This window comes from Sinohyriopsis cumingii, chromosome 6, assembly GCF_028554795.1.
Source record: "Sinohyriopsis cumingii isolate HCF-2022 chromosome 6, ASM2855479v2, whole genome shotgun sequence".
NCBI lineage: Eukaryota > Metazoa > Mollusca > Bivalvia > Unionida > Unionidae > Sinohyriopsis > Sinohyriopsis cumingii.
Genome location: NC_142966.1, coordinates 161585923 through 161638916, shown reverse-complemented (window position 1 = coordinate 161638916; position 52994 = coordinate 161585923). Strand labels below are relative to the sequence as shown.

The 52994-nt window shown below is 36.4% G+C and overlaps 1 protein-coding gene and 1 long non-coding RNA gene across 2 annotated transcripts; both read right to left on the bottom strand.

Annotated features, from left to right (window-relative positions):
* Positions 1-214: 214 nt before the first annotated feature.
* On the bottom strand, positions 215-23468 carry LOC149798409 (uncharacterized). Its single transcript, XM_089960870.1, has 5 exons — positions 22685-23468; positions 14660-14899; positions 3677-3871; positions 2491-2637; positions 215-489 (listed from the first exon to the last, which is right to left on the bottom strand). Exons 2-5 carry the CDS (start codon positions 14892-14894, stop codon positions 215-217), a joined length of 852 nt encoding a protein of 283 aa, XP_089816996.1. The 5' UTR covers positions 14895-14899; positions 22685-23468.
* Positions 23469-37646: 14178 nt separating this feature from the next.
* On the bottom strand, positions 37647-52281 carry LOC149798408 (uncharacterized). The gene is made up of 3 exons (XR_016421627.1): positions 52051-52281; positions 38817-39011; positions 37647-37783 (listed from the first exon to the last, which is right to left on the bottom strand). It is a non-coding gene; the product is annotated as an uncharacterized LOC149798408 (long non-coding RNA).
* Positions 52282-52994: the final 713 nt, after the last annotated feature.

Genomic DNA, 52994 nt, shown 5'->3' with positions numbered 1-52994 from the left:
TTGATAATTGGAAGTTTACAATCCAGACTCCAAAATTTGACAATGACTGGCCTTGGTTGTCCCTGTCGACCTGGAATCCTATGCACAGCCACTATGTCCCTGTTGTCCAAATTAATCTTTGTGACTTCCTTCACCAATTTCGGAATTCTCTCTCTCAGGCTTTCATTTTCCTCCTCCTCCAGCCCTAAAAATTTATGTTCAGCTTCCTTGAATATTATTCGATTTGGTTTGAAGCCGCACTTGCTTGCTTCGATCTCCTCTCAGAATCTTTCATGTCACTCCTCATTTTATCATTTTCCTTCTTTGCCTCTTGTAATTTTTCTCTCAATTGGTAGTTTTCGAATTCCAGTGAATCCACCCTATCCATCAACTCTCCTGTCCTCTCCTTTACTACCCTTTCACTTTCTACAACTATCTCCTTTCTCAGGTCTTCCTTCACATTCTCTAGCAATTTCCTCACAATAGTTGAGACAATTTCTGTTAGGTAATCTTTTTCACCAAGTCAGCAACGCAGATGTGAAATCTGCTTTTGAAATGCTCCCTCTGAGACTTTGCTTTATTTCATCCAAGTCCAGCTGAATTGTACTCAAGGTTGATTCACTCATACTTGTGTCAGATGTCTCCATTAAGGTGCCACTCTGTAATCTGGTTTTTATTTGTTGCTTGCCTTGATCTTTCTTTCCACTCATGCTTGTAGATAATCGTGTTTGGACTAATTTTTTCTCACTACTCAGTTGTGATACCGACATTTATCACTCGCCATGTGCCAAACAATTCTTATAATTGAAGGCAACTACACTGAAATAAGTAAATGTGTCAAACAAATCAGGTAGGGAATGTTTCAAAAATGCACCACTAAACTTACATCTCTGCTCCATCATATTTGAATTTTGAGTGGAAAAACACTTTTTTTTTTCAAAATTGATTAAGATATACCAGTAATGTTGTATGCCCTGCATTCCTTGAATATTCACACATCATCCTAACAAACATGAACCATTTCACTTTAAAAATAACCACTTATACATGCCACAATATACAGAACCCACTTTACTAGCTTCCACCTATAGCCGCCATTACTGTCACCTTTTTAAATATAGTCTTGATTCTGACATAGAGGGTTGCAAAAATGAACGTCTCCATTAGGATCGGTTTTTTTAGAAAATGGCATTGCGACCTAGGTCAAGTGGAGGGGTATATAACATTTAAAAAAAAACTTCCTCATCTCTGCTATAATCCAAAGTAGAATCAATCTTTACTGTTGTGCTCTGTTTTTAATATGTCTGAATTTTGTATTTCTATTATTTACTTGAAGTACAAGGTGCTCATTAATATTTTGACTAAATCATTAATTTGGAGTTATGGTTAATTCTCTGAAGGACGTTTTGAATTATATTATTGTGATCCATCAACAGAATGTTAACACTTACCACAAATGAAGCCATTGACACATTAGCACATTCGCGACTACATGCACATCAGCACATTCAATATTGAACGTTTTTGTAAAAAATATGGATTTCATTTGGGACATCATAAATTGGGGAAGAGTGATATAAACTTTAAGACTCTCTGGGTTTTAATTCACGGTACTGAACATTATTTTTATGAATTGTGACTTTGTATTCTAGGGAGATACATTATGTGCCGTATGTTATAAAACTTGTTGGTTTTCGATCATTTCTACTAGTTGTTTTAAGAACATAGATTCGTAACGCAACCTTGTTTTATTAATTGTGTATATTATTATAGTTTACTCTGCCAACTTCCTAAGCAAACTCATACCTATGATGTCGTTGATTTTTATTAATTATTAAAGGTTTTCATGAACTTTTTTCCTCGATTTGAATTGTGCATCTAAAATATAGCACTGTATCCTGTTCTGTTTCATATCGTCCATCTTAGTAGCAGTTTCACGCCTCTTAGTGATAAAGCAATAAGAAAACATAATGAATTGTGAGATAACATTAATTGTAACGTAAACAATTATTTTTAGCTGATACAAATATTTTGTTTTTAGTGATATTTATATTTAATAATTAAATCATCATATGTATATGATCATACGATAAACACTAACACTTTTAAAGCTCTTGATATAACCTCACAATGACATATTCCACCATCTGAAAGTGACATGAGTGATATGAAAACCTTCCTTCCAAACAGCTATAAGATGATTCAGGTATAAATATTTTGTTTTAATTCGGTTGTAGTCAATTTTACGCAACATGATTAAATTTAAGATAACAATGCATTTAAAATTTAATAGATTATTTATAGTGTTTTCATTTTAAAAAAATACAACAACAAGGAAATTAATCACATATTGAAATTTTGTATCTTTAAAACTAAAAATGGTTGACGAATTTTAGAAGTATGTTACAGAACATAATTTTAATGCATGTACATTGATGTTGCTTTTTATATCAGAAATAAGGTACACCTTTTAAGAATATCACTCTAATTTATTTAAACCATTTCACTTGCCTTGGTTGCAATGAGTTCCTTTCCATCCTGGTTCACACCCGTTAGGACATGTTCCATCCGTTTTGTTACATGGCTGGCCATGGATACATTTTCCACATGTATTGTTACAAAACTCAGTAAACCCGGAAAAGACACCATCGGTACACTCTGGAGGTTTGTGAAATAAACAATATTACATTTTGAAAAATAAAATTTAGCAAAAATTAAAATATGATAAAATTAAATAAATTCAGCATTTATCTTCACCAGATTTACGAATGCTAATATTGCTTTGTCAGAATAATGTGGATATGAAGTTATAACAAATCATGAGATAACTTAGATTTAAGAGGATAAGCAGGAAAGGTGCATCATTTATCATTAAGACAAAAACACATCTTGCAATGGTGGGCTTTACAAAGGATAAATAGTTCTTACTTTAACATGTATCTAAGAGGTAATGAGTATCATAATATTACTCACTCACCTGGTATAACAAGAGTGTCATACATGAAATTTAAATGGTTTGACCCAATAACCAAAACATGAACCAATCTTGAGATGTGGTTTTGCTTTTGTATGTATGTGATAAATATGTTTTACATATGAAATGCGATTCTTTAATATGCTACATTCTTAGTACTCAGCAAAACAAACAGCCAATTTCGCTTTTCTTCTCTTTTAATCAATTTACCCTTGCTTAGAATTTCTTTAGTCATTTGATATTTTCACTGTAATTAGATTTATAGATAATTTTTTTTATATATTATCAAAGCATATCGACGTTATTTCAAATGGTTATTTAGAGCTCCCAAGACAACTTCGAGGGCATATATTTGTATGTTTGTTCAACTTTCAACAAACTTAAATAAGCATTATTGCCCATGAAGTTATCAATCAAGCTTATGAATAGTGTGAGGGCCAGTTCATACGTGATATTAATCAAGTACTTCAACCAAAACGAGCGGAATTTTGGACAACAGTTCCGACGAATATCTCGTTGAGGAAGAGAACTAAATCAAATAGTAGATGCGCTGCTAAAAATATTGTTCCAAAACTCACCTGCCTATGAGTTAATTACTATTTCTTCTACCATTGATATTGTTTTTAATGTTTTAATGTTTATGGGAATCGCTGCATCATTAATGTATCTGATTTGTTATTCATTTGTGACCACGTATAGTGCAAAATATAATAAACAACTTACCACCATCAACAATAACTTCGCATATGACCAATATATCGCTCAACCTCACCAAAGAGATGAAACGGGCAACGGTATAATTAGGTCTAGAAACATATATGTTATTAGCTGATGAGATCACCACTAATTGATGGTTGTACGTCCACGAATTCGAACTATTACCAAGATACAGCTTAAAGCCAGAAAGTTGATCATCCCCTAAAAGAAAAGTAAGAAAAATGTAAGCATTTACTTTCATAAAGCATCACATCTTCACAAATAAATACAGTATAATAGATCCTGTATAAGTCAATACTATTGTACGGAATTTGTGTGAAAGCTTCTTCAACTTGAACACCGAAACATGATCTGCGTCTTTTTAGAGGATTGCGCATAGAAAATTATATATGCTTTTCCTGTACATGAATGTTATATTAGGTACAAGGTTTTAATCATATTAAATTTGGTGCTGATCTCTGTGTGACAAATGTTATATTGACGCAGAGTAATTTAGTCGATTAATCATTGATATTTTTAAAAAAATAAAGTTTTGTCTATCTTCAATGGACATGGTTGAACTTAATTGCAAAATTAAAGATCTTAGTCAAGGATCAGTTTAGGTGTGGATGGAGAAAACAATTTTTCCCCGTAATAGCGTTATTCTTTCTAATTCAGTTGTATTTTCTATCTCTTGACAGAAAGACATCTAGGTTTGGGGAGTTTAAAACAACAATTATTTTGTTTCTATTACTTAGGATACTCAATATAGCCATGTCTTTCATTTCTTATAGAAAAGATTTTATGAGCTATACTCAAACCATGATGTATGTCTCGTGTTTTAACATATTAATATTCATTGTATATTGCTGATTGGTGAATTCAGAGTTTATTTGTATTTTGAAAGCACTCCCGTACGAGCTTGTTCACGCTCATTATTCAATGTATGCAGTGAACATTGACTTTGAACTCTCTCTTTCCATGAGCCCAATTGAACAGTGTCAGACCTTAAAAGACATGCATTTTCAGGGCAGTTTCATAACCAAATATTGCCCTCTCTTATATCGGCTGACGATAAAGCCAGAGGAGTTTTTTTAGCCTCTAAAATGAACATTTCCAGAAACGACCATCGCACTGAAAGAAATATTCTGAAGAGTTCGTTCACTGTCAAATTTAGGAAACCCAACTTTAAAGACTATACTCTACTCCCCACTGTGTATACATGTTCCTAATATACCAACGTCCCATACTAGTAGTAAATCTAAGACAACAAGAGGGTCGACTTGATCATTACCCTGGAACGGATTGTGTGATTCATGTCTTGTTGTGTAATCATCGCTCCTTCTAAATTAATCAGACAACAATGTGGACATTTCTTAGATGGAGCCTTTGTAAAACAATAGTTTCATTTCAGGAATCAAAAAATGACTTCTCTACGAGGCACCATATATATGAACTTGGATCGATCTAGGGGCCGTTTCAAAATATTAGCGGACTTCGCCGATGAGTTCAATACTACAGTTACATTTGCGTCCTAGACGTGAATCAAGTCAAATGGCTTATTTGATGCCTGGGATGAGAAGATAAAAATCAACCTGTAGAGCAAATGAATTGACCTACTAGTATTGCTCATCACCAGCTGCCACCCGAAAGAGCAATAAATCATACTCCATACGGCCTGACTAATCTATCTAGGTCTGATAAGCATTGACAAGAGACTATGAGTACGTAGGTGCCTTAGAAGTAGAGGATTCAGTAGGGAAATATTGCTCATACAGTGAACAAAACCAGAATCACGATCACAATTCCCCTCTGAAAGCCAAAACATGCATCTCTTTTGCGGTTCCTTACCATCTCTATCCACCAGACTCACAACACATAATTCAAAACATTGGACAGAAGGGAAGGGACACCTTGGCCTTCTATTTTTCAAACTCACATTGGGCGAGGTGGATGGAAACAAAAAAGTGGGGTGGGTCGCGAAAACATTTGTATGCTGAAACGCAGCCAGAAGTTGCTGGGAGTTGGGGACTGACAAGTGTATGTCACCGTGTGTCCAAAAATGTGATGTTTAGTCAATACAAAACATCTCGCTTGCAGTGTTTTGAGCATTCATGATTCAGATGCAGTATTGATTATACCGCGCCCTTCTTGAACTGGCTGGGGATTACATTTATATTGTTGTAGTATCAGTTGTCGTTTATCAATTTACGTTCACAATTGCGTCGTTGAATGTTTATGTTGATAATACTGACGGTCTATTTATTATCTAAGGAGAATCACAGCAAGCCGCAAGACCCATCCCATCCATAATTGAATTTTGTAATTATATTTCAAAGTTCAATGTAGTAAACGTAGTATGTTTTAGATAGATTTGGTCATCCTTGGCTAATTTAAAAACAGCATTTAACCAAACTACTTTTCCCCTCCTATAATATTCAGAGGTCTATTCCAGTTTTGTTACCATCCTCTGGACTCAACGGTGGTTTATATGGTCCGAGGGTGCATTGGACACTAACGATGACTTTGATCTCACATCGCCAGTCGATATTATGTTCCGGTAAAGAGGTGAAATACTCCTCTAGTCTTAATCCCATCGACGTCCCTTGATCCAGATGCAACTACGTATAGAAGTGTTCGTTCAAAGTTTATCTTAGATTATGAATTATTTCAATGGTCGTTTATACACCGCCTTGTACGTTATTCAACCTTTATATAGATGTATCGAACCGTGTGTTCAGAACAGTTATTTCATGCGTCCTTGGATTCCTATTAAACCGAATACCACAGTTTCTCCGCGACGTACGGATTGACATCTTGCTTCTCGAGAGTTCCTTCGACCTCAAAAAAGGCTTTAGCGTGCAAGAAATACCTGTTTATATACCGAACATGTATTTATATTCGACTATAATTGTTTGGCACATGAACATAAATAGAAATAATGTCAATAATAGCGCTTAGACTCATCTTTATAAACTGGTTCGTCCATTTCAAATGATGCAACTGATACACGTCATTTTATGTTATTTGAGCAATTTAAATGTTGCGGAGATTTGTCATCTCAGTTCTCTCCGTGGTAGACCTCACCCTGCGACAAGATTCGCCGTTATGTTTCCCGACTGTTGACATTCAGGCAATAAATTGCCTTAGGCATTTTTGCTCACCAAATTAGTTAGTCGTGCTGCTGATGCGACAATGATGCTTTCACTGTCCTTGGCGAGCATTTTGTTTTGTTTTTTGGCAGTGGCAGACCGCTAGTGTTACGAAAATTAATGGTCCGCGTAGATTTGTTCAGCGCAGCGACTGGCAATCTATTCTTGTCTCCAACTCCAGAAACTAATCTAGATAACCTATCCTATATCGCAGAAATCCCACGCCAGGCGGCAAACAGCCCTGCGTCAATTACCTTAATCTTAACAACCCCAATGGCCTTATTACCGATTTTGTGGCCACTGAAAAAATTCTGGCAAATAACCCATGAGCAGCATCGCCAAACCAATATCTGTGAGAAACTCAATAGACAGGCAAGCGTAAATTTACAGATCGGACTCGGTTGACGGAGTAATTGTGAACGATTTTCATTATTTATTCAATTAACATCGGGGATAACTGTAGCTGACCATTACCCCGTCGTGCCAATGATATACAAACTAACGAGAAGTGTTTCTTTAAGAAATGAAGCAAACGCATATCTCAATATGTCAGTGTGATTCTAACACGGCAATAAATATTGTTATGACCATTATTAAGTCGCACAAATATATATTCAAGGAAAAACTAAACAAAATCTATTCCTTTCGCGATACACTCTGCCATCCAATGATGAAAAACTTTGATGGCATCCCACCTGAGATTTACCTTGTTAGTCTATATGATGGACACGATGTCGGGTGCAATGTGACGTCTATCGCTATCAGGAGAATTTTCCACAGTTATTTTCCCCCACAGTTTTTTCCCAGTCGCACTCAGGCACCGTTTTGATTGACGATGTACTAATGTCAATGCGGTACCTGGACGGTTTTATCTACATGTCCGAATCTAGTGTCGGCTCATGAACGAGAATATTATCCTGTTATTGTGCATATACGCAATTTAAATTCAGCATTGATTGTCTCGCAAACGCCGCCGAGAAATGCTATTTAGGATTCATTGATTTCCTTTGCGTTTTTCATTAAAACAATAGTGTATTATTGACTGGTATGTTGAGCAAGCTGTAATATACATGGAACTGATCCAATGATATCTCAAGTGTGCTACCGGGTGCGCCATACTCGGGCTGGGAAATACAACATCAGATTCTGCCAACATTTTCGACATTGGCACCATCGCGTTGGAACTCGTAGTGGTTTTAACAATTATTCTATCAAGTGGTAAAATTAATCTATTCCTATTCAACGTGCTTCCCATTATTGATATTAGCAAGTTACATGTGTAATTGTGATGACTAATAATTTAATTTCGGCGAGGACTTTAGTCACTGTTGTAAACGTTGTAGTCAATCACCCCGTTGATCAGCACGAGGATGATATGTGAGTCCATGATTCAACTCGCGTTCAATCGCTGACAGGTTGCTGATGCTTCTTTGATGGTATGGTGGGAATTATTTCCGGCCAGTAAACTCCGCACGAGGGTTTCTAATGGATGAACGTCGACGTTAACTTTATCGAGAAATTACGGTGTCGCGATTGCTTAACTCCGATGGGGTTTATATCCTTGTTTAAACGGGAGGGGTCTCACTATGAGTTTCAATCGGTTTTTATACTCAATGTTTTAATCGATTTGCAGCTGCATGTTAATTTCATGTTTTAACACCATTTATTCAAATAATGTAACCCCTTCCTCTTTTAAAACTTTGGCTCGTCTGGGCTCATCATCATTTACCCTAGTGAGACGTCAAATCTCTCGATAAACCCATCTTAAACAGTCCTTATTTGATTTATGATTTTTTAAGCTGCAATAAATGTTTATATCTGCTGTCATACACACTCGCGACTAACGTGGCGATTTTCTCAAAACTTTTCTGACGTTCTACCTCGTTATAAATTGTATTACCGTTTCCTGTTCTAATTAATAATCTGGTGATATTTCATGCACAGACATGCAAGCGAAGTCACCAACGTCTTCCCTTGCCTTTTTCGTGGAGATTTTTGTGCGTTCTGGTGCCGCAATGGCTTTTCTGATTTGCTCAGGAATGAATGAGGTAGCACCTCTGATCGCTTAAATATCCTCGGAAGAAGCTATCTCAGCATCAGAGCCACTGCGGATGCTTCTCTTGCCATGGCGATCTATATGTCTTCTATGGCATTTTCGTATTTCATATTGCTGAAGAATCAAACAATGTTGCTGACTTCCATTTTGTTGGTGGCCTCGTTGTAATCTTGTAGAACGATATAATACGTCTGGTCATCTGTGATTGCCGCAAATAGATATAACCTGTCCATCGTAGGATTCTCATAACGAGGTTAAGTAACAAATAGGTCTTACGGCAAACCAATGGTCATATGATTATCTCACTCACACTATTGGGTGATGCCAAATGGATTTTTACCGGTGGATTTTTATTTTGTTGATAAATTGTTAACTATGTGAAACTCATCGCGGGATGGTGAACGTTCTTCAGACAATTTATTTTAATTGGTCAATTAATTGTATGTGGTCAGTTTATTGACTGCCATAGTGATATGAAATGCCAACACGTTTATATTGTCTGCGATGCAAGTGTTACTTGGACGCAGTAGACTGACATATAATCACCGCGATAAATAAACGGAACCTAACCACAAGGATGTGTGCGCGATGTGGCATGAAAATATATAAATGTATGTTGACGGCAAACAAGCTGGTTGGCTGCAATGCATCATCGTTATGCTAGGCGACTATGGCCTCCATTAACGAAACACCCAGTAAGGAAACATTTATCGTGGTATAATTACTATCTGAATGGGACTCGACTGAATATTCTACAAGATCGACGTCCTCTCGATTGTGACAAAACAGCCATGGAGACTGATCGCGCATCTCACCGACACGATCTTACATTCAGTAACTGTGATTTAACTCTGCCAAACAAAGTTGATCGTGAAAACAAATGGAAGTTAAATAAAATTAGTTCACCATATGTGCGGCAACATCTTGCACGATGGTTAATAACAACCGCAATACCGGCACTATTAGCGGTTGGAGGCAATTGACTAGGGTCTTAAAAACATATTGGAGTGTTAACACTCCTATGATGGAATCGATTTATTACAGAGCCGTGGTTATTGGAAAGACACCGCAATATCAGCAAATAAGCAAATGCCACTCGCGTTTAAAATAAAATATATTTTCGCTATTTGGTTGGTGCGACAAGCATTTATGTCAGATTCACTTAGCGGCATCAAGAACTAAATCCATGGTAGTCGTTTGACGTCAAAACACCCAATGAAGTTCACCAGGCGGATATGTTGGTTCTGTCACAAGAAGGCTACACCGTTGACATAGAAAACGGCCACCGAGGTCGCCGGCACATCCAATCGCATATTCGTACGTGGACCATTAAGTTGACCAAGTCTGACGCAGTTTCATCAAGGCTGAGAATTTCTAGGATACGTAAACGCGTTTATGAAACATAACAGGATTAAATTATCGCAAGGGACATGATGGTGTTTAAAACGATCAAGTCATTTTCGAACAATTTAGCCGTATACTTGCGGTACGATTACATGATGGCAGAAAGACTTTCTGCGGGCGTAGCCGCATCAAACAAGTAAATTACGAACACGACAGCGATGAAACCCGCCGTGGCTAAATAATGACCACTGGAGTCGCCGAGACCTATGTTGAACTAATATTGGCAGGCGCCAGAATCGCTCTAGTTTGATATCGATAAGCATCTGGAGATATAGAAGGTGGAAAAATAATTTCTACTCATGTTATCTGGAGTTTAACGACAAAAAACAATTTAAACGTGACTCGTCACAGCAATGATTACCTTGATGTGTGAGAGAAAAGTTGGTAGTGATACCGGCGGATACACAGTATAATCACGGAGGGTGATGCATGAACAAAGCGGTATCTCCGCGTGGCAGCACACAAGGCTCATATCACCGTGTCGCCGGTTACACCCAAGGAATATCATGATGACGTTACCACGTAGATACCCTCGTTGATTATTAACAAGATCCAATGATTATTTAGTTGTTGTTCCAAGCCCATGGTGTAATCCAAGCGAGATCACTTCAGTCAGGAAAACTCCGCTGGGTATCATAACGTAGGTAAGATACATTTTGTTTGCTATCATGATGCTAATTTTCTGCGGAAGCGGTTGAGACAATTTTTTGTTGATGCTGAACAACGCGCTTTTGAAAATGCTATCAAGTTCAACGTGTGCGATTTGTGATACATACTGGATCACCGACACAGCAAGTTATGCAAGATTTGACCCTTCTACGCGATCGTCAATGAACCAGAAAAGCTGTGAGCTCTATATTGTTAGACGATTTAATCCATGAACGGAAGTTGCGTATGCAGGACACCATGGAGTCGAATCAACGCTCGTCGCATGCTCCACCTGACACAACAGCATATCGATTATACAATTAAGTTCAAGCTTGAGGGTTGTTTCCAATCCTGTAATTGGTACTTTGATTTGTTTTCCCATAGTATCCACCGTCTGTATACGAGTGAGGCTTATTCGTTTGGGTATCTGTCCTTATGAAACCTTAACAATTCACACTGAAGAGTGTCACGTGATTGTTTACCTGTGACGGTCGCTGACATCGCTGGGAACAAGATGGCACGAAAGTCATCATATGAATTTTTCACGATCGCTTCACGCATTTTTTCACATCTTTTGAGGTCACATTTTAGTCGTATTTGTAACTTTAACTCAAGTAGATTATTATCGTGGTGCAATGATCGTCTAGATCTTTATCACAATCATTCGCTTTGGACACCAGCCTGTGATTTGGAGATTTGCAACAAATAGGTGGATACTGACATTGATTCCCACACATGATTATGCAACAAGAATTATTACTCAACCATCATAAAATCATTTATATCGTGTCAACGAATTCGGTACATGTCTCGTCCCATATTATGATGCGATGTATATACTCGTTATCCATACGTACAGTATCCAATCCGGATTTTCCTTTCCACATGGAAAGAAAACTATGATAAGTTTGTGAGGTAACTTGACGTTGTCTCATGTCGAACGCAAGTTTCGGTGTAGGGTTAACGCGACGAGGTTTGACTCATCAAACAAATTTTGTATACAAGTTGATCTTGAGAGCAGTTTTACCAGAATCAGCTGCCTCATTTAGATACATAACTTTGTGACTTGCAACTGGATCATTTACTATATGAGATTTTGAATCCGTGAAAAATAATGTTTCCGAAAAATAATAGTGTTGTTCCTGATATTTTGCAGAGCGGTTTTTCTGTCCTTAACATCACCGGAGTAAAATTTAACAAACACTTGCAGAGAAATTGCAAATTAGCCGACCACGCTTGGGCTTGATGTTAGATAAGTTTTATGGCTACACCGCTGTTAAAGATTTTCAATATCTGTATTATCCTGTGAAATCAATAACTTCACCGGTTATTTTCGTGATGATAACTGGCGTCTTCAGTGACCGTTCCAATGAGTTTAGCACCTGTTTTTCCAACATTGTTTTCTCACTGAGATATTCCCGCACATCTATGCTCAGTAACACTAAATGTTTGGTCACACGTGCTGTCGCACAGTTAATTTTACCGCCATTAATAAGGCAATAAATTCTGGTTGGGATTTTCCACGAGGGAAACTCCATATATCACAGTGCAGCGGTAAGTGTGAATGAATTATCGTAGTTGATTCTGTCAAAGCCGTTCAGAACTCCAAAGGGAATCTGATGTGTTATCGTGACAAAAGACGTACCGTGACGTCGTTCCACCCGTATATGATCTAATGTGTTCCTCATAACACAATCTTCATTTTATCTCTTGGCGATCAATTGTTTTCTGAGAAAGTATATATTAACCGGAGGAAGAAAAGATCAAACAGATGCAGGACATGTGTTGTTCGTTCTGGCATTGTAAACTCGTCGCTCTTTCTGTATTTCAAAATATCATGTGAAATACACATATGCGGCATTGTCAACGACGAATTCTTCCTTTGCATCAAGAATATAATGATGTAGTTCTGAAATTTATTTTTGGGTGGTATGACATCGTGACGTACACAAACGATCAAGATAACATTTTACAACTTTCTGGTCACTGAGAATAGTATCACGCGCTGCGTGAAGGTCACTGAGTTGTGAATTTGAACGTGGTCATATAATGTTCGTTCCAGTATGCCCTAAAAACCTATTTTGTGCCCAACGGGCTATTGAGTGACGACCTGATATTGTCATAATGTATATACAAAGACGTTGATATCTCTAATAGGAAAGTCATATCGTGTACAAAAATATCAGTGAATAATTATTTGGGCAGAAAGGTTTTCTCGGCAAAAGAAGTGTCAGCATATTCCATTCCTCCTCTGCAGTCATTGTCCGTCAACTACCGTATAATCTATAATATATATTGCCCTACGACTGAAATGTGTGTTCATCTTTTTGCGAATATCGTCGAGATCTGGTGAGTTTTATAACCATTAAGTATAATTTTAGTTATCACTGGGCCATAAAACCAAGACGGGATTGTCTCCAATTCACATCAGCACATATATCTACATGTGACCTTGATGAATAAATGTGATAGAACAATCAAGGAGATAAATCGTTGTCGTCTGTTGAAAATGAACATCATCCAACTCGCCAGTAATGATATTATGCAACTTTTTTCCATACGTGATCGTTTTCGAGTTCTTCTCTTTTTACTAATGTCATCGCATGCTGTGAGGATGCATTTTGAGTTGTCGTTAATTAATCATTGATAGTGGCATTATATAGATATTGTTTGATATTTCTAATATAAGGTTTCCTATAATTTATTTATCACATTTAGCTTGGAACGCTCATACGAGCGGTCCCATCGTTTTTGCTCACCATAAAGGTATTAGTCCGAGAGCGCCAACCTAATATATTACACACGGAATAGGGCCTCAACCCTTTCTAATTATATCAGAGTGTATCCAACAGTACTTGAAGACACATTATTGATCACAAAATGTGAAGCCACTTACACTTGTTTCATCCAATTACACCTTTTAGAATTATAACTTTCTAATTTATTTCATGTGGGAAGGCTATGGAGCCATTTTTTAAGCGCGCTGACGTACACGTGTCACACTGATAACAAGCCCTGGGAAAGTGTCCGGTATAAAAAAACTCACGACTAACGCCATTTGTGTGTTGCTGTCCGCCGTACCAATGCAGAGTAAAACAAATAGAAGACCAAGGTGCCTCGCTTCATATGTTACTCTTTGGAAACAGATTATTCCGAACGTCTGAAAAGCATATTTCAAGATGTACCTATGGTTCGGCTACATGAGTCATCTTTACTATCCAACACAAGTTAGGATGTCGAGCGAAAGCACAACGTATCTCATGACTTGCTAAATCTGTATCAAGTAATATATTTACGAAAACGTTGACTGCAGAAAACGAGTGAATAATTTAAAGTCACATTCGCAATAAAATAAATGAATAAAATAAATGTGAATCTTGCCGATCACCACAACTCAATCGACATTCAACAAATAGTGTTGATTGTCCTGGAGCAACTGTTCCATTTACTCTGCCTTTCTCAATCCTTGAGAATCATTAGCTTCCCAAAGAGGTCGAGGCAGTTTATGACCTGTACTCAAATCTCTGCGACACTATTTACCGATGTAATTTAATTTTTGTTTTTATGTGAAATAATAATAATAATAATAATAACAATAATACTAATAATAATAATAATAATAATAATAATAATAATAAACGTCCACAAACTGACTTGTTAGACTGTTAAAATGTTTAGAAAAGACCATTAAAAGCTGACAAGCCTCTCTTGATGAGGTTAAAACGATCAAATTTTGAGACACAACTATACCTTGATTTGTTTGTCCGTAAACCGTGATGGTCTTTACAATAATGTTGAAGCCAATTTCAACTTCCCAGGTATGGTTAGCCTTGTCTACAACAACAGCGGTTGCGCTACATGTCTTTGACGTTATCGCATTGCTGCCATCTATGTTCCCATCCACAGCCTTATCAGCAGTCCAGAGGAAATTCTCAAAATATAATGTTGTTGACTGGACTGCAGACTTATGTAGAGCAAAATTCATCGTGCCTTAGAAAAAAAGGTATTTCCTTTATTTATTTATTGTAAAGAGATTTTGAATAATGTTTGCTCTATTTGAAATCCCGTCCGTCCATATATCAATCCATAACACCAATATTCATTACAATGCCTACCATTTCTGAACTATAATTCTATAACAGTTTTGCCCAGCTTGGTGATAACAATTATTCACTGTTCTGCCTCATATAATTTACAGCTGCATCCTTTGACCAGAACCCAGGTTTACAAATGGTACAAACTATCCAGTTAATATTGTACTATGTTAGGACATCATGGTCTTAAGTTAAGTAGCAGAAAGAAAAGAAACTATCAAAATTAGTACAATCAACAAATACATTTAAATTTCTATGTTACGAAATTACAAAGTGAACATTTAAGAGGAACGTATAGTATTGTAAGTTAAACTCCAATATAAATAAATGTTTTATCACAAGTTCAACAGGATAGAATGAATTTCAATATTGAATGTGCTAACGTGCCAATAGTCTTGAATAGGTTGTTGTACCGACAGTTTTGATGGATTACAATGATCCCAAGAAGTAATTTTGTCCAAAATATAATGATGTCCATGTAATTCAAATGACCAAATTTTAAATAAATTATTACTGTCAAATTACACCTTAACAGAGCTGAAAATGACTCTTCAAACCTGTCATAAGTAGGAAATAATAATTATATTCACCACAGCCTTATAAATAAACCTAAGACACAATAACATAACCATGATGTTGTTCAGATATTTTCTTTCAGAACATTATATATTCGTAAATAAGGCTACACCTTGTACACAAATATCAGTTAAACAGCATATTTATAGCTTACAAAGACGACAAAAGTGTGCAAATAACCAGTTTGTCTGCGTTCAATTACAGTCAAAGGGAGCTAGTGTTTAACATAGACCACGGTGCTCGACTTTTATTAGCAAAGTGTAATATTGCTTCCCTGCCCGTTGAGAAGAACGCAAAACGTCTTTGCTTTAACATGGTGCAGTCCGTCACATTGTGTACATCCATCGAACTTGTTTGTACCCTCAAAATCAGTCTGACAGTCCTGCGTGCAGTTGCGACAGACACTGATAATATTTCAAGTTTTGGTGACCATTTGAATATCCAGTCCACTTATATTTAATATCCTAAAATGATTGAAAGTTCGTGTTATAGAGATGTATCGTTAATAATTATGTTTTACTTGCGTCACTAGCTGTGATTTAATTGATAAACCACATGATGACCATAACATGACCTCTTATTTGTGTCGGTTATATCTACACATATGGCTATGGAGATTTGATTTTAATCAGATGGCCATCTAAATATAAAATGCAAGAATATATTTTTCACAAAGAACATTTTGATGTCTGCTTGGCACGTGTCGAGAAAGCTAAACCTATCACTTGGCATTCGTTTTAGGCGTTGAACACGAACATATTCATTCTTGTAAATTAAGTAACTGTAGTTTTGTTTGATCACGATCACGCGCTTATTCATTTTTATAAATGAAAATACCTTGGTTTGGTTTTGGTTTAACATTGCAAAAGCGTATCTCATCAACCCTGCATATTTTGCAGTATATTAATCCTAAGTATCAGCCATTCATTTTGAGTACCTCACGGTCATCATGAGATTTTTGCTTTTTGTAAGTACTCTACATATAAGTGCTGCAAAAACGTGCAGCTTGAAATCTTCATTGATATTTTGTTTCTGTTGCGTTCACCTATTTAATTTATAGAAAAAAAACATTGTAATTAATATGTGCAACGGATGTTTTCTTGTTGATGACTTCATGCCTTTGTTGTGGAAGCCATGCTGGTGGGTGGGTTTCTAATTTACGCGGCAAAACAGGTCAGTGGGAATGACTATCCTGAATGTGGTATTGGATAAATGAGAGGATACAACGTTTATGCTGCTAGGTTATATATATATATATATATATATATATATATATATATATATATATATATATACATAATAGTTGCTTGCCTTTTGTTTAGTAATACATTTTATTTATATAACCCTTTTGCTCTTTTTGAAAGTGTTACATTAACAGGACAGGTGAAATATTATCATGTAGAGCAGCCATAAACACATGAACAGACTTAGGCTAACAAGTTATTATTTCTCTATTATCTAGACAATATACATAGACGTAATATCTCAAACCTTAAATATCTCGGAAATAGTAGCGAATCAGTTGTTTTATTTGTCATATTTGAATTGTTCTCCGCGGGTTCAATCTACAAACATTAGGAACACTCACAACTTTTGATGCATAACTACCATTAGCAGACAGAGAGAGAGAGAGAGAGATGGGGTGCAAAATGAGAACACCATATTTGTTACCTATATACAAAGTCTCGTATTATTTGTTTTTTTGTCTAACGAAGGCTTGGATGAGAGAAAAATACATCCCAGTTGTTTAGCGAAATGTCGAAAAATGCAGGATTCCGGATGCATTTTGAAAGCATTGACCCTATGGCCTGAACATGACGCGATATTCTCAAGTGGAATTTAACAATGAAGTTATAAATTTAACATCTGTGTCATCGCGAGCGCAATTAAAATATTGTTACATTGTTAGAAGTCGCTGACTATAAAATGCATTATGGTTCCAAAAGTGAATTAAACTAACATCGCAATATTTGCTTCGAACATAACTCAAAGACACAAGTTAGTAATAAAGGAAGTTATGGGGCTAAAGAGTCATTAACAATATGCCGCATTTATGCAAGGAAATGACTATATGGGGCTTCAGGTGCATTTACAAGGAAATGACGATATGCGGCGGAGGGGGAATTAGCACAATGCCCTGTGTCATATGGTGAAAGTTAATGTCAAAACTATACACACGACCAACATCCATTTCTATATTACCCAAAACCTATGATTTTACTATCCAATATCCTAGATTTACTATCAAACACGACATGTGTAGTGACCAAGTTTCGAACAACCAATCTTCAGCACGCGGCACTTACTTTGCAACACGATGTTGTTGTGACCAATACGCCACACTTACTAACTAAGGATAGAATATAAAGGAAATGTACTTAAGCCGCACATAATCACATAACGGGGTAGGAATGTTCATATATACACTATACACACAAACACGCCATCGGGCAAGAGGGGTAAAGGGCTTAAGTTTCATTATTTGTGCATAAACATAGACACACAAAACTATGAAATGCATTTATTGCCAGTGATTGAGAAGTATCCCTGAAAAGAGTCTTTGGAATGGTTAACTAAAGGGGATTAGCTCATGTGGCACCACTTCAATGTTCTCTGCAAGTTTTATCTTACTGCCAATCCATAGACCAAGACCCTCTTCAAGCACACTTGCCTTTCAGTACACACTCTTCTCTTTGAGATAGCAATGTCTGTACTCGTAGTAATGGCCCATGCTGACTTCACTTACACTGGATTAAACAGAAAGTTGCCATGACAACAGATGCCGCAATAATCTAAAGCACTTCTTTAACATAATTCAGGCAAGGTCTATGTTTTATCTTCCTATCCGAGTACGGTAGACATGTGTCATACCATTGCTAAAGAACTCAAGTCGAAAACACAGGGCTGAAATGAGGCGATTTTTTGGTGTGCGCCTGCAGTGAATACTTCTTATGCAGGACTGATAGACAGTAAGGCTACTGGTACTGGTGCGATTATTCTCCAAAAAGATGATGATTACAATATGGCCGGTCGTAGTAGATTCACCTACTTCTTCATCGTTGCGATTCTATGATGACTTCAGAACGAAATACGAACGAAGAGTTACAGGTCGTTTTGCAGCTCAGAAAGAATAGAAACGCACATTTATTCAAACATAACAAGAGTTAAACGTAAAGAACAAGAAGACAAGATGAAACTCTTGAATACTGTAAAGAAGAAAGAGAGTGAATACAAAATGATCAGTCAATTGCAAAACATTCTGGCAAAGTTATTATACTTGACAATAATGGCTATAGCAAAACCTAAGAGAAGAGACCTTCAAAATCCAAGTTTTCAAAACATTATATGACAAAGTCGACATTCACCATCACTGAGATGCATAGATTAGCAACAATCACTCAAACCACTAAAAAGCAGGAGGAAGACGTCAAGTTCATACGTTGCTTTCATGCAAACCCCAATATTGTCCATTTCAGGACCTTGCTAGAAAATATTACTATTTCATGATTGCCAACTCAAACAAAAAATTCCGCTCAGGGTCATGTGTTGGTGTGTGTGTCTGTGTGTGTGTGTGTATGTGTGCCAGTGCGTTCTATTACATTATCCACACTAAAAGTTATTCGAGAAAAAGAGACAAAATTATTTTCATTTTGATGTTGTCTCGCACGTGTCAAACACAATTCAATTTTAAAACAAATCATAAAGTCCATGTTTCTTCTTATTTGCTACTCAGATTTTTTACTGTCTTCACTGGCATGGTTTCTTCTTGAGTTTCTTGTTATGTCCTGTATTTAATTTATTTGCTGGAGCGGGTTCCTATTCTTCTGTTTGTGCTTTTCAACGATAATTATACTCGTTGTCCTTTCTCTTGGGACACTCTAAGGACCATTGTGTTTTTTGACCTTAATAACAGTTTTTATAATGTTTCTATATTTTTAATTGTGTCTCAGATGTTCCTTTATTTCATCGTAGTGGACATTCACGGGTACTTTGTTTTCTTGAGTGAAATAACTGGTATTTTGACTTTTGTCTCCAGAGGAGTATTCAAAATTCTTGTTATTAAGAGAAAAATCATATCAAAATTTTGATTAATCTTCTTGATTATGTTTTAATTTCGACTAAATGTCGTCTAATGATTGTGAAGCAGCATCAACAAATCTTCAATTTACTCAGTCAAAAATGAAGACATCTTCCGCATAAGTAATCTGGTTTCTATGCAATTTAACAAAGAATGTAAGTGACTACATTTATATCAACACTTCTAGGTTGTGTAAACAGAAACAACTCTGCCAGGAAAATATTGCAAATGAATATGTTCATGTTAATCTCTGTATCAATTTAGTTGTACCTGCTCCACAGCGTTATGATTTCAACGATGGCGTCCAAGCGGATTGTGGCGATTTTGGATTAATCAGTTTTAAAAATTCGGAATCATTAGAGTATCTCGACCAGAAACCTTCACGTCTACATCAACAAGAGCAGACTGATTTGAAACAAAAACCTATTATGTGATTATAGTCTTTTATCCAGATGTTCAGACAGGAAGAAATAAGCATTATGATGATGTGTAGACTCTACACCTGTGCGAAAACAGTTGTACTGTATGATTTCTCTCAGTCAGGAATATTTGAAAAAAGAAATTTAATATTTCTTGGAGAATGATCTTGTTGAACCAAGTAAAAGTAATTGGTGTTCCTGTGTATTATTGTTTCAAAACATGATGGTACTTTCCGTACGTGCATTGACTACATAAAGGTAAACAGTGTGACCAAACCAAATTCGTTTCCAATATCATGAAATGATGATTGCATTTACTACATTGAAAACAGAGAAAATATGTCACTAAAAATTCCACCTTTTGAAAGGCTTTTGGCAGCCTCCATGCATGGAAAAGGAGAACAAAACTCGGAATTTGTTATTCAGGATGGACTTTATTAACATAAAATGTTGCCATGTGATATGAACCATTCTCCATCAAATTTCCAGCATTTTATGAACATGATAACATTTGGTATATATGGCAGTTAAGTGTACGTCGATGACGTTATTATATGCAGCCACACCTCTACAAATTACATTGAAACCATTCGGAAATATTTTGTTCTACGGAGTCATGCAAAGTTTACAATACTTTAATTAAAAGCGAGTTTTGCTGTGTTCGTGTTCCGCATTTAGGACATTAACATGGTAAACCTGTAGAAGTTAAAGTTAAGCCTATCTTTTAATTCCCAGTCCTATCAGTGACAAGCACCTGAGGTGATGTTGGTGTATGGCTGGATATTATTGAAAATGTTGCCTGACTATCTCCAAAATTGCTGAAATCCTGACCTATTTGTTGAGCAAGAGAACCACGTTGTTTTGTCCCACAATTGCTTAGGATTGATTAAAGGTCATACTTAAGAGTGTACCAATTCTTTCACCTCAAGATTTCAACCAGTTTTTTTAAATGCATGTTGATGCAAGTGACGTAGGGTTAATGTCTTATTAATTCAAGTAGACAAACATGGTGTGGATCATACAATGCGCTATTTCTTTAAAACATTAAACAAGCTCGAAAGACATTAGTCCACTACTGAGTAGTTCTTGACTTTGATATTGGTTTTGCAATACTTTAAACTGTATGTTAAGTCAGTTCCTTCTCCTATTATTGTATTCCGTGATTACGTACATTAACACAATACAAAAGAAAAATCAGATGATGTTGAAATGTACTTTGATGTTGCATTAACATAACGTTACAATTTGACACTTCAAGGGAAAATACCTCTTGATTGCTGATGCACTTTCACGTGTATAGAAGTAATTTCTTGCTTTATGTTGTATATGTTTGTGTCATTTTTCATATGATAACTTCCTGTATCATTATGTTATTATATTCTCACATGCATGTTTGACTACTACTTCAAAGCAAGCTTTATTGCGTAAGGCTTTCTGATTTATTATTAGGGTAGCTGTTATGAATATAAATAGAGTGACCTTTAACTTGGTGCATGTCTGTAGATTTTTGTTTGGATGGTTCATTCATGTGGGTTATGGTGCAAGGTAGGGTAATGTGAAATGGGTCATGTATGGAGTAGGCAAATATTGACGTGTTGACTGTATACATATACGGCGATAACATGGACAATTAATTCATTGTTATAGTCATTATTTCCTGTGTTTTGTCTTAATATCAGTCTGCAGATGTGTGTAATGCTGTATTTAAATATGTGATAATAAATGTTCCTTTGGATTACTATCTGGATTTACATAGTGCTGATAATACTGTTTGGAATAAACTATTATTCTGAGACTATTGTGAATGTACTCAGAGGAGTTCTAAATATTGTTATTGTGAGACATCAAAACTGTCACACATCATCACATTCGAGGGCCTGGATATCGTTCTGAACAATCTGGTATTTTGTAAGTGTGTATGTAAAGGTCTCGTAGACTACCTTAGGTTGGGGTGGGGTGCTCCCAGTTTTATATGTAATTATTACAGAAGACCCACCCTAGCTCGTTTTTGTTAGAAATTGAAGTAGCAATAGAGTTGCAAAGCTCCGAGCCCCCAGTCAGTGATGCCGACAGTTAAATTACTGAATACACAAAAGTGAAATTCAAAAAAACTACAAATTTAATGCTATTCAATTACAGATAGTCCTTCCTCAAATGAAATTCAATATTCAAAACCCTATCACTCGTCTTTCACTCGACCAAGTGACGGCCTATTTCATTATCTGACTTAGTGTGATAGATTTTCCTCCTGTCCTCTGTCTCTACTCATCTGTAGTATTACTTGACTGCTACCCAGTATCCCTTTAGTCCAAAAACCACGTCCTTCACCCTTCCACTACTTCCAATTCCGTTCTCTCCTTTTATTGTCTCCCAGAGACTCGGGACCAACTGTACCAGGGTATTCCCCTTCTCTATCTCCTACAGCTATTCCGGTCCCTTGAGATTCCATTGGTGGTCACGCCTTGTTCAATTCTGAGTGGATGTCGATTCACCCATGGTCTACATAATTAGCAGACATTGCCCCCTCCCCGGCAGTCTGTCAAGGGTGGATTTACGACCCCAACTTGATGTTCCTTTGAGCCCAACACAGGTAAAGCATGCCACTTACCTGTGAATCGCACGCAGCCAAATAAGGCGCCAGTAACAAGTTCCTATGGCCATGGTATATACAACTGGCTTCCCACCCGTCCTTTTGATGTCGGTTTACACTATCGTAACATATGCCGGCCGGCCAGCTGTGTACACATCGCTTTGACACTCATTCTTCGCAAGGCTGACTCTCGCAACATTTATGAAGAGAATAATTAGCCTCATGGTCTAGCATATACATGTTGCAATATGGCTATTGTTCCTTACTTATAACGTGACAGTGCAGAATGTTTCGGGATAATTTTGCTTTTGAATGATAAAAGTCTGTAAGTTCGAATAAAATTTTCATTTAATAACTTAAAGTATTAAATTATTACTTAAGTTGTAGAAAACATGTTGGTTTTGTTCTGTCTGTTACTTAATTTAGAGTCGTGACACCATAATGTGTATCACATAAATCCTTTTATATTTGAATTGATGTCTTCCTTGTTTGTGAAATGTGTAAGTTGTATCGATATTTGATAGGTTGTCCATGCTTCGCTATTATCATTTTATCCTGTCTAAGAGTGTAGTTTAATATCTCTTCACAAATGAGTAATGTTTGTGATAGGAACTGGACTTGTAAGATCGTAGTGTAAACCCCTTATATACTGTACCTAGTTCATGCATGTTATTGATCACAGACGTTTTATGACCTTTCTGTATGTTTTACAGTCGTATTATGCAACAACATGTCAAATATGACAATATCAATACCTTAGAACGCTAGTTTGAAAACAGTATGTTATATTAAAAAGAAACTTAGCAAAACGCCGTACTTAATAAATACAGCCTACCTCCTATGGAATAATAAAGAAAATAAACGACTAAACTCTCGGGGAAGAGGCTGCATTTCATTTGCAGATCTTCCTTCGCACATGATAGTAATTTGCCCTTAGTTTTTTGTGTTGTTAGTTTCAAGCATCTCTTTAGGAAATACATTATTGGGACCAGCATCTTCCTGATTCACTTTTTATGCTTCATTTACTGTTTACATAACAACGTAGATTATTATTAGCCTGTTAAAGAATCTTTTAATTCTACCATGTAGAGTTTATATTGGCATTTGAAGTGTATTGTGATGAAAACAAATGTCATACAAAATATAATGGTCTGCTGCCATCACAAACATACAATCAAACCCGGAAGTTTTGTTTATTAGCAACGGGTCTGATAGATAACGAAAGGCCAGGGTGACTTGCGGCACATGTGTTAACTATAGTCTGAATAATCTACTTAAAGGCTTTCATAGATACGTTTGTGTCTGAAACTCCTTAATGAGTGGGTTTACTGAATGATAATTTATATCGAGATAAGTTTACAATATAAATTCTAGCTGTAAAGCCTAGATTTAGGAGATATTTAGTCGGTTGTGTGAGCAATCATATGGCATTAAGGGTGACAACTTTATCTGTCACTGTTTCTAAAGATAGAAAAGTGTGACATAACTTAAGAACCTATTCTGTATAAAGTATGACTGTTGGTGTTTTTTAATCCTATGACTAAATTGTACTAACAATCATTTAACGAATTTGAAAATAAATAAATTCGGGGATGTAAAGGGCTCCTCAATGCTTCGGTTGTGAAGGGTTGGTCTTGCTACGCGACGCGATGATAATTAATCCCTGTGTTTTAGTCTCTTCAATATTTTGTTGGTGACATTGAGATATATTTACCCACAACGAAAACAAGTATAGCGCTTATAAAACCCCATGTAAATATTCTATCTCCTCTACCAGAACCTTTCATTTGTAGACATTGTTTTCATTGCAAATTAAAATGGAAAATAGTAAAATTAGGGATATAAGGAGTATGCGCTCCGGGTGGTTTCGTTGTTAGTCAGAAGGGTTAAGCACCACGTCTCCGGCAACACGCTTGAGATTGTATACGGTTTCCTTTTTGAATACATTCATACATTAAGATCGGCCCGTTCTGATTGAAATGTATTTTAAAAAATGTAAATAAAAATGACACAAAGATTGGCCCACAAGATGAATAAGTCTCTTCACACAAAATTAGATTTAAACAGAAAGTAGAAATATTTATTAAGATTATTCAAAATGTGGTTTTTAGTTCTCATTGTCAACTAAATAGTTGAATTTGCCACAAAACATTGTATATAGATTTTATTTGTTATAATCTATTTTAAAATCGATTTTAAAAAATGGACCAACGCGTCTATCTTACGGGTAAAAACAATATTAGTTTCTATGATTTAATTTAATTACTTGATTTTCCAAGTTACACAATTTTGATAATTCTCTGGAGAGACGTACAACAAACAATGTTATGGCTGCGTCGATGACAAGAGAATCGTCAAATTAGAAGTTAACCTTCAATGCTTACGTGGCCGAGTTAAAATCCAACAAGGTGCGCATTAATTTGTTATCAATGTTATTTTATTTGAGTCGGGAATCATAATTATGTAACAGTTTATTTGTTATGTGTGAATAATCACAAAATGAAACCGAACATAAACGGTAAACCGCTCATCGCGCGTTATCTTCTAAACAATCTACAACTTCTGTCTATTATCCAGTAAATCTTGGTATCCAAGATGTTTAGAGCATAAAATGAAAATAAAATGTGGTGTCTATGAGTGGATAATGGATATATTTCCTCTCCTGGCTGACTAAATTAAGTTCGCTCGGGCTGAAATACCAACATTCTAAATGTATCCGAATGGCATTGTCCAAACAGTCTTAGAATTAATGCATAATAACCCGAAAATATTATTTAGTCCAAACAATCATATGATCGCTTCATAATTCCAATACATAACTTAAATAAAAGATTAATCTCAAATTAAACCTGAAGATAATATTAAATATTTGTAAAGACTGAAAATAAAATACTAAACGTAATTATATATGAATATAAATAATTATTAACTTCTTTCCTCATATACATATCTAGACGATAGTACTACTTTTTGACACAATTCTTTCCTGGTGACACGTTTCACAATACATACCCACGTGAAACATGTCACAATACTCAACCATACAAATATAAACCTATTCCAAACCGTACACAAGTTTATTATCAAAGCTGTTATAAAACCTATTTATATCATTTCTACCCAAATATATACCTTTTCCCTCTACACATCTTTGTCCCGGACGCCAAATAGCATTACCAATTTCAGATTGCAAAATACTCACAAAATCAAAATTGAGTTTGGCACAGAGACTAGCATAAACATTATTTTCAGACTGTTTTAATCGAATATTCGCTAAATTAGGTTTACTGGTGTAATGTTTTCTTTGTTTTTATTAAGTTTAATGCAACTTTAATAAACTTTAATTCAAAGCTTTGAAGATAAGGTCGACCTGCAACGGTGACTTTAAGCATGAAAAAAAGATAACTTCTGCAATTAGGAAGCCATATACCACTGACGATGTAATAACCAAAGTAATAACTTACTCTGAATACATCCATTAAATGTATAATTTGTTCATTTGCAAATACAGTAGGTAGAAAGAGATGAAAGTAATCAAGAAGTGAATACTTCCAAGATTCATAACAGCTGGATACGGTTGAGAATGTTTGTGTGTAAATTAAACAGTTTAAGATTAATGCAGATTTTGTAAAACTGAATCTAAATCCATACACATGGATGAGATTAGTCAGTATAATCAAAAGAAGCATGTACTTTCTAAGCCGAAGGTCAGCACTACAATTCCAAGCACGTCTTGACCTGTACATTTCGGGCTGCAGTGAATCACATCTTGCCCTTGTGATGTTTAATCCACGTAAATATATGTTGGTAATTTCTCCATAGTGATTTTGCAAGAATTATTAAAATATGGAACAAATGTTTTCAAAACCTTTAAACAAAACTGGATAAATCGAACCGGAGTGTGTCCATGAATAACAATTCAGTCGGCCCATGATCGTCTGTACCTAGACAGCATACGGGCCACTTTTGTCAGATATTAAGAGACACAAACCATGAAATAAATCCTCTTTCGGAATAATTTTAAAATATCAAAGTGTGATACACGCATTAAACTTTAACTGAAACATGTGAACATCATTCATTAGATTGTATGCATAATCTTTTACACTTACATGACCAAAACTTTACTTTTAATGAATTATTGGAAAAGGTTAATGAGTACACTGGACAACAAATTTTTACAAAAGTCATGTTACTGAAATAAAATTAGTCAATTCTTATCAATTTTTATGTGCTGAACACGAATATGACAGTCAAATTGCAAAATTGGCTCTAGTTTTTTTGTAATCTGCAAGAAATTAATGTTTACATAACGAAATGCATTCCAATAGTAAAAGGTCAACTGTAATAGCCTACCTATAAAAAATCAAGTCATTGACTACATCTTAGATTTCTTCGCCTGTCTCTTGTACAGCTGTTCGGGAGCATCTCTGAGGAGTGTCCAGCAGTAGTCAGCCAGCATTGTAGTGGACCATTTTCCCTGGTATCTTTGTTCCATTGTTGCGATATCTTGATGAAAACGTTCGCCGTGTTCATCACTAACAATACCACAGTTGCTAGGAAAGAAATCCAAATGGGAATGAAGGAAGTGAATCTTTAGAGACATATTGCAGCCAAGTTTCTTATACTTCATCAACATGTCTTCTACTAGTTCCTTATAGTTTTCTGCCCTAACATTTCCGAGGAAGTTTGTAGAAACTAGGCGAAAAGCATTCCATGCTTGTTTCGCGTCACCTTCCAGCAAGTTGTTGAACCGGTCATCTTTGAAAAGCTCTCGAATCTGAGGACCCACAAAAACTCCCTCTTTAATCTTTGCTTCGCTGAGTCGAGGGAATTTTTCATGCAGGTATCGGAATGCTGGCAAAGTCCGGTCAATGGCTTTCACGAAGTTCTTCATCAAACCTAGTTTGATGTGAAGGGGTGGTAGCAAGATTTTCTGAGCCTCAACCAGAGCTGGGTGTTGGATATTCTTCTCTCCAATGGCTACATTCTGCCTGTGAGTCCATTCCTTCCTCATGTAGTGCATTTCCCTTGCTCGGCTATCCCACTCGCATAAGAAACACATGTATTTTGTATATCCTTGCTGCAGTCCCATTAAAAGGGCAACTACCTTCAAATCACCACAGAGGTGCCAGCTGTACTTGTTATACTCAATGGAATTCAGTAGCTGCCTTAAGTTATCGTATGTCTCTTTCATGTGGACAGCATACGCTACTGGAATAGATGGAAGAATGTTTCCATTGTGCAAAAGCACAGCCTTGAGACTCAGTTTCGAAGAGTCCACAAATAGTCTCCATTCTTGTGGGTCATGAGTGATTTTTAAAGCATTCATGAGGCCCTCAATATCGGAACAGAATATCAGATTACTTTCCTTTCTGAAGAAAGGCTCCAATTGCTGGTGGCGCTTTCGATATGCAGTAATTGTGACATCTTCTTCTAGAAGATTCCATTGTTGGAGTCTTGATCCTAGCAATTCTGCCTTGTTCTTTGATAAGTCCAAATCACGAATCAGGTCATTTAGTTCTTCCTGTGTTATTCTGTGTGGGGTTGATGATGCACCACAGTGAAAATCTGGATCACTGCATGCTGATGGACCAGGAGAAGAACAGGTCGACTCACCTTTGTCTTCGTCAGATGAATCAAGAGAATATTCTGCTGGAGGTTCTGGAATAGGAAGTCCCTCACCATGTGGAACTGGTCTCAATGCAGACGGAATGTTTGGGTAGACTATTCTCGACTTCTTTCGCTTCGTTATTCCGCCGGAAAGAGGAGGAACCAAGCAGAAGTAACAGTCATTTAGGTGGTTGCCTGGCTCTCTCCACACCATTGGGACTGCAAACGGCATTGATGACCTTTTGCAATTCAACCACTGTGAAAGCTGTGTTGTACATGTAGCACAGCATATATGCGGAGCCCAAGGCTTGTCTTGGTCACCAACCTTGCATCCGAAGTAAAGATGATATGCCTTCTTCACTTGAGAATTGATACTTTTCTTCTGGTTGGCAAATGTCACTTCCCCACAAATATAGCAAAAATTATCCGCGGTATTAACACACTTTCGAGGCATTACTGTTCTTTATTGTACGTAAATGGATAAAATAATAAGTTTTATGTAACAGTAGCTTGAACTGTCTCGCACAACGTCTAAAATATTTTAAATGCTGAACCTATCTGATTGGGCTTTATATAGTACACTGCTTACGTCAGCTTCAGCAGCCGCCTGGCATTAGTATAATAGGCCTACACATGTATAGTACACTGCTGACGTCAACTTACTTCAGCAGCCGCATGGCATTAGTATTGCATTGCATCAGAAAATGATGCAATCAACTGTGGATGATGTGAGCATGATGGTATTATGCAATGTTACATCATTATTCCGGATGTTGCTGCAGTCCTACTGGAGAAATTTACACAGTGAAACATAGAAAATGAGGTATATGAATATCTTCAAAACGAGAGCCAATACAAATTTTTCACGGTTATATTCGTGTTCGGCACACCAAAATACTACAGATTAGGGCCTTTTCAAGTCAGTAATGATTTCACTGTTGACCAGTGGTATAGAACTGTTTGATGATGGAAACTCCTGGGTCGTTGGTATATTTTGTAAGATGTATCCCATGGAATAATGACTGTTGAGTACATGTTTAAGCTGTATATTGCCTCAATGCTATAATATCTGGTTCACTGGAAATATACGGCGGTACACGTATTGACAGGATCGATTCCATTATGTACCCATATAGGGGTTAAAACCACACACCGCCATTAATTTGTATACTTTAGCAATGAGAGCCGCGATACGGTACAAACATTGGTATGTGGATCCTATCGCAAATTCCTTTATGGTGACCTTGATTCTGACACCAGTTTTATCAATGTACTGAATATAGGCTTTTTATTTTGTAAAGGTTGGTAGGTAAATTTACTCTAGAGGAACATATACTTTTACCCCAAAGTATTTCGGTAAAATACATTTAATGCCTTAGCATAAAGTCATGATAAACTTTAGTATGTGTGTATATCGCTCCCATCTAGCCCTTCTTGGGGTTTCATTTACCAATATGCTATATAACTAAAATTTCTCCTTGAGCCTTATTTGTTTCATTTGCGATTGTGTCTTCTTTCAGCGTTTGTTGTGGCAAAATGCACCAAAATAGTTATAAAAGCTAAGTCATTCGAGAAAATCATGAACCGCCTGTCATATCCCACGTGCCTGACGTCGAATCTGAAATATCGTACTTGCATCTGCAAAATAATAGATTCGTCGATAACCTTCTGGAGGTGAAGTCACGTCTACCCCCATTCTCTCATTCTACACCACGACAGCTCCAGTAGCCTAGTGGTTTGAGCTTCCGCCTCGGAAGTGGGAGGTCGTGGGTTCAAACCCCGGTCAAGTCACACCAAAGACTTACAAAAATGATACTAACAGCTGAACGCTAGGCCCTCAGCATTACGAGGTTACTGTTAGCACTGTTCGGCCTGGTGTCAGGATAATATGATTTGGGTGGGACATCATGCTACATGTCTGCGGCATGATGCCCCAGTATTAGACATAATTATAAACTGCCACACTGCAGACATCGTAGCGATATAACTGAAAAATTGTTAAGGCTACGTTAAAAGTCCTAATCATACACACACATACATTCTACATCGCGCTCAATATTAGCTTTTACCGGCATTAATTCGCAATAGTTATGCATATAAGATATTAATTTAGTAATACACACAATTTACCTAAACAATATCAGCTGTTTAATATGTTTGAAAATTGTTAATTAGGAACAGCTTGTATTTTTAGGACTGCACCACGTTGATTTTATACTCAGCAACATGCCAATGATGACATATGGCATTCGTGTTAGACAGCACGGGGCATTCTGATCGCTAAATATATAACTATGACATGTATTACTGAACTGGTCTTAAGTTTTGTGGAGGAACAATGGCGAGTCTTTGTAAATTTTAATCATTTTGAAGACTAGACATATTGTATGTACAGCTATGATCTCTAACAGTGGTCATTCCGCTGGTAAATATTCGGATTTTGAGGTTTTGTATAATTTGTTTCAATACTTGCATTTTGGGCTTCAACTTAATTATACAGACAAATATGAAAAATCTCATGCTGCTCGGAATTTTCGACATACTAGGTTCTTTCCAAATTAGTGCATTCTTACAAAAACTAAAATAAATAAATGAATATGAAACATTTACTTCTTTTATACTCTTTAACAGTTTGTGTTTTTTTAATGCAAATTGTTCCTGTATATCGCAGTACAACTTCCTGTGATCTAATATATTACAATACGTAACTGTTGGTGATACCAATACAGGAATATTCCGGTTGATCACTGCATGACGATGCACGTATAGGTTTATGTTGTTGAGAGAAGAGGCTGCAACTTGTAAGTTCCTCAGTGGCTTTATCAGTTTGCACTTCTTACATGGACGGATGAGCTAATATTACAAAAGTCTGTGAATTCACGTAAAACTTAAAATAATAATGCTTAATACCTACTTCAAAAAACTGACAAATATATCTTTGAGTTCAAGCATTTATTAATCAATTATCTATCATTTACTCTGTAAATTGGCCTGTGTATAAAGTGGGGCTGGGTTGAAGTGGGGAATAGGTCCATGCAAATGGAAGAATCGAAAAGAGGAAATTTATACAATCAAAAACGCAGCATGAGTTTTGAATTACTTGATGACATTGAAACATGACAATAGTAAGGATTGACCTGTGAGTCATCAATAATTCCAATGAACAGAACCCGTGAAATTTACCCAGATAATTCGATTTTGAAAGTAAAGCTGTCCTGGATACCCCACTCATACACACTAGATTTGCTATTGAAGCTAAACATTGTTGGTTTGGTCCATTCGTAAATCTGTATCTTTTACCTACAATAGTTTGGATGCTAGTGAATTGGTCTAGAGTGACATAACGTCAGCGGCTTTTGCGTGATCAGACCAGGTTGGTCAGCCTGACAAACGTAGTTATCGCTGTCGAGTGTGTGAATGTGTTGGGTAGGCCGTAAGATTTACCTGCTAATATGAACGAATATATACAATTGTTAAATCAATACGCATTGAACAATAGGATATTGAACTATCAGCAAGTAATATAATCAGATTGGCGAGCACGACGCCCAAGAGGTTACAGGGTCGAATCCCGACTGAGCCATATTATGGACTTATGAAAACGGTAATAGCAGCTGCCTCGCTAGGGGCTCATCATTAAGATGTTAGAGTTAGGACCGGTCGGCCCGGTATCAGAGTAAAATATGACTGGGTGGGACATCATGATACATGTCTACGACGTTATGCCCCAGTGCTAAACATCACTATCAACTGCCACACTGCAGACATCATTGTGATATGTCTGAAACATTCCTCAAGCTACGTTAAAAATCCAGATCTCGACCTTTCTCTCACTCTCTCACACACCCGCACACACACACGCATACTTGACCAGCATGACATAAATATTCATCACCTCCACTCAGCTCCCAACGAACGGAGGTTCACTTTCTGTTTAAAGTTGAAAATGTAACAATATTCGATGAAGGAAAATCAACCAATTCATTTTCATCATTTGACTATATTACAGTTTAGATCGTATCGTCCATTATACCAGTACTATGTTTATATACAGTAAAGACTTAAAACGACTCAGCAAAGTACTGCATTATGATAGAAGCCACATGGAATCGAGTCGTTTATGACTTAAAATGTATATGTAAACTTACCTTGTTAAATAAGTATAAATAAAAGCAGACATTACTATGTGAAATATAAGTTTTGTAGTCATTCTGGTTCACGATATACTTGTCTATGAAGATTCACCCTTTCCCTTCAGACATTTAAATCAATCTTGTCTCCATAGCGACAACAGCTATACACATGAACCAGATCCCTCTCCTCACCCAACTAGGAAATAAAAATGTTTATCCTGCTGTTAAGTGTGGTATTTGCTTCACTGTCCTATCCTATGTAAACCGTCTACATGGTGTAGTCTCGTCTAGTATGTACATTGCGCGAGTTATAATCAGGAAGTTAATTCAATAATATCTTTTTCAAACTGGTAAATTGTTGAATCTGGTAAGAGATCCCTACCTCTTATTTTGGTCTCATATCCAATACATCTTACATCATATATACATGCATGCATATTTCGATACTGAATTAGGTTGTTTCTAAAATGCAAAAATTTGATTTAAATTTGATTTGGAAATCAGACATTTGACACAAACAGACACACACACACACACACACATATATATATATATATATATATATATATATATATATATATATATATATATATATATATATATATATATATATATATATATATATATATATATATATATATATATATAACTATGCACGTACCTAGTTACACATCTTAACGTTTCGTAGATTTGTGGTCGAAGAGTACACGCGGTCATGTACACATACATAACTACCCACTTACCTATTTAGCTATCTACTTGCATTCATACATGTACGCATACACACGTACCGGTAGATTACATGCCTACAAACGTTTGCCGGATAACGAAATAATGGTTTGATATATGGTGTTCAGAGTCCTTCACAAATGTGGCAAAAGTCTTCATACAAGCAAACCATAAATATTGTTTATACGTAAACGATCCATGCATAGGTATGCCAGTTAGATACCAGGTTCCTACAAGAAGGAAGTTTTTTTAACACAAAAGCAGTTCGCAAACAGCGCGTCCAGTTTATATGTGTTAATGCAATTGCATTGACTTAATCCCATGCTACTAACCGGCTGTAGTCTGAATGTATAATAATTATTGTGTAGTCAAGGAATTAAAGCAAACAGGGTTCACCATTGATTAAGATGCTCTTTGCCTTCAAGCTCATACTGACTTGGAAAAAAAACAGTATATTAAACTAAGACCAACTCACCCACCACAAAAATTTAAATCAAGAACATAATATTATAATAGAAATAATATTCCTGGGTGCTTATTTATGGAGTTATAATGTTACTATTAGTTAGGAAAAATTCTTAATTAGTTCAATTATTTGATTAAGCATAGAGTTTCATGCTAAAGACTTTTGATACGTTAGTTGTTAATGTTGATACTTAACTATTTTAAGCAATGTTATAATTAAACATCTTTTGCTTTGAGAAAATATTTATCAAACCAGAGCAATGATAATCTCAATGATATCAAGATATCCATCGAAAGCTTGTTCTCACTATGAAAAGACGCGTTTCTTATTAGTAGTAATGTTGGAGTAATGTCTGAAATAAAATATTGGCAAGAACACATACCTTAATATGCAAAACAGTTATATTTTTCCCTTTCTTTTTAATAGTCAGGTTGACCTTATCAATGCATGAATAGCATGGTTGCTAAATTTGCAAAAATATAGGGCTCGAAATACTGATTGATTACCCATGTAACTTAAAGCTCATATTTTAAACAAATAAAAGTAATATGTTCATTAGTTGGCCGTACATTTCATCCCTTCGATTTTGAATCCCATTTATTCGGACATTTATATTTTCCTCCTTCTGTTAAACAGGTTGACCTCCTTGCTTATACTTATCGGCATGACCTTGTACCACTGGGAAAATACATACGGGATATGAAAAAAATAGGAAGTACGTTGTTTTGAACTATGATATATTGATTGAAGTTAATGAAAATGATAATGGACACACAAATTATATCCATTTACAAACCAAAGTTTGTATCTCCCCATATTTAGTACCCTATTTGTTTCATACCTACACCAATAGAACAGTTACCTTGCTATAAATTAATTTTGGTCCGATAACGATAATTGAAATCACAATCGTGACAAGATTTTTTCCCAATAAAAGCTAATGTCTTCCCATAAATACTAATAAGATTTTTTAAAAATATTTTTTTATTCCAGTCAATTGAGGCGAACATGAAAAAGGCATTTTCTAATATTGATATTTGTTAAAGGTCTGAAATTGGAGTGTGCGCATTCTTTAGTGAATCGCCATATAGTTATAAAATTCTGGACAATGAATTCGATTTAATTTTATAAAGGTGCAAACAACGCAGGATCGATAAGATATTTCAATTTGCTGACACTGAACTGTTGATATCAACCGCTTTTTATTTTTTTTGATCAAGAAAGGATGACTTTCATGTTGTTAGAAAACTCATTTCAAGTAGCATACAATCTTGATAAAATAACTCTGGAAACAATATCATTGTAAGATTGATGTTAAAAATACCCAATTATTTTCTCATAAACAAAACTTAAAAAGAAAGGTTTAGTTTCCGATATTATATTAATGCTATAAGAATTAAATATGTAATCCATATTTGCAGCCAAGAATTCATGCCATCTAATTTAATTTCTCTGCCTTCAGTGTTTTTCGCTCAATCGTGCTAACACGGTTTGTTCAAAATATCAAATTCCGAATGTTGAAAGAGTATAAACAATGAAAAGAATGATATAACGGTCTGGAACTTGTATCATCCTGTATACATATAAGCACAATTATGCCTACCAAATTACATTTATATATCTTACAAATAATAAAGGTATTATACATCTTGATATATTGTATACCCTAACACAAACTAATATTACCTAATTTGGGAAAATTCATTTTCTCAACTTAAAGTGATACCAACCTATATTGTGTGTGTGAGTGTGAAAAACATAGGTTTTGCCTCACCTGTAGTGAACGTAGCTTGCGTGTGCATGGACTGTGCATAGGTGAATATGTAATAGTGTTCCACATATATATGCAGGAACTTATCTATCATGAAGTAAGAGTCTTTTTACATGATGTGCGTGATTACAATTCTTTCAAGAACACGATGTCTTTCCTCATTCACATATCTGACTGTGCCAGAACCTGTTATGATACTTCTTCAAGAATTGTGTCTCACAGCATCTGTTACGTTTGTCTCACTTAGGAAAATATTGTTTTCTCAAAATAGTACCAACATCCGCTTTTGTTTAAACTAATTACAAGGTAAATATATCTATAACTGACTCTAATTTGCCGATCACGACACAATATAAAACAGAGTTGCAGAAACCAGAATAAAAACCCCAATCAAACGTCATTGAATTAAAATGGTCATGGCATTATGATTAACTAGTTTTCTTCAAGTAAGCATAAATGCCATTCGGAGAGAGAGAGAGAGTGGTGTGTGTGTGTGTGTGTGTGTGTGTGTGTGTGTGTGTGTGTGTGAGAGAGAGAGAGAGAGAGAGAGAGAGAGAGAGAGAGATTATTACAATCTATTGTGGCCAAGTGAGTGACAGTATGACAATACTCTGGCATATAGTTCTCTCAAGATAATTTCCATCATATTTGAATTTTGAGTGGAAAAACACATTTTTTTTTTTCAAAATTGATTATGATCTACCAGTAATGTTGTATGCCCTGCATTACTTAAATATTCACACATCATCCGAACAAGTATGGACCATTTCACTGTGAAAATAACCACTTATACCCGCCACAATATACAGAACCCACTTTACTAGCTTCCACCTATAGCCGCAATTACTGTACCTTTATAAATATAGTCTTGATTCTGACATATAGGGTTGCAGAAATGAACGTTTCCGTTAGGATCCGTTTTTCCAGAAAATGGCATTGTGACCTAGGTCAAGTGGAGGGGTATATAACATTTTTAAAACAAACTTCCTCATCTCTGCTATAATTCGAAGTAGAATCAATCTTTATTGTTGTGTTCCAATTTTAGTATGTCTGAATTTTTTATTTCTATTATTTACTTGAAGTACAAGGTGCTCATTGATATTTTGGCTAAATCATTAATTTGGAGTTATCGTTAATTCTCTGAAGGACGTTTTGAATTATATTATTGTGATCCATCAACAGAATGTTAACACTTGCCACAATTGAGGCCATTGACATATCAGCACATTCGCGACTACATGCACATCAGCACATTCAATATTGTACTTTTTTGTAAAAAATATGGATTTCATTTGGGACATCATAAATTGGGGAAGAGTGATATAAACTTTAAGACTCTCTGGGTTTTAATTTACGGTACTGAACATTATTCCTATGAATTGTGACTTTGTATTCTAGGGAGATACATTATGTGCCATATGTTATAAAACTTGTTGGTTTTCGATCATTTCTACTAGTTGTTTTAAGAGCATAGATTCGTAACGCAACCTTGTTTTATTAATTGTGTATATTATTATAGGTTACTCTGCCAATTTCCTAAGCAAACTCATGCCTATGGTGTCGTTGATTGTTATTACGTATTAAAGGTTATCATGAACTTTTTTCCTCGATTTGAATTGTGCATCTAAAATATAGCACTGTATCCTGTTCTGTTTCATATTGTCCATCTTAGTAGCAGTTTCACGCCTCTTAGTGATAAAGCAATAAGAAAACATAATGAATTGTGAGATAACAATAATTGTAACGTAAAAAATTATTTTTGGCTGATACAAATATTTTGTTTTTAGTCATATTTATATTTGATAATTAAATCATCATATGTATATGATCATACGATAAACACTAACACTTTTGAAGCTCTTGATATAACCTTGCAATGACATATTCCACCATCTGAAAGTGACATGAGTGATATACAAACCTTCTTTCCAAACGGCTATAAGATGATTCAGGTATAAATATTTTGTTTTTACTTCGGTTGTAGTTAATTTTACGCAACATGATTAAATTTAAGATAACAATGCATTTAAAATTTAATAGATTATTTATAGTGTTTTCATTTTAAAAAAATACAACAACAAGGAAATTAATCACATATTGAAATTTTGTATCTTTAAAACTAAAAATGGTTGACGAATTTTAGAAGTATGTTACAGAACATAATTTTAATGCATGTACATTGATGTTGCTTTTTATATCAGAAATAAGGTACACCTTTTAAGAATATCACTCTAATTTATTTAAACCATTTCACTTGCCTTGGTTGCAATGAGTTCCTTTCCATCCTGGTTCACACCCGTTAGGACATGTTCCATCCGTTTTGTTACATGGCTGGCCATGGGCACATTTTCCACATGTATTGTTACAGAATTCAGTAAATCCGGAAAAGACACCATCGGTACACTCTGGAGGTTTGTTAAATATAAAATATTACATTTTTAAAAAATAAAATTTAGCAAAAATAAAAATATGATAAAATTAAATAAATTCAGCATTTATCTTCATCAGATTTACGAATGCTAATATTGCTTTGTCAGAATAATGTAGATATGAAGTTATAACAAATCATGAGATAACTTAGATTTAAGAGGATGAGCAGGAAACATGCATCATTTATCATTAAGACAAAAACACATCTTGCAGGCGGGGGGGGGGAGGGCTTTACAAAGGATAAATAGTTCTTACTTTAACATGTATCTAAGAGGTAATGAGTATCATAATATTACTCACTCACCTGGTATAACAAGAGTGTCATACATGGAATTTAAATAGTTTGACCCAATAACAAAAACATGAACCAATCTTGAGATGTGGTTTCGCTTTTGTATGTATGTGATAAATATGTTTTACATATGAAATGCGACTCTTTAATATGCTACATTCTTAGTACTCAGCAAAACAAACAGCCAATTTCGCTTTTCTTCTCTTTTAATCAATTTACCCTTGCTTAGAATTTCTTTAGTCATTTGATATTTTCACTGTAATTAGGTTCATAGATAAATTTTTATATATTATCAAAGCATATCAACGTTATTTCAAATGGTTATTTAGAGCTCCCAACACAACTTCGAGGGCATATATTTGTATGTTTGTTCAACTTTCAACAAAATTAAATAAGCATTATTGCCCATGAAGTTATTAATCAAGCTTATAAATAGCGTGAGGGCCAGTTCATACGCGATATTAATGAAGTACTTCAAGCAAAACGAGTGGAATTTTGGACAACGGTTCCGACGAATATCTCGTCGAGGAAGAGAACAAAATAGTAGATGTGCTGCTAAAACTATTGTTCCAAAACTCACCTGGCTATGAGTTAATTACTATTTCTTCTGCCATTGATATTGTTTTAATGTTTATGGGAATCTCCGCATCATTAATGTATCTGATTTGTTATTCATTTGTGACCACGTATAGTGTAAAATATAATAAACAACTTACCACCATCAACAATAACTTCGCATATGACCAATATATCGCTCAACCTCACCAAAGAGATGAAACGGGCAACGGTATAATTAGGTCTAGAAACATATATGTTATTAGCTGATGAGATCACCACTAATTGATGGTTGTACGTCCACGAATTTGAGCTATTACCAAGATACAGCTTAAAGCCAGAAAGTTGATCATCCCCTAAAAGAAAAGTAAGAAAAAGGTAAGCATTTAATTTCATAAAGCATCACATCTTCACAAATAAACACAGTATAATAGATCCTGTATAAGTCAATACTATTGTACGGAATTTGTGTGCAAGCTTCTTCAACTCGAACACCGAAACATGATCTGCGTCTTATTAGAGGATTGCGCATAGACAATTATATATACTTTTCCTGTACATGAATGTTATATTAGGTACAAAGTTTTAATCATATTAAATTAGATGCTGATATCTGTGTGAAAAATTTTATATTGACGCCGAGTTCCTCGTTAACTGAGATTAGGGTGTGTCTTTTTAGAGTATTGCGCATAGAAAATTATACATGTAATTTAGTCGATTAATCATTTTTTTTAAATAATAAAATTGTGTCTACCTTCAATGAACATGGATGAACTTCACTGCAAAATTAAAGATCTTAGTCAAAGATCAGTTTAGGTGTGGATGGAGAAAACAATTTTTCCCCGTAATGGCATTATTCTTTTTGATTCAGATTTATTTTCTATCTCTTGACAGAAAGACATCTAGGTTTGGTGAGTTTAAAACAACAATTATTTTGTTTATATTACTTAGGATACTCATTATAGCCATGTCTTTCATTTCTTATAGAAAAGATTTTATGAGCTATACTCAAACCATGATGTATGTCTCGTGTTTTAACATATTAATATTCATTGTATATTGCTGATTGGTGAATTCAGAGTTCGTTTGTGTTTTGAAAGCACTCCCATACGAGCTTGTTCACGCCCATTATTCAATGTATGCAATGAACATTGACTTTGAACTCTATCTTTCCCTGAGCTCTATTGAACAGTTTCAGACCTTAAAAGACATGCATTTTTCAGGGCAGTTTCATGACCAAATATTGCCCTTTCTTATATCGGCTGACGATAAAGCTAGAGGAGTTTTCTTAGCCTCTAAAATGAACATTTCCAGAAACGACCATCGCACTGAAAGAAATATTCTGAGTTCGTTCACTGTCAAGTTTAGGAAACCCAACTTTAAAGACTATGCTCTACTCACCACTGTGTATACATGTTCCTTATATATCAACATCCCATACTAGTAGTAAATCTAAGACAACAAGATGGTCGACTTGATCATTACCCTGGAACGGATTGTTTGGTAAAACATGTTCAACGTGATCTCAGTGTGATCAATGTCCTGCTGTATAATCATCACTCCTTCTAAATTAATCAGTCAACAATGTGAACATTTCTTAGATGGGACCTTTGTAAAACAATAGTTTCATTTCAGGAATCAAAAAAATGACTTCTCTATGAGGCACCATATATATCGTGATGCTGATTCATTAACGAAATTAAATCAAATTGGATCGATCTAGGGGCCGTTTCAAAATATTAGCGGAGTTCGCCAATGAGTTCTATAATACAATTACATTTGCTTCCTAGACGTGAATCAGGTCAAATGGCTTATTTGATGCCTGGGAGGAGAAGATAAAGATCAACCTGCAGAGCAACTGAATTGACCTACTAGTATTGCTCATCACCAGCCGCCGCCCGAAAGAGCAATAAATTATACTCCATACGACCTATCTAGGTCTGATGAGCATTGACAAGAGACTATGAGTACGTGGGTGCCTTAGAAGTAGAGGATTCAGTAGGGAAATATTGCTCATGCAGTGAACAAAGCCAGAATCACGATCAAAATTCCCCTCTGAAATATAAAAGTCGAGAAAGCCAAAACATGCATCTCTTTTGCGGTTCCTTACCATCTCTATCCACCAGACTTACAATACATAATTCAAAAACATTGAACAGAAGAGAAGGAACATCTTGGCCTTCTATTTTTCAAACTCACATTGGGCGAGGTGGATGGAAACAAAAATGTGGGGGTGGGTCGCGAAAACCTTTATATACTGACACGCAGCCAGATGTTGCTGGGAGTTGGGGACTCTGACAAGTGTATGTCACCGCGTGTACAAAATTGTGATGTTTAGCCAATACAAAACAGCTCGCTTGCAGTGTTTTGAGCATTCATGATTCAGATGCAGTATCGATTATACCGCGTCCTTCTTGAACTGGCTGGGGATTACATTTATATTGTTGTAGTATCAGTTGTCGTTTATCAATTCACACTCACAATTGCGTCGTTGAATGTTTATGTTGGTAATACTGATGGTCTATTTATTATCTAAGGAGAATCACAGCAATCCGCAAGACCCACCCCATCCATAATTGAATTTCGCAATTATATTTAAAAGTTCAATGCAGTAAACATAGTATGTTTTAGACAGATTTGGTCATCCTTGGCTAATTTAAAAACAGCATTTAACCGATCTACTTTTCCCCTCCTATAATATTCAGAGGTCTATTCCAGTTTTGTAACCATCCTCTGGACTCAACGGTGGTTTATATGGTCCGAGGGTGCACTGGACACTAACGATGAATTTGGTCTCACATCGCCAGTCCATACTATGTTCAGGTAAAGAGGTGAAATACTCCTCTAGTCTTAATCGCATCGACGTCCCTTGATCCAGATGCAACTATGTGTAGAAGTGTTTGCTCAAAGTCTATCTTAGATTATGAATTATTTCAATGGTCGGATATACACCGCCTTGTACGTCATTCAACCTTTATATAGATGAATTGAGCCGTGTGTTCAGAACAGTTATTTCATGCGTCCTTGGATTGCTATTAATCCGAATACCACATTTGTATATATAATACCCATTTGGGCTGGCATTCACGCAACCATAGGGTTTATATCTATTTTCCCGCTGATTTTCCAGATCTCCTTTCTTAAACTCATGAGGACGGACTTCAGACATTTCATACTAAACGTTTCTGATCTCATGTATTAGCTCGAGATTAGTTTGTAAAGACATAATTTTAGTGTTTTGTGTTACCACTATTGCCAGAGTGGCTAGTTTCCTGGCAACATCAGAAAGTTTCAATGAAATTTTATTGGGATTTCCATATAATGATTCAATGGTTTTACTGTCACTGTGGAATTCACTAATTGATATATCGGCGGTACCAACTGGATTGTGAGTCTGTATATTTACCGGTCTTGGCAATTTTCAGTTCCGATTGTAAAGTTTTAACATTATTTCCCGTTGATTCCAGTGTGGTTGGTTTCGTAGAGATATCGGCATGGTTTATTTTAAAAACACTGGGTTTTCCCAAAAAATTTATCGACGGTTTTAAAGCTGTCCAGGATATTTTCACGTAAACGGGCAAATGTCTTTACATGTTCGTATATATATCACATTTCTGCACAGCAGTTAGGATGTATACCTATGTTATTTCAACGCTTCATGGTCTCGTTCTGGTTTGCGCACAGCAACAACATTATTTGTGTTCATGTTGAGTTCTCCCGCATGGTATTGCGGGCGAGAGAAATAAGACTTCATATTTCATCTGCGAGAAGCGCAAGGGATATATCAGCATTTCTAATTTTACCTACCTCGTTGATTGTGGCGAAATTGCTGGTGACCAACGGAGGCATTCTAGTACTAAAATCAGTTATTCTAATATTTATACTTGTTATCTGGCCAAAATTGATTTTGAAATATGACAAGTTTTTCCTTATTTACTCCAGTGTATACCACTAATGTGGTTAAATCGTATTTTGTGTTCAAACTTTGATGCGTTCATGCAGGCAGTTATTTTTGCCGTCTCTCCTCTCTTTTGATCATCCATAAATATATATGGTAATGCTATTATTTCAATTACAGCAATGTTTGATGGCCCGAGATGATGGTTATAAAATTCGATGTGTCCTTATAATTGTGCAACGCGGTCACCGGATTGGTTGAGTTTTTCACGGCAATAAGTGCCGCCGCTGTAACTTCTGCCCCACACAGAGTAGGATCTACCGCGGTTTGTGTTGACAGCGTAGATACCCATAGCGTTTGAACGCTTCCACTCGCGGCGATGTACTTGATAAATTATCGCGGTATCATCGGACAATAACAATACAATATATGACGTTGCGTGGATTGATGTAATATGCAACCATGTGAGTAGTGGGACTATCATTGGAGTCTAGATTATTTATTCATGTTTCATGGGATTGTTGCGCATCAGGTAATTTATCGGGCATAAAAGGCACCTCTCCAATACATTATTCGATTTGTTTGTACCGTTTGAAGTAAATCAAAATTTGACGGCGGTGGCCTCATCAAGACTGTCGTAACCAGTTGCCGTGCACTTTGAACCTGTCTAGCATGAGTCTCAGACCCCGGCCTCGTTCTTTTCTAGCACGCACACCCTTGTTTGGTTTTTGTGATATTTTAGTATCAGCATATTTTGCAATAACGGTTGCAATGGGAGTGGCAACGGCTTTGCAAGAGGCCATCAGAGGTAGTATTGCTGCCGAAAGGGACGATATTCCGCCAGAATTGGACGTATGCATGATCTCAGACCATTTAACAGTAAAGAACCGTCACTGACTCCAAGTCAATCAAATGCCATGGGTTTTTCATGAGCATTTAACCTTTCATTGTCGTGAAACGCTATGAACACATCTCACGGAGCAGAAACCTATCGGTGTTCTTTGATCTACCACATGAAAAACACACTGAATGCAATTTGAACAGTATACGAAGCCATCGACAGCTATCGAAACGGAGAGTGACCACTTCCTGACATAAAACTTAGTAGTGGACAATTTTGGCAATGTAACTTTTTCATCACCGGCTGCAGCATCATTGCAAATAACCTCGTTGTCAGCACAGCTATAAGTTTGGCCCCAAAAATAACCTAACATTTCTAAAAAGCCCAAAGATGTGTTGCGATTGAACTACGCAACTAAATTGACCTCGCCATTAATTTGTGCTCGTTGTACTGCATATCCCATGCTGAAATTTTTATTTAGCGGCGATGAAACAGCAAATGGTAAAGCTGGGTTTCCATCGTTCCCTCTACCTTAGCATCATTACGGCGGCTGAAGCGACAAAGGAGTTTTACCGGCTATCCAAATCTGCTGTAATCATCATTACTTGTGGTGTCGTTGGATAACATCATTGAGGGATTATTGCTACCGGAATAGTCATCGAAGTACAGCGCAAGTCCAGGCATTGTTGTTCTCACGTCACCGTTGTCTATGCATGTTTTTTTTTTCCTTGCCGCCGATGATGTATTTGGCTCTGTTAAGTAGCGCCGTCATGTCTTTGTTAACAAAATCAGTTTCTCCGCGACGTACGGATTGACATCTTGCTTCTCGAGAGTTCCTTCGACCTCAAAAAAGGCTTTAGCGTGCAAGAAATACCTGTTTATATACCGAACCTATAAATATAATTGTTTGGCACATGAACATAAATAGAATAATGTCAATAATAGCGCTTAGACTCATCCTTATAAACTGGTTCGTCCATTTCAAATGATGCAACTGATACACGTTTGATGTTATTTTATGTTATTTCAGCAACTTAAATGTTGCGGAGATTTGCCATCTCAGTTCTCTCCGTGGTAGCCCTCACCCTGCGACAAGATTCGCCGTTATGTTTCCCGACTGTTGTCATTCAGGCAATAAATTGCCTTAGGCATTGTTGCTCACCAAATTACTTAGTCGTGCTGCTGATGCGACAATGATGCTTTTACTGTCCTTGGCAAGCATTTTGTTTTGTTTATTGGCAGTGGCAGACCGCTAGTGTTACGAAAATTAATGGTCCGCGTAGATTTGTTCAGCGCAGCGACTGGCAATTTATTCCTGTCTCCAACTCCAGAAACTAATCTAGATAATCTGTCCTATATCACAGAAATCCCACGCCAGGCGGCAAACAGCCCTGCGTCAATTACCTTAATCTTAACAACCCCAATGACCTTCTTACCGATTTTGTGGCCACTGGAAAAATTCTGGCGAATAACTCATGAGCTCAACAGACAGGCAAGCGTAAATTTACAGCTCGGACTCGGTTGACGGAGTAATTGTGAACGATTTTCATTATTTATTCAATTAACATCAGGGGCTAATTGTAGCTGAACATTACCCCGTCGTGCCAATGATATACAAACTAACGGGAAGTGTTTCTTTAAGAAATGAAGCAAACGCATATCTCAGTATGTCAGTGTGAATCTAACACGGCAATAAATATTGTTATGACCATTATCAAGTCGCACAGAGATATATTCAAGGAAAAACTATACAAAATCTATCCCTTTCGCGATACACTCTGCCATCCAACGATGAAAAACTTTGATGGCGTCCCACCTGAGATTTACCTTGATAGTGTATATGATGGACACGATGTCGGGTGCAATGTGACGTCTATCGCTATCAGGAGAATTTTCCACAGTTATTTTCCCCCACAGTTTTTTCCCAGTCGCACTCGGGCACCGTTTTGATTGACGATGTACTAATGTCAATTCGGTACCCGGACGGTTTTATCTACATGTCCGAATCTAGTGTCGGCACATGAACGAGAATATTGTCCTGTTATTGTGCATATACGCCATTTTTAAATTCAGCAATGATTGTCTCGCAAACGCCGCCTAGAAATGCTATTTAGGATTTATTGATTTTCCTTGCGTTTTTCATTAAAACAATAGTGTATTATTGACTGGTATCCCACCAAACGGCACCGACGTAATGTTGAGCAAGCTGTAATATAAATGGAACTGATCCAATTCTATCTCAAGTGTGCTACCGGGTGCGCCATACTCGGGCTGGGAAATACAACATCAGATTCTGGCATCATTTTCGACATTGGCACCATCGCGTTGGAACTGTAGTGGTATTTACAATTATTCTATCAAGTGGTGAAATTAATCTATTCCTATTCAACGTGCTTCCCATTATTGATATTAGCAAGTTACCTGTGTAATTGTGATGACAAATAATTTAATTTCGGCGAGGACTTTAGTCACTGTTGTAAACGTTGTAGTTAATCACCCCGTTGACCAGCACGAGGATGATATGTGAGTCCATGATTCGACTCGCGTTCAATCGCTGACAGGTTGCTGATGCTTCTTTGATGGTATGGTGGGAATTATTTCCGGCCAGTAAACTCCGCACGAGGGTTTCTAATGGATGAACGTCGACGGTAACATTATCGAGAAATTACGGTGTCGCGATTGCTTAACACCGATGGGGTTTATATCCTTATTTAAATGGGAGGGGTCTCATTATGATTTTCAATCGGTTTTTATACTCGATATTTTAATCGACTTTCAGCTGCATGTTAATTTCATGTTTTAACACCATTTATTCAGATAATGTAACCCCTTCCTCTTTTAAAACTTTGGCTCGTCTGGGCTCATCATCATTTACCCTAGTGAGACGTCAAATCTCTCGATAAACCCATCTTAAACAGTCCTCCTTTGATTTATGATTTTTTAAGCTGCAATAAATATTTATCTATGTTGTCATACTCACTCGCGACTAACGTGGCGATTTTCTCAATACTTTTCTGCCGGGCTACCTCGTTATAAATTGTAATACCGTTTCCAGTTCTAATTAATAATCTGGTGATATTTCATGCGCAGACATGCAAGCGAAGTCACCAACGTCTTCCCTTGCCTTTTTCGTGGCGATTGCCGCAAATAGATATAACCTGTTCGTCGTAGCATTCTCATAACGAGGTTAAGTAACAAATGGGTCTTACCGCAAACCAATGGTCATATGATTATCTCACTCACACTATTGGGTGATGCCAAATGGATTATTACAGGTGGATTTTTATTTTGTTGATAAATTGTTAACTATGAGAAACTAATCGCGGGATGGTAAACGTTCTTCAGACAATTTATTGTAATTGTTCAATTAATTGTATGTGGTCAGTTTATTGACTGCCATAGTGATATGAAATGCCCACACGTTTATATTGTCTGCGATGCAAGTGTTACGTGCACGCAGTAGACTGACATATAATCACCGCGATAAATAAACGGAACCCAACCACAAGTATGTGTGCGCGATGTGGCATGAAAATATATAAATGTATGTCGACGGCAAACAAGTTGGTTGGCTGCAATGCATAGTCATTGTGCTAGGCGACTATGGCCGCCATTAACGAAATACCCAGTAAGGAAACATTTATCGGGGTCTAATTACTATCTGAATGGGACTCGACTGAATATTTTACAACATCGAGATCCTCTCGATTGTGACAAAACAGCCATGGAGACTGATCGCGGATGTCACCGACACGATCTTACATTCAGTAACTGTGATTTAACTCTGCCATACAAAGTTGATCGTGAAAAAAGAGGGAATTGACTAGGGTCTTAAAAACATATTGGAGTGTTAACACTCCTATGATGGAATCGATTTATTACAGAGCCGTGGTTATTGGAAAGACACCACAATGTTTGCAAATAAGCAAATGCCACTCGCGTTTAAAATAAAATATATTTCCGCTATTTGGTTGGTGCGACAAGCATTTATGTCAGATTCACTTAGCGGCATCAAGAACTAAATCCATGGTAGTCGTTTGACGTCAAAACACCCAATGAAGTTCACCAGGCGGATATGTTGGTTCTGTCACAAGAAGGCTACACCGTTGACATAGAAAACGGCCACCGAGGTCGCCGGCACATCCAATCGCATATTCGTGCGTGGACCATTAAGTTGACCAAGTCTGACGCAGGTTCATCAAGGCTGAGAATTTCTAGGATACGTAAACGCGTTTATGAAACATAACAGGATCAAATTATCGCAAGGGACATGATGGTGTTTAAAACGATCAAGTCATTTTCGAACAATTTAGCCGTATACTTGCGGTACGATTATATGATGGCAGAAAGACTTTCTGCGGCCGTAGCCGCATCAAACAATTAAATTACGAACACGACAGCGATGAAACCCGCCGTGGCTAAATAATGACCACTGGAGTCGCCGAGACCTATGTTGAACTAATATTGGCAGGCGCCAGAATGGCTCTAGTTTGATATCGATAAGTATCTGGAGATATAGAAGGTGGAACAATAATTTATACTGATGTTATCTGAAGTTTAACAACAAAAAAAAATTAAATGTGACCCGTCGCAGCAATAATTACGTTGATGTGTGAGAGAAAAGTTGGTAGTGGTACCGGCGGATACACAGTATGATCACGGAGGGTGATGCATGAACAAAGCGATATCTCAGCGTGGCAGCACACAAGGCTCATATCACCATGTCGCCGGTTACACCCAAGGAATATCATGATGACGTTACCACGTAGATAACCTCGTTGATTATTAACAAGATCCAATGATTATTTAGTTGTTGTACCAAGCCCATGGTGTGATCCAGGCGAGGTCACTTCAGTCAGGAAAACTCCGCTGGGTATCATAACGTCAGTAAGATACATTTTGTTTGCTATCATGATGCTAATTTTCTGCGGAAGCGGTTGAGACAATTTTTTGTTGATGCTGAACAACGCGCTTTTGAAAATGCTATCAAGTTCAACGTGTGCGATTTGTGATACATACTGGACCACCGACATAGCAAGTTATACAAGATTTGACGATTCTACGCGATCGTCAATGAACAAGAAAAGCTGTGAGCTCTATATTGTTAGACGATTTAATCCATGAACGGAAGTTGCGTATGCAGGACACCATGGAGTCGAATCAACGCTCGTCGCATGCTCAACCAAACACAACAGCATCTTGATTATACAATTAAGTTCCAGCTTGAGGTTTGTTTCCAATCCTGTAATTGGTACTTTGATTTGTTTTCCCATAGTATCCACCGTCTGTATACGAGTGAGGCTTATTCGTTTGGGTATCTGTCCTTATGAAACCTTAACAATTCACACTGAAGAGTGTCACGTGATTGTTTACCTGTGACGATCGCTGATATCGCTGGGAACAAGATGGCACGAAAGTCATCAAATGAGTTTTTCACGATCGCCTCACGCATTTTTTCACATCTTTTCAGGTGAGATTTTAGTCGCATTTGTAACTTTAACTCAAATAGTTTATTATCTGTGGTGCAATGATCGTCTAGATCTTTATCACAATCATTCACTTTGGACACCAGCCTGTGATTTGGAGATTTGCAACAAATAGGTGGATACTGACATTGATTCCCACACATGATTATGCAACAAGAATTATTACTCAACCATCATAAAATCATTTATATCGTGTCAACGAATTCGGTACATGTCTCGTCCCATATTATGATGCGATGTATATACTCGTTATCCATACGTACAGTATCCAATCTGGATTTTCCTTTCCACGATAAATTTGTGAGGTAACTTGACGTTGTCTCATGTCGAACGCAAGTTTCGGTGTAGGGTTAACGCGACGAGGTTTGAGTCATCAACCAAATTTTGTATGCAAGTTGATCTTGAGCTTAGTTTTACCAGAATCAGCTGCCTCATTTAGATACATAACTTTGTGACTTGCAACTGGATCATTTACTATATGAGATTTTGAATCCGTGGAAAATAATGTTTCCGAAAAATAATAGTGTTGTTCCTGATATTTTGCAGAGCGGTTTTTCTGTCCTTAACATCACCGGAGTAAAATTTAACAAACACTTGCAGAGAAATTGCAAATTAGCCGACCACGCTTGGGCTTGATGTTAGATAAGTTTTATGGCTACACCGCTGTTGAAAGATTTTCAATATCTGTATTATCCTGTGAAATCAATAACTTCACCGGTTATTTTCGTGATGATAACTGGCGTCTTCAGTGACCGTTCCAATGAGTTTAGCACCTGTTTTTCCAACATTGTTTTCTCACTGAGATATTCCCGCACATCTATGCTCAGTAACACTAAATGTTTGGTCACACGTGCTGTCGCACAGTTAATTTTACCGCCATTAATAAGGCAATAAATTCTGGTTGGGATTTTCCACGAGGGAAACTCCATATATCACAGTGCAGCGGTAAGTGTGAATGAATTATCGTAGTTGATTCTGTCAAAGCCGTTCAGAACTCCAAAGGGAATCTGATGTGTTATCGTGACAAAAGACGCACCGTGACGTCGTTCCACCCGTATATGATCTAATGTGTTCCTCATAACACAATCTTCATTTTATCTCTTGGCGATCAATTGTTTTCTGAGAAAGTATATATTAACCGGAGGAAGAAAAGATCAAACAGATGCAGGACATGTGTTGTTCGTTCTGGCATTGTAAACTCGTCGCTCTTTCTGTATTTCAAAATATCATGTGAAATACACATATGCGGCATTGTCAACGACGAATTCTTCCTTTGCATCAAGAATATAATGATGTAGTTCTGAAATTTATTTTTGGGTGGTATGACATCGTGACGTACACAAACGATCAAGATAACATTTTACAACTTTCTGGTCACTGAGAATAGTATCACGCGCTGCGTGAAGGTCACTGAGTTGTGAATTTGAACGTGGTCATATAATGTTCGTTCCAGTATGCCCTAAAAACCTATTTTGTGCCCAACGGGCTATTGAGTGACGACCTGATATTGTCATAATGTATATACAAAGACGTTGATATCTCTAATAGGAAAGTCATATCGTGTACAAAAATATCAGTGAATAATTATTTGGGCAGAAAGGTTTTCTCGGCAAAAGAAGTGTCAGCATATTTCATTCCTCCTCTGCAGTCATTGTCCGTCAACTACCGTATAATCTATAATATATATTGCCCTACGACTGAAATGTGTGTTCATCTTTTTGCGAATATCGTCGAGATCTGGTGAGTTTTATAACCATTAAGTATAATTTTAGTTATCACTGGGCCATAAAACCAAGACGGGATTGTCTCCAATTCACATCAGCACATATATCTACATGTGACCTTGATGAATAAATGTGATAGAACAATCAAGGAGATAAATCGTTGTCGTCTGTTGAAAATGAACATCATCCAACTCGCCAGTAATGATATTATGCAACTTTTTTTCCATACGTGATCGTTTTCGAGTTCTTCTCTTTTTACTAATGTCATCGCATGCTGTGAGGATGCATTTTGAGTTGTCGTTAATTGATCATTGATAGTGACATTATATAGATATTGTTTGATATTTCTAATATAAGGTTTCCTATAATTTATTTATCACATTTAGCTTGGAACGCTCATACGAGCGGTCCCATCGTTTTTGCTCACCATAAAGGTATTAGTCCGAGAGCGCCAACCTAATATATTACACACGGAATAGGGCCTCAACCCTTTCTAATTATATCAGCGTGTATCCAACAGTACTTGAAGACACATTATTGATCACAAAATGTGGAGCCACTTACACTTGTTTCATCCAATTACACCTTTTAGAATTATAACTTTCTAATTTATTTCAAGTGGGAAGGCTATGGAGCCATTTTTTAAGCGCGCTGACGTACACGTGTCACACTGATAACAAACCCTGGGAAAGTGTCCGGTATAAAAAAACTCACGACTAACGCAATTTGTGTGTTGCTGTCCGCCGCACCCATGCAGAGTAAAACAAATAGAAGACCAAGGTGCCCCGCTTCATATGTTACTCATTGGAAACAGATTATTCCGAACGTCTGAAAATCATATTTCAAGATGTACCTATGGTTCGGCTACATGAGTTACCTATACTATCCAACACAAGTTAGGACGTCGAGCGAAAGCACAACGTATCTCATGACTTGCTTAATCTGTATCAAGTAATATATTTATGAAAACGTTGACTGCAGAAAACGAGTGAATAATCTAAAGTCACATTCGCAATAAAATAAATGAATAAAATAAATGGTAAACTTGCCGATCACCACAACTCAATCGACATTCAACAAATAGTGTTGCTTGTCCTGAAGCAACTATTCCATTTACTCTGCCTTTCTCAATCCTTGAGAATCATTAGCTTCCCAATGAGGTCGAGGCAATATTTTAGTCAAACGACAGTTTATGACCTGCACGCAAATCTCTGCGACACTATTTACCGATGTAATTTCTTTTTTCATTTTATGTGAAATAATAATAATAATAATAATAATAATAATAATAATAATAATAATAATAATAATAATAATAATGATAATAATAATAAACGTCTACAAACTGACTTGTTAGACTGTTAACATGTTTAGAAAAGACCATTAAAAGCTGACAAGCCTCTCTTGATGAGGTTAAAACGATCAAATTTTGAGACACAACTATACCTTGATTTGTTTGTCCGTAAACCGTGATGGTCTTTACAATAATGTTGAAGCCAATTTCAACTTCCCAGGTATGGTTAGCCTTGTCTACAAAAACAGCGGTTGCGCTACATGTCTTTGACGTTATCGCATTGCTGCCATCTATGTTCCCATCCACAGCCTTATCAGCAGTCCAGAGGAAATTCTCAAAATATAATGTTGTTGACTGGACTGCAGACTTATGTAGAGCAAAATTCATCGTGCCTTAGAAAAAAAGGTATTTCCTTTATTTATTTATTGCAAAAAGATTTTGAATAATGTTTGCTCTATTTGAAATCCCGTCCGTCCATATATCAATCCATAACACCAATATTCATTACAATGCCTACCATTTCTGAACTATAATTCTATAACAGTTTTGCCCAGCTTGGTGATAACAATTATTCACTGTTCTGCCTCATATAATTTACAGCTGCATCCTTTGACCAGAACCCAGGTTTACAAATGGTACAAACTATCCAGTTAATATTGTACTATGTTAGGACATCATGGTCTTAAGTTAAGTAGCAGAAAGAAAAGAAACTATCAAAATTAGTACAATCAACAAATACATTTAAATTTCTATGTTACGAAATTACAAAGTGAACATTTAAGAGGAACGTATTGTATTGTAAGTTAAACTCCAATATAACATAAATGTTTTATCACAAGTTAAACAGGATAGAATGAATTTCAATATTGAATGTGCTAACGTGCCAATAGTCTTGAATAGGATGTTGTACCGACAGTTTTGATGGATCACAATGATACCAAGTAGTAATTTTGTCCAAAATATAATGATGACTATGTAATTCAAATGACCAAATTTTAAATAAATTATTACTGTCAAATTATATCTTAACAGAGCTGAAAACGACTCTTCAAACCTGTCATAAGTAGGAAATAATAATTGCATTCACCACAACCTT

Coding starts and splice junctions, on each gene's coding strand:
- LOC149798409 (XM_089960870.1), bottom strand. CDS start 14,894: ATGAATTTTGCTCTACATAAGTCTGCAGTCCAGTCAACAACATTATAT. Junction 2,638..3,676: donor CGAAGTTATTGTTGATGGTG/GTAAGTTGTTTA, acceptor ACAAACCTCCAG/AGTGTACCGATGGTGTCTTT. Junction 490..2,490: donor AGGAACTCATTGCAACCAAG/GCAAGTGAAATG, acceptor TTGGTGAAAAAG/ATTACCTAACAGAAATTGTC.